This window comes from Cyprinus carpio, chromosome A12 (genome assembly GCF_018340385.1).
Source record: "Cyprinus carpio isolate SPL01 chromosome A12, ASM1834038v1, whole genome shotgun sequence".
Taxonomy (NCBI): domain Eukaryota; kingdom Metazoa; phylum Chordata; class Actinopteri; order Cypriniformes; family Cyprinidae; genus Cyprinus; species Cyprinus carpio.
In genome coordinates, this window is record NC_056583.1 from 19385124 (window position 1) to 19457212 (window position 72089).

The 72089-nt window shown below is 37.1% G+C and overlaps 2 protein-coding genes across 2 annotated transcripts in view; both read left to right on the forward strand.

Annotated features, from left to right (window-relative positions):
• Window positions 1-22288: 22288 nt before the first annotated feature.
• LOC109090371 (protoheme IX farnesyltransferase, mitochondrial-like) lies at window positions 22289-57045 on the forward strand. The gene is made up of 7 exons (XM_042768015.1): window positions 22289-22444; window positions 22895-23037; window positions 23144-23420; window positions 24133-24257; window positions 47288-47358; window positions 51572-51804; window positions 55837-57045. The coding sequence occupies exons 1-7, from the start codon at window positions 22387-22389 to the stop codon at window positions 56259-56261; spliced, it is 1332 nt and encodes a 443-aa protein (XP_042623949.1). The 5' UTR covers window positions 22289-22386; the 3' UTR covers window positions 56262-57045.
• A 3904-nt stretch (window positions 57046-60949) lies between these two features.
• Window positions 60950-72089, forward strand: part of LOC109090000 (heparan sulfate glucosamine 3-O-sulfotransferase 3B1-like) — a 20006-nt gene continuing 8866 nt past the window's right edge. The window contains exon 1 of the mRNA XM_042768016.1: window positions 60950-61960. Within this exon, the coding sequence (XP_042623950.1) occupies window positions 61383-61960 (578 nt within the window). The 5' untranslated portion in view covers window positions 60950-61382. The remainder of the gene's footprint in view (window positions 61961-72089) is intronic.

Sequence of the window (72089 nt, forward strand, 5' to 3'; positions counted from 1 at the left end):
CTGTCTTGTGTGGAGCGCTGTCTCCTGAGACAAGAGAGAAGCGGCCCTTGGAGAGTGATTTCCCATACACACCAGTGGTGTGTGTCCATGTGGACCACACAGACAGCTAAAAAGCTTGGTTGATTCAGGGGCCCCTTGCTAATACGGTAATATATTTATTTCAGTGTAGATCAATGACTTTGTAGCATAGGTGTACATTTGCGGGGGAATCAGGTTTACAGTAATATGTTCTTAACATTTTGTGTTATAAAAACAATCCAAAATCCATCCAAAAAATAGTTTAAAAATGTAGGGTTTGTATAATTTTTTTTTTAAGTCATTGAAAGAAAGCTTTAATGCTCCCCAAGGCTGCATTTATTTAATAATAATAAAAAAAAGGGTTCCTAACAAGAACACGGTAATGGTTAAATATTATTTCAGTTTACAGTTTGCTGTTTTATATAAATGTGTCACATTATCCTTCAGAAATCCTTTAATATACTGATTTGGTGCTCTACAAACATTTAATATTATTATTATACAGTAAATTTTGAAAACACTTGTGCTGTTTAATATTTTAGTGAAAACAGATACATTTTTCAGCATTTTTGTCATGAATAGAAAGTTCAGAAGAACAGCATTTATTTGAAATAGTTTTTTTTATAACATTACAAATGTCTTTACTGCCACTTTTGATCAATTTCATGTGTTTTTTTTTCTTTCTTTCTTTTTTTCATGCTACCACCACCACCGACAATGATTGCATTACATTATTAAGACAATTAAAATACAACACAGATAGGATATTTCAGCGCACAGATCTCCACAGGTGTCTACCAGACCCGGCTGCCAGCCGTTTGTAATTTAAGGGTCACAGCATGTTTCCATTTCTGTTTAAATCAAATTAACCCAACATCTATTTATAGCTGCCTTGCTCTATGAATATGCTGGTGGATCCAAGAACCTGGTAGATAGAGAAAAACTCAGAAGAATATGAAATCTCCTTAATATCTCAATTTTATCTCATAAACAGAAATGGCATTTCATTCTGAACAAACAGCAACCTTTTCTGAAGATTGTTTCTATGCTCAGATTTACAAAGCTCTAGTAGTCTGCTCTGCAGTCAAAACTTGAATATTTAAATATGAGCTCAAACATTTCTTCCAAGACTATATTACTGTTATAGTTTTATACTGTTACTCTGTCAACAATTCTCTCATTAAGTTGGCTTGAGAAAGCCAACTTACTGATCTACTATTTAAACTTATTATTATGTTGGCTTGGCACAAGCCAACATACTGTTATGCTATTTAAACTTCTTATTATTATGTTGGCTTGGCAACAAGCCAACATACTGTTATGCTATTTAAACTTCTTATTATTATAATTCTTCTGAGAATTAATTTATAAAACGCTACTCCTCCTAGGGCTTTAAAGCTACAAGCCCCAAACTTGGCAGAGACCTGGGCCCCGGGGTGTAGTTTTATGCTATATCTTTTTAGACTGATCAGACTTACAGTTTATTTATTATTAATTTTTATTAGTCAGAAATCTCCCATAGACTCCCATTATCTGAGAAAAATTGCGCCTCTACAGGAGCAATTCCCGGGACTGAGGGAGGAGTCTGCCTTAGTTTCACTTTTAAATCGGTTAAAAATACATATAAATACATGAATTTATTTCACTCTGACAAGCTAAACCAACATATTTGAATATTACAGGGGTCAGGGCTTATTAAAAATTTATATCTGGCCACAGAACAGAGAGAAAGACGAGAGAGAATTCACCACTCCTTTCAGCGAGTGGTCTTACAACGGGCTCACAACAAACGAATTTATTCTTGTTTAAGACCTTATAAAAATAAAATATTACAGCGATTGCACACAATCCGCCCATTAGAACAAACCAAGAGCTAAAAGAGGGAGTTTTTGAGCTGTTGAACTTTGAAAATGAACGATTTGCGTCAGCTCTTTTGACAGCGCGAGACGGCGCGGCTTCTACTGCACTCGCACTACGAGCTCACAAGAAACGAATTTATTCTTGTTTAAGACCTTATAAAAATAAAATATTACAGCGATTGCACACAATCCACCCATTAGAACAAACCAAGAGCTTAAAGTGGGTGTTTTTTCAGCTGTTGAATTTTGAAAATGAACGATTTGCGTCAGCTCTTTTGACAGCGCGGCTTCTCCTGCACTCGCACTACGAGCTCACAAGAAACGAATTTATTCTTGTTTAAGACCTTATAAAAATAAAATATTACAGCGATTGCTCACAATACACCCATTAGAAGAAACCAAGAGCTAAAAGTTTGTGTTTTTCAGCTGTTGAAGTTTGAAAATGAACGATTTGCATCAGCTCTTTTGACAGCGCGAGACGGCGCGGCTTATTAAAAATTTATATCTGGCCACAGAACAGAGAGAAAGACGAGAGAGAATTCACCGCTCCGTTCAGCGAGTGGTCTTACAACGGGCTCACAACAAACGAATTTATTCTTGTTTAAGACCTTTTAAAAATAAAATATTACAGAGATTGCACACAATCCGCCCATTAGAACAAACCAAGAGCTAAAAGAGGGAGTTTTTGAGCTGTTGAACTTTGAAAATGAACGATTTGCGTCAGCTCTTTTGACAGCGCGAGACGGCGCGGCTTCTCCTGCACTCGCTCTACGAGCTCACAAGAAACGAATTTATTCTTGTTTAAGACCTTATAAAAATAAAATATTACAGCGATTGCACACAATCCACCCATTAGAACAACCCAAGAAGCTAAAAGTGGGGTGTTTTTTGAGCTGTTGAAGTTTGAAATTGAACGATTTGCGTCAGCTCTTTTGACAGCGCGAGACCGCGCGGCTTCTCCTGCACTCGCATTACGAGCTCACAAGAAACGAATTTATTCTTGTTTAAGACCTTATAAAAATAAAATATTACAGCGATTGCTCACAATACACCCATTAGAAGAAACCAAGAGCTAAAAGTTTGTGTTTTTCAGCTGTTGACGTTTGAAAATGAACGATTTGCATCAGCTCTTTTGACAGCGCGAGACGGCGCGGCTTCTCGTGCAGTCGCATACGAGCTCACAACAAACGAATTTATTCTTGTTTAAGACCTTATAAAAATAAAATATTACAGCGATTGCACACAATCCACCCATTAGAACAAACCAAGAGCTAAAAGTGGGTGTTTTTCAGCTCTTGAAGTGTGGAAAATGAAGGATTTGCGTCAGCTATTTTGACAACGCGAGACCGCGGGGCTTCACAAAGACCTCACAACAAACGAGTTTATTCCTTTTTAAGACCTTTTAAAAATAAAATATTACAGCGATTGCACACAATCCACCCATTAGAACACACCAACGGCTAAATTCAGATTTTTGTGAGCCTATAAATTGTAAAAATTGAATGATTTGCAGCAGACTCTCTGACGGCTCGAGACTTCAACACTGGCATGGGGGAAAAGGTCTACATACTGAAACTATAGCCTTTTACATTAAAACACTCCAGCGAATCAGTAAAAAACAATTAAAAGAATATATTATAGAGATTAAAATGAGTGCTGGTGAGATATTTTTTTTTTTGTCTTAGGGCAGAAAAAGACATTGCATCGATCTCTCGAGTTACAGAGGACGCTGATTCTATCTTTTCGGTGCAAAAAACGGACAAATCACATAAAAGAGTATTTCAAAATACATAAAAGCTTGGCGAATATAAACGAAAACAGCCACATGAATATAAACTGTAGAAAAATAAATCGGAAATGGATCATGATACTGGATTTGAATATTAAAGTGACTGCATTTACCAGCTGCTTTCTGTTTTCAATTTTAATCTATAAAAAACAGAAAATCATTCGTCTTGGCTGCTTTTTTTTTGTATGTCTATATTTTGTATTGTCAATAGTAAATATTATGAAAAAAATAACTGTTGTAATTTTGTCATCATTATATAGTTTATGTATTATAATTGCAAAAAAATAATTTATCAACTCACATAGTTATCATTCATCACTGTTTGAAAATGTAAGTTGAAAAATAAACTCTTAAAGCATGAAATAAGATAAAGAATCAGTAAATTCGATTTTAATGTGGGTATATTATCAGTGAACTGATCATTAAACATTTGTAATCATTCAAAAAATATTGGCCCCTTTCATAATGATGTTGTTCAGAAATGAAGGCCACAATGCTAATGTTATCCACACGATGGCGCCACAGGATAGGAAATACTTCAATATATGTTCACAGATTTTAAAATGTTCCATTTATGTGCATAAATATAAAATGCATATACATGCATTCTATTTTCATAAACTTTAATAAAGCCCAATATAGTATTTATGCAAAACTGTTATCTCCTAAGTACCATTACTTTTTTCTTATTTTAATAATATTGACAACATATTTCTCAAGTTATCACACATAAAGTGAAGAAAGGAAACTATATTTGTTATTTATTTTCATATTGTCAATATAATAGTACTCACATAAGGACTCATAAGCTGTTGTCATAGCCTAGTCATTATAACAGAAAACAAAAAAGCAACACACAAAAAAAATACACTACTCTATTATTTATATATATATATATATATATATATTTTTTTATTTATTTATTTATTTTTTGCGGCAAGGCAGCTCAAGAACGGTTGGACACACAAGTAATGTGGCTCTTTTGCCCCAAGGCCAAGCCAACATCAAAGCTAGTTCACTAACTTTACATTCTAGTTCTTTTTATTCTTTTTCTGAGACTTAATTTTCCAAACGCTTCTCCTCCTAGGGCTTTAAAGCCACAAGCCCCAAACTTGGCAGACACCCGCGGCACGGGGGGTAGAAGTGTGCTATATCTTTTCAGAGTGATCAGACTTACAGTTTTTTTTTTTAAATTAATTATTAAAAGTAAAAATTTCCCATAGACTTCCATTGTCTGAGAAAAATTGCGCCTCTACAGGAGCAATTCCCGGGACTGAGGGAGGAGTCTGCCTTAGTTTCACTTTTAAATCGGTTAAAAATACATATAAATACATTAATTTATTTCACTCTGACAAGCTAAACCAACATATTTGATTATTATAGGGGTCAGGGCTTATAAAAAATTTATATCTAGCCACAGAACAGAGAGAAACACGAGAGAGAATTCACCGCTCCCGATCAGCGAGTGGTCTCACAGCGGGCTCACAACAAACAAATTTATTCTTGTTTAAGACCTTTTAAAAATAAAATATTACAGCGATTGCACACAATCCACCCATTAGAACAAACCAAGAGCTTAAAGTGGGTGTTTTTGAGCTGTTGACGTTTGAAAATGAACGATTTGCATCAGCTCTTTTGACAGCGCGGGACGCCGCGGCTTCTCGTGCAGTCGCACTACGAGCTCACAACAAACTTATTTATTCTTGTTTAAGACCTTATAAAAATAAAATATTACAGCGATTGCACACAATCCACCCATTAGAACAAACCAAGAGCTAAAATTGGGTGTTTTTCAGCTGTTGAAGTTTGAAAATGAACGATTTGTGTCAGCTCTTTTGACAGCGCGAGACGGCGCGGCTTCTCCTGCACTCGCACTACGAGCTCACAAGAAACGAATTTATTCTTGTTTAAGACCTTATAAAAATAAAATATTACAGCGATTGCACACAATCCACCCATTAGAACAAACCAAGAGCTAAAAGTGTGGGTTTTTCAGCTGTTGAAGTTTGAAAATGAACGATTTGCGTCAGCTCTTTTGACAGCGCGAGACGGCGCGGCTTCTCGTGCAATGACACAACGAGCTCGCAAGAAACGAATTTATTCTTGTTCAAGACCTTTTAAAAATAAAATATTACAGCGATTGCACACAATCCACCCATTAGAACAAACCAAGAGCTAAAAGTGGGTGTTTTTCAGCTCTTGAAGTGTGGAAAATGAAGGATTTGCGTCATCTATTTTGACAACGCGAGACGGCGCGGCTTCTCGTGCAGTCGCACTACGAGCTCACAACAAACGAATTTATTCTTGTTTAAGACCTTATAAAAATAAAATATTACAGCGATTGCACACAATCCACCCATTAGAACAAACCAAGAGCTAAAAGTGGGTGTTTTTCAGCTCTTGAAGTGTGGAAAATTAAGGATTTGCGTCATCTATTTTGACAACGCGAGACCGCGCGGCTTCACAACGATCTCAGAACAAACGAGTTTATTCCTGTTTAAGACCTTTTAAAAATAAAATATTACAGCGATTGCACACAATCCACCCATTAGAACACACCAACGGCAAAATTCAGATTTTTGTGAGCTGGTAAATTGTGAAATTGAATGATTTGCAGCAGAGTCTCTGACGGCTCGAGACTTCAACACTGGCATGGGGAAAAAGGTCTACATACTGAAACTACACCCTTTTACATTAAAACACTCCAGCGAATCAGTACAAAACAATTAGAAGAATATATTATAGAGATTAAAATGAGTGCTGGTGAGTTATTTTTTTTAAAAAAGACATTGCATCGATCTCTCGAGTTACAGAGGACGCTGATTCTGGCTTTTCGGTGCAAGACAAATCATTCGTCTTGGCAGCTTTTTTTATATGTCTATATTTTGTATTGTCAATAATAAATATTATGAAAAAAATAACTGTTGTAATTTTGTCATCATTATATAGTTTATGTATTATAATTGCAAAAAAAATAATTTATCATCTCACATAGTTATCATTCATCACTGCTTGAAAATTTAAGATGAAAAATAAACTCTTAAAGCATGAAATAAGATACAGAATCAGTAAATTCGATTTTAATGTGGGTATATTATCAGTAACCTAATCATTAAACATTTGTAATCATTCAAAAAATATTGGCCCCTTTAATAATCTTGTTCAGAAATGAAGGCCACAATGCTAATGATATCCACACGATGGCGCCACAAGATAGCAAATACTTCAATATCTGTTCAAAGATTTTAAAATGTTTCATTTATGTGCATAAATATAAAATGCATATACATGCATTCTATTTTCATAAACTTTAATACAGCCCAATATAGTATTTATGCAAAAACTGTAATCCCCTAAGTACCATTACGTTTTTTTTCTTATTTTAATAGTATTGACAACATATTTCTCAAGTTATCACACATAAAGTGAAGAAGGGAAACTATATAAGTTATCTATTTTCATATCTATTTTCATCTTGACTTAAACCACATTGTTTCTTTTACCTTCTGTGTTGTTGCCTACAACACTTCAGTTAGAGGACTGGGAAATAGCAAACAGGGGAAAAAGGCATGACTTATTTCGCATGCATCTAGCCGAACCTGTTGAAGCTGTTGTCATAGCCTACGCTTTTTATTGGAACAGAAAACAGCAAGGGTCCATAGAAAAATACAGTTGGAAGATTTTTTTTTCCACCAAGGCAGCTCAAGAAGGTTGGACACACAAGTACAGTGGCTCTTTTGGCCCAAGGCCAAGCCAACATCAAAGTTAGTTCACTAACTTTACATTCTAGTTATTATTATTCTTCTGAGACTAAAATTATCAACTCTATCTCCTCCTAGAGCTTTAACTCTACAGACTCCAAACTCAGCCCAGCTCTTCAGACTGATCTCGCCGGGTGTGCTATATCATTTTCTAACTGATCAGACTAATGGTTTTCATAAAAATGAAGATTAAAAAATCATAAAAATCCCATAGACTTTCATTGACGGAATGTTCAGATGAGCCAAGCTCCAACTGTCAAAAATTCAAATCTAAACAAACTGAAGCCCATTATACTCGATCAAGCTTCGCCTCTATGTACTATTTCTAATCCATTTGAAATCATTCAAACTCATCTATCTAATATTTCTAATCTATCCTATCTTTCTATTTATCTATCTATCATCTAACTATTTCTATCTATCTATCTATCTATCTATCTATCCATCTATCTATCTATCTATCTATCTATCTATCTATCTATCATCTGACTATTTATATCTATCAATCTATCTATCTATCTATCTATCTATCTATCTATCTATCTATCTATCTATCTATCTATCTATCTATCTATCTGACTGTTTCTATCTATCTATCTATCTATCTATCTATCTATCTATCTATCTATCTATCTATCTATCTATCTATCTATCTATCTATCTATCTATCCTAGAAACATGCTAGCGACATGCTAGTAACTTGCCTAATCATGCTAGTGACATGTTAGTCACTTGCTAATCATGCTAGAAACATGCTAGCGACATGCTAGTCACTCGCTAATCATGCTAAAAACATGCTAGTCACTTGCTAATCATGCTAGAAAAATGCTAGCGACATGCTAGTCACTCGCTAATCATGCTAAAAACATGCTAGTCACTTGCTAATCATGCTAGAAACATGCTAGCGACATGCTAGTAACTTGCTAATCATGCTAGTGACATGCTAGTTACTTGCTAATCACGCTAGAAACATGCTAGCGACATGCTAGTCACTTGCTAATCATGCTAGAAACATGCTAGCGACATCCTAGTCAATCGCTAATCATGCTAAAAACTTGCTAGTGACATGCTAGTCACTCGCTAATCATGCTAAAAACATGCTAGCGACATGCTAGTCACTCGCTAATCATGCTAAAAACATGCTAGTCACTTACTAATCATGCTAAAAACATGCTAGCGACATGCTAGTCACTTGCTAATCATGCTAGAAACATGCTAGCGACATGCTAGTCACTCGCTAATAATGCTAAAAAACATGCTAGTAACATGCTAGTCACTCGCTAATCATGCTAGAAACATGCTAGCGACATCCTAGCAACTTGCTAATCATGCTAGTGACATGCTAGTCACTTGCTAATCATGCTAGAAACATGCTAGTCACTTGCTAATCATGCTAACAACATGCTAGCGACATGCTAGTCACTCGCTAATCATGCAAAAACATGCTAGCGACATGCTAGTCAATCGCTAATCGTGCTAAAACATGCTAGTGACATGCTAGTCACTCGCTAATCGTGCTAAAACATGCTAGCGACATGCTAGTCACTCGCTAATCATGCTAAAATCATGCTAGCGACATGCTAGTCACTCGCTAATCATGCTAGAAACATGCTAGCGACATGCTAATAACTTGCTAATCATCCTAGTGACATGCTAGTCACTTGCTAATCATGCAAGAAACATGCTAGTGACATGCTAGTCACTCGCTAATCATGCTAAAAACATGCTAGCGACATGCTAATAACTTGCTAATCATGCTAGTGACATGCTAGTCTCTTGCTAATCATGCTAGAAACATGCTAGTGACATGCTAGTCACTCGCTAATCATGCTAGAAAACACGCTAGCGACATGCTAGTCACTCGCTAATCATGCTAAAAACATGCTAGCGACATGCTAGTCACTTGATTATCATGCTAGAAACATGCTAGCGACATGCTAGTCACTTGCTAATCATGCTAGAAACATGCTAGCGACATGCTAGTCAATCGCTAATCATGCTAAACACATGCTAGTCACTTGCTAATCATGCTAAAAACATGCTAGCGACATGCTAGTCACTTGCTAATCATGCTAGAAACATGCTAGCGACATGCTAGTCACTCGCTAATCATGCTAGAAACATGCTAGCGACATGCTAGTAGTTTTCAAACTTTCTAAACTTTTCAAACTTTTCAAACTTTCTAAACTTTTCAAACTTTCTGTTCAGGCTTTCTCAAGCCAACTTAAAGTTTGTCTTGACGAACTTTTTTATCTAGTTTATTTCTATTTCTATCTCTCCTTAGGAATTTTAAGAGAAGCATCTGAGATCGATACTTAAATGAAACATAACTGGGAACTCCATTACATCTCCTGAGCAATGAAAGAGCAGCCTTTGAGTAATAAAATGTTCCTCTGGGAAGGTCCAAGATGGAAAATGAGAAGTATGGTTGTAGATGGCATGCAGATTAAGACAGAAAAAGAATAAAAAATGCTAATGTTGACCTCAATCCTCAAGATTACTGCCGATGCCAGAATGTGCTATATCACTTCAAAGACTTGTGCAGAAGTGCTTTCTCCAACAATTATAACTCTCACTCAATGTCTATCTTTTGGTATCATCATTGTTATTCAATCGCAGTCTTGGAATGCTTGTGGATGAACGATTTTACTACTGATCAACGTCTGCCAGAAGCATCTGGGCCAGCATAGCAAAGCCGCCTCAATGGCAAACGGCTTTTGAGGATATGCAACAATATTTTGACTCTTCACATCATACTGTTTATTTATATCTCTGAAATACTTAGTTTGAGCATTTAAGAGCCTTAAAAATGTCCTCCTTAGTAGGAGATAATGATTATTCCAACCAAAATAAGGTAGGTTACAGCCAGGGGCTTTATAAGTGAGGGCACCTATTCAGTGAAATAGCTGAGCTCTTACACCTTCGATGTTCACCCATTTTTTTTTTCCAGGCTTGTTTAATATTCTAAAGCTGTAGATAAACACTTGGCATAAGGAAGCTTTTCACTTCACTTGAGAAAGTAGTGTCTAATTCCGAACAAACAGACAGTCATGTTCTCCCAGGCTGATTTTCAAATGCTGACCTTTGACCTCTCGCTCTCTCTATCTTACAAGTAGACCGAGCCATGTAAACGTGTAACCACATATGGGTAGTTTGACGCCTGTGAAAGGCTAGTTTTCTGACAGCTTGTGTTTATTATAACAAGTGCTGGAATTCAGTCTAATGAAGGTTTTTTTATTATCTATAAATAAGGTCAGCTAGAGCCAAAGCGCAATGAGTGAAGCGTTTAAGAGAAAGGACAACCAGCAGATGATTGATGATTGACTTCTGGCACTTCTTATTGTTTTTCTAACGTCTCAAAGTGACAGTAAGATGACTATGTTCTCTCACAGCTTACTTGTAGCTTATCACAGAGTGTGATTATGAATAGATTTTTGACAATTTACTTGAATCATCAACTGTTGCCCATATGTTTGCATGACACATTGTTTGGAAATTTATATCAGCATGAATAGTGCTTTAAACATTAGAAAATCATCCCTATCAAACAAATACAGAGGCATGTATACAGCAGGTGTGTGTGTGTGTGTGTGTGTGTGTGTGTGTGTGTGTATATATATATATATATATATATATATATATATATATATATGTTTAATTACATTTTATTAAAACTTGAGTGAAAAGTATAACTTAAAATATTTACACATGTATTTTACATCTTTACTTTGATGTATTTTCTTTGATATATATATATATATATATATATATATATATATATATATATATATATGACAAAATAGAGTCCAGAATTCTGAAAGTCGACTTTCAAAGTCTCATTCAAATGTGAAAATGAGCCGCGTTTTAGAAACATGACAATTTAACAACAAAGATAAAATCACTAAGAAGAGATAAAATCACTAAGAAATATATGAAATTGCATACAAATTGGGGATTCTGAATATTTCTGAATATAAATTTTTATATTAATTTTTTTTTTTTTTTAAAAGTCATATTTGGGCATACAAATCTCCAAACATCTTGTCCACCTTGTCATAGAAACATATGGGCAACACGCGTTCATCACATTAGAGCTTAATATAATGGGTAGCTGTTGCCAAGTCTTTATAGGCATTGACTCCAGAGTCTTTTCTAGATAGATGAAATCTGGTCCACAGCATTTTTCATTCTTCAAAGAGACTGTAGCAACACCAGCTTTGGTCCTCTAGTCATGAACACTAGGGAGTAACCATGCTGCCCCTCTGATATCCATTATAGTTGAGGAGAGAGATAGTTAGCACATGGGAGAAACGGAAAGGGAGAAAGCAACAGTAAGCCATAAAGTCTGATTTCAGCCACCTGTGCTTCTGTACTCAGCTAATTCTTTCTGTGTGACATGCTGTGCACAGATAATTTCACTTATGCAAATATTTTTTGTTAAAACAAAATGATTGGGCATGCTTCAAAGAAACGAGCTGAAGAACAAAACCAAGGAGAGAAGAATGTACAGAAGTTTGAATGAGAAAAAGTTGGATGAATTATTAAAGTCTTTTGCATATCCACCTTTTCCCCATTATGCCAAACCAGTGGCCTGGTAATTAAAGTCATGCACTGATGGGATTGGTTCATTCTGTGCCACCATGCTCCTTTATTGCACTCTGTCATTTTGCCACGTTTGAGACAGGATGGGGGTTGTAGAAGGAGACCGGAAAAATGAACATAGGTCTAACAAAATCGAGTAAATAGCATAGACCACCTACGCTGGTGGGTTTCTTGATAAATGGGAATTGTTCTAATCTTGGTTCAGGTTGGATTTTTGGAAAATATATATTACAGTAGAAAGAGATGTTTGGCTTGAGGTTTGATATTGGTATAAGCTTTATGTAGTGGCCTAACCATTCTAGATGAGATAAACCAGCATTAAAATCCTTTCCATGTAATTTTTTATTATTATTTTTTTTTTGTCCAAACTGGCCTCGACTGCAGTAACTACTGTAGGCTGCTTGGTTTCCATTTCTGCATCTTCATTATGTGTAGCCCCACCCCAACTAAAATCTCTTTTGTCCAAAATCTCCCTCTATTCTACATAAAATATCTTCTTATTGATTGTAAATGTTATTTTATTTTTTTATTTTTTTTTGACATCATGCAGAATTTTTACTTCCACTGTTAACGGCCAAATTACTTGCAAATTACTAGCTTGAATCTTGTCACATCATGCCTGATGTAATTAACCTCGTAGAATATGTTCCTAGATGAACTACCTTTGTTGGTCCTAGAACAACACTACCCATAGTCCTAAGAAAAAGAAAAAAAATCTGAAAAAGTGATCAATAGAAGTGTTTTTTTTTAAGTCCTCAACTCTAAAATCAGATTGATGGGTCAGTTATTCTAGTTTGAACATGTACGGCCTGCTTAAAAAATGTTATTTTAAGCTACTGTCATTATAAAAGGTTACAGTTAAACATGTAGGCCATAACAAGAGATGTTAGCCAGAAAGGTCTATTTAATATGCCTGTAAACCATCAGTGTAAGACACCATGTCTTTAATGTATCACAGCTGTTGGGAATCAGTCGTCACACACGACAGACAGTGACCTTGGTGTCTCATTAGTAGGTTTGTTTAGTGTGTGCGTTGATTAACAGTCCTGCTGGGGCCCTCCTGTCCATTGTGTTTAGCAGCCAAACTGCCTGAAGGATCCTAAAAACACCAGGGACAGTGAGATGAACCGTCCCAATGTGACACTAACACACCTGCAAAAGGCACTTGTTTTATTAAAATAGTTTACACAGAAATGACAATTCTGCCATTATTTACTAAACCTTCATGCCTTTCCAAACCTGTTTGACTTTATTTCTTCTTTGGAACACAAAAGGACAGATTTTGTATATAGTGCATTTAGGTCTGTTCATCATACAAAGCTATTATATGACTTCAGAAGACTTGGAATATAAAGTCATTTGAACTACTTTTATAATTTTACAGTGCTTTTTGTCATTTCGGGTGAACCATTTCATTATATTGAAAAGAGGATGTTATTCACACATCTGTCCTTTTGTGTCACACAGAATAAAGTCATATGAGTTTGGAACAACATAAGGGGGAGTAAAAGATGACAGAAATTTAATATATTGAATATATCTCTGTAGCAGAGTTGGCTGGTGATGATCTTTGTTTTGGCCAGCATGCCATATTACAAGATGTTACATATATTAATTTATTTTTGTGTTTTAACACTTTTGTTCTGTTTGTGCACTGAAATGTAAGTGAATTTTTATTTTACATGTGGTGTATATTTTTGGCCCTTCAAAAGTTTGGGCACCTCTGCACTTGCATTGCATATTCAGACCAAAGATGTCATGTTAATGACTTTGGAAAGATGATATTATTCACCACATGACTTGTACTGGTTTCAATATGGCACACAGACCTGAAACATCTGTTTGTTTTTGATACTGAACTTCTTAAGCGAAAAAGTTGAATTTCACATTCCAAATCAATATAAATTACCTCAGATGCTCGACTGTGAAAGATATACAGTTACAGAGATTAAAACAGATGTCTCCGTCAAACAGATTGAGATAAGAATTAGTTTTTTTGTCTGTTTTTATTGATAGGAAATTTGAAAATTGCCTTATGCTTTTAAAACAGCAATAAATGTCAGTGTGGTTTGGAGTTGTGTTTGAGTGCTTTTCAATGTGCGTATTTACCATCTCTGCAACTCCATTCATGACTTGCAGCGTTTTTTTTTTTCTTGCCTTCTGTATGTATTTGTATAACTTTTTTTTTTTCTGATTTCATTCACTTGTCTGTTATTCTATGTGTCCTAGGCTCAACAACAGGTCATTTCCAAGGACGAGGCACGGGAGGAAGTTACTTTGCTGTTACATAAACAAGATTATTTTAAATCACATTTCACAGCATTCTAAAGCAGAGCTGCAATGAAAGGCAGCTCTGCTTCAAAAGGGATGGAGAACAAGAGTGATATTAAAGGAGTAAGAGGGAGCAATGTATTTTATCTCCACACAGGAATATAGATGTGGCTCATTTTGCGAATTGACTTCGAAGACTGCAGTTCTGCAATATTTCTGCACCCACCCACGCCTCACTTTGAGAAATATACAGCTGAAGTCCGATTCAGCAAGGATGCTTCATGATTTACAACGTGGAGGGATGTGTTCCCATCTAGGACTTCAGCCACTGCCGGACAGGAGATTTACAGGTACAACGATACCAATGATTACTTTCGGACGCCGAGGAGAAATGGACACAGTTTGTTTTTCTCCCCTTTCAATCTTCAAGACCTGGACTGAGCATGATTGAGTCCCTGGGCTTACATTTGAGTCTCTGTCCCCGAGCAGCGGCACCGGGTTCGCTTATGGACACACACAGGCTAACTTGGCTAACAGGCTAAAGCTCAAGACGATAAATAACATACGCTAGGGTGACCATACGAGCCTTTTTCCCAGGATGTGTTCTTGCCAGGATTTCTATTTTACCTTAAATATCCAGGTTTTGTATGTTCACACTGTGCAGATCGATCATTGTATGACATTCATAAGAGCTATAGAGAGCACAGCATATGGCTCCTTATGCATTTGAATCACTCTCTTGGTACTTTGGTGTCATACAATGATCGGTGCGCAGCGATGCTTCAAGTTGAACGAATGAACAAACACACCTAACATGTACGTGTATTTGCATTGCTTTGATCGTTCTCTGTAGATCTCACCTTCTCACACGCTACGATTGGTCAATTATGTACAACACCTGCATGTTATTGCTCAAACTCCTTTGGATGTTTTAGGCAATATAAAAATCCTGGCAAGGACTCTTCCGGGAAAAATAGCTCGTATAGTCACCCTAACATACGCAGACTGATGGGAAACCCATACTGTATCTCCATCAACTAGAAATGCAGAGACATTGTCATGACCCCAGAAACCACACTTGCTCTCATTCTGAGGAGGCCAAACCGTGGACATGCAGAGTTCAGCCAAACCCAATACAGTCTGAAAACAAATACTAGGGTTCAGCTGACCTCACATTGGACTTAATGGCTTGATAGCTTTGTATATATGGCTTCCGACAAATGAAATCCCTTCTTTTTCATTTACCAACAACAAGGGCCCAAATCCATTAATCCATTAAATCAGGCAAAAACTATAAGTGGAAACAATAAATGTGGACTGGATTGAAGTTATTTTTCTTCACCTGGAAATTCTGAAGACATTTTCAATTTCATACACTGCACAGAAACCATAAAGACATTTGTGTAATATAAGCTGTGAGGAACTCTTTTGATGATTACGACAGTCTGCGTTCCACCCAGCCCTACGCAAACAATGCCTGCCTGTCTGTCTGTCTGCCATGCATCCGCAGAGGGACATGAAGTGTCTCATATACATTTTACACAAAGAACGGGTTATGTGAAATAAACCAGATGGGCTCTTCAGTAGGACCCGACATTGTGGTTTCTCAAAAACCGCAGACTTGCTTGATCGCTCCACCCAGGGCCTACTTGCTGGTAACTGGGAGGCGACTCACTTTCATTCGTCTTCTCACAAGTTTGGGTGAAAAGCTTCTGGGAAGCTTTGTAAGATTGATGATCCATGACCAATTACTGGCTTAGCCCCTGAGTCTCACAAAGAAAGCACATAAACACATAGGACAGAGATGTAGGGGCTGGGAATACCTGTGGCTCCACGATATTATTTACTCCAAAATAAGTGTTTTCCCTAAAAATTTGTCTGGAATGTTCATAATTCTCAAATAAAATCAAAATATTCTTCAAAGAGCATATACAAAAAAAGTTGGATCTTAAAGGTTTTGGGTTCCATTGACTAATAAAATGGATCAAAAATTATTTAAAAATTTTTGTGTTTTACAGACACACACACACACACACAAGGAAATCCATTCAAATTTAAATTGACATGAAGATGAGTAAATGGCAAACTTTATTTTCGGATTAACTATTCCTTTAACACTCTCTCTTTTTATCTATAGATGTGATTATAAGAGTATCTCTTAAAATAATCTCATTCCACAGCCTGATCCTGGTATTTCTGGATGGTGCCATCCTGAGTGAAGAAAGGAGGGGCCGGTGCATCTGACACCCTGTGGTTGATGAGAACCAGGACGCCAGGCGAAAGCTTGTTAGACAAACTCTGACAATAAGACACTGCCCTTGAAAATTATAAACACAGCATCTGCATCTGTTTCTGCTCGCAGTTTTGAGGAGCTGTCTGTCTTGGATTTCGGTTTTATCCTCCCTCTCTTTGGGCTGTTTAAACGATGGTTCAAACGGCCATCCCTGAAGGATTAGTGTGAGTTTTTAAACCCAAAGGGACAGAGTGTGTAAATCATGAATGGGTGAGAAAGAGTGATGACAGGTCATGGCACCCGCTGCTTATTGGGATGAGCAGTTTATGGGAGCAGTTGAGGTGTTTTTCATTGCATCTGCTTTGCCCGGCCTCCTGTTCCCAACAAGAAAACAATCATAAAAATGACTTTGACTGGTTAAAAAGGGGTGCAGACAAGTTTGCGCAGAGGAGTTATGGGTTAAGGTCCTCTAATGGCCCTTTAGGGCTCGGCTTACACAACCTGGGGCCCATGGTTACTCGCAATTGTTTTAGCATGCCACCATTCCGTTCCACCAACAAATACCAAGTCCTGTACCGACTAACAAAAAAGAGTGAGTTTAGTTCAAAACTACATAATTGAAAATTTTAATTAAACCAGGGAAGGCATACCTAATTTCTATCTATAGTAATTGTTCACAAATCTTTCAAACTCATATGACTATTTTTGAGTCGATGAAGGACAAAGGGAATCATTTTAAAAGACATATCAAGTTTGACATCAGTGACAGTTTTTTTCTTGTGCCTCATTATTGGTGTGACATTTCTTGACATGCTATACAGTATTTGTGTCAACGTGACTACTTTTCTGTGTATATAATGTATAGCCCATTTTATGATGGTTTGTGCAGGGCTGTTATTGTTAGCTAAAACTAAAACTATTAAAAGTCTATTTTGTTTATTTAAATACAGCTGAAATAAAATAAAATCTTAATACAAGATAAAATACACTTTAGTAAAACGTAAGTAACTGAACTAAAAATAAATCTAAATTAAAACTAAAATCAAAATAATAAAAAAGTAAAGGTTAATTTAACACATTCATAGCATATAATAATACAATAACACACACGCACACACACACACGTATACATTAAAAATAAATAAAACTAAAATAACATTAATTTTGTGAGTATGGAAAAAAAAAAAAAAACTTTTTTTTATTATTTTATAAATATTTGGAAGAGTTTGGAACACCATAATGTAAAAAGTTAATCATGTAAAATAATTATGTAGTGCATTTTACAAATCAAATAAAATAAGAAAATAAGGAAAAATAAGGGAAAATAAGGGAAAATAAGTAAAAATTTGTCAATCCAAAAAAAAAAAATTATATATAAAATTTGTGTGAGAGAATATATATATATATATATATATATATATATATATATATATATATATATATATATATATATATATATTTATTTATTTATTTATTTAAGAGTATTTTTGTACAGGGACAATACAAAAATTTTAGCTGAAAATCTACTAAAGATGTACGTTACATAAATACAATATATATATATATATATATATATATATATATATATATATATATATATATATATATATATATATATATATATATATATATATATATATATACAGCTCATGCTAATCTCTCTTTCTTGTATTTTATTTTTCTTCCTGTCTTTTTTTTATTATTATTTTGGTAATTGCTATTCCTATTGTAATTGATGTTATGCATTAGCTATTTAGTTGTAGGCATATATATTTGCTCCTGCATACACACAGGATACATGCATACATCACTTTATAAATAAAATTTTGAGCACTTTTTTGCATCATATTGTATCTGTTCCATCAATGCATGACCCCGACAAAAACCCTTCCGTACATTTCAGTCACAGCCCCTTTGTTCATCCGTCTTCTTTTCTTTCTTCTTGTCCTGAAAGAATGCTTACATTCTATCTCAAGATGTTACGTTCTGACATGATGAAAGACCACCACAGTGGATGAGACCTCTGTCTCTGTGTTCTGAAAAGCGCCGTGTGTTAAGCAGATCCATCCAATCAGGCTGCATTGTTCTGTAGCCCTTCAGGCCATCTGCCTCTCAGGTTGGTCAAAGCTGACCTTGTGCTGAGCCGGATGTGGAGGCATGTCTAGCTTTATGACATCTCTATATCTATAGTCTTTACCATATGGAGCATCTAATTCAATTATCACACACCTCTATATGACAATAGTCATTGTATCTATTCTGAAGACCGAGGGCAGTACTTAGGAAGAAGCAGAAGAAAAAAGGGTGTGAGCATTCTCGATTAGCATCCTTGGTTACAAATGACACTTGAGGACTTAGTGAGAACCATTACCACGTTTACCATATTGTCTCCATGAAGGCAATTCAGTCAACTCACGTTTAACATATAAAGCAAATAACATCATTTTTTACATAAATTCTGCAGTCTCTTCTTATAAACAAATATTTCTTGCTGATAATGTGGAAGTGTCCATTAGATTTGTCACTATGGACATTATAATAATAAACAAACAATTTCCTGATCTTATTTTCTCACCCTCATTTTTCTGTTCAATGCATTGTCCACAAGCACACAAATGATGTTATTCTTGGGGAATCAGATTACATGAATTGCTGCAAATTGTGGAGCAAAACAACAACGACCCCGGCTGAATTGAGGCTTTTCTGTACTTCATCATAAGGTCAAATAAGTTTAGCAAAGCAATATTTTTCTGGTATTTTTGAATACTGTAGTTTTATATTTATAATAGAAAGACATGAAAAGCTTTTTAATTATTATTTTTTCTTAAATTTAATAACGAGCTATCAGTGAATAATTTAGACTTATTTTAAGTAATGTTAAAGTTATTTCAGTAAATACACAAGGCTTGACTTTTGAACAATACCATCATTACTGCACAACAATAATAATAAAGCTTATTTATTTAAAGTTTTTGTTCTAAACAGCCATAAAATTCAGCAGGACATTCGTCTGTCATTTAGTTATAAATGCTAATAACTTTTTAGGACACACTGGTTTAAATATTAGGTCAATATATGTATTGTATTTACTACATGAACAAGATCTCAATCTCTCTCTCTCTCTCTCTCTCTCTCTCTCTCTCTCTCTCTCTCTCACACACACACATGTAAGTGACGTGACATATATATATATATATATATATATATATATATATATATATATATATATATATATGTATATATATATATATATATATATATATATATATATATATATATATATATATATATATATATATATATATATATATATGTATATATTGTGACACGTGTCCCGAGCACTCATCAGCATCGCCCTGGCAACTACTTCACCCCGCCACACTGGTGGAGAATGCGGGCAAACAAGTGAAGTGGACACCGACGACCCCACCCCTCACCGCGGCTACGAGTGGACTGGTTTGGATTTCTTCGTTGTGATTTTTTTTCCCCTCACGGTCTTTGCCTCACACGTCTTCTCTGGTTCCCCAGGTGGCGCTCCTCCCCCGACGATGGAAGAGCTGCTGAAACATCTCACCAAGGTGAGCATCCGCCAGCAACAGATTATGGAGTACATGGCCTCTCGGCAGGGGGAAACCGAGCGAGAGGTGGCCGCGCTGCGCCTAGCCACAGCCCCGCGAACTCCGCTACCTGACCCCCGTGTCCAAGCAACCCAGCTGCTGCCCAGGATGACTGCCCATGACGATGTAACGATGTACCTCCAGATGTTCGAGACCGTAGCTGTGAGGGAAGCGTGGCCCAAGGAAGATTGGGCACGCATCATTGCACCCTTGCTCACGGGAGAGGCTCAGCGTGCCTACTTTGCGCTTCCCCCGGAGCTAAGCACCTCCTAGGAGGACCTACGAAAGGAGATCCTGGGACGAATGGGGTTGTCATCGATCAGCGCGGCCCAGTTGTTTAACGAGTGGACCTTCGACCCGCGGCAGCCAGCCCGGGCCCAAGCCGCTAGCCTCTCCCGTCTGGCTCAACACTGGTTGCTGGCCGGGGGTCCCACTGCACACCAGGTAGCGGAGCGCGTTGTGGTCAACCGCCTCCTACGTGCCCTTCCCTGCCCACTACGGCAGGCCGCTGGGATGCGGAACCTGGCCAACGTAGACGAGCTGGTCGAGGCCATCGAGCTGGCGGAGGCCACCCAACACCGGGAGATAGGGGAGAGAGCGCCGCCATTTCCCCGAAGGGTGGTCCAGGAGCGGCGCACGCCGGAGGGCACCCAGCGTCCGGTAGGCAGGCCGGCGGTTCCCGGCCCACAGAAGCAGCCCGCTCCCGAGGACGACCTTGGCTGGCGGGCTGCGCCGTGCACACGGAGAACGCACCACGGGCAGACGTGAGGATAAACGGACGGCCATACCTCGCCCATCTGGACTCCGGCAGCATAGTCAGCCTAGTCAGGACCTCCATATTACCTCCGCGGGCTGACACCAAGACCAAGCTCCCCATAACTTGTGTGCACGGCGACACCAGGGAAGTGCCTGCGCGGCGAGTCACCATCACGGCGTCGGTAGGCGCCTGGCCGATCGACGTGGGGCTGGTCCGTGACCTCCCCGTACCAGTGCTCCTGGGAAGGGACTGGCCAGGGTTCGACCGCCTACTTGCCGCCGCCACCCAGCCCGGCCGGGAACCGCCCCCCAGGAAGGCCCCGCGACGTCCCGTGCTGCTCGCCTCCGACAGTCCCAGGGGTGGTGAGTCGCCCCGCCCTCATCTAAACCTCTACTATGATTTGTTCCAGCAGGTGACCGGAGCCGGGGGATTCTCTAGGGAGCAGCACGAGGACGATCGCCTTAAACACTGCTGGGCCCAGGTGAGGGTTGCCGAGGGGAAGGAGCTTCAGCAGGCACCCCACCCAACACCACATTTCATTGTGGAAAATGGCCTGCTCTACTGTGTCGCCCAGCGGCGGGGGGAGGAGAAGACCCTGCTGGTGGTCCCGCACACCAAGACGGAGGCGGTGATCGAGATCGCCCATCCAATGGCAGGCCACCTAGGAGCCCAAAACACGATACAGCGCCTCCGTGACCGTTTCCACTGGCCGGGCCTCGAGGCTGAGGTCCGCCAGTTTTGCCAAGCCTGTCCAACGTGCCAGTGGACGTCGCCTCGGACCCCTCCCCCCAGCCCGCTGATACCGCTACCCATCATAGAGGTGCCCTTCGAGCGGATTGGGATGGATCTGGTGGGGCCGCTGCCAAAGTCCGCCCAGGGGCACGAACACATCCTGGTCATCGTGGACACCTGGTCATTCCTTTAATAAAACCCACCCTTCGGGGAACTTACCATCATCCTCGTGTAGTGTCCTACTTCCCCCCGCCACAAAATATATATATATATATATATATATATATATATATATATATATATATATATATATATATAATATATATATATATATATATATATATAGTGCACTGCACACACAAAGAGTCTTAAGTCTAAACAATAAGTTAAGAATTAAAAAGATAATAGTATAAGAACCTATCAAATCAGACAAGGCCACAGCTGCTGGCAAATAACATAATAATTCTCACACTTTTTTTGTTCACGTCTAAAACATTTTTTTTTAATGCGTTCGTTTATATATTTCACTTCATTGGGTTTATTCTTTATTATTAATAACAGGTCAGATAGTTTCCTAGGATTGTCAAATGTCTATAACTTGAGACTCACACTGTACGTGCTCACGTGTTACAGCAGCCAGCAGGAACCACGTCACAGGAAACACTTCGCTTCCGTGAGCGAGGTCAAGATGGCGCGCTGCAGCATGTGAAGGGGATTCAGCGGTAGCCGGTCATTCGCTTGAAGAACATGTACAAAACACCATGTAGTAGATTGACGGGAGTCTGGAAATGCCTTCTGCGCGATGGTATTATGTTCATGAAGCGTATATGAGCTTTCGCTCTTTCCGGGGTGGCATTTTAAGCGAATGCTAGCCGGTTAGCATAGCCACTGAAGCGCTACTGCAGCAGTATGACCTTAACATATCAACACAGTTTACATGACATGAACCTATTTTTCAAAGCGGTCCCAGTAACTACGAGCACTGACATAGATATAGAAGTATTTTTCTGCTGTGTTGTGCATATTTTGCTTTCAGCAAATCATCATTTGACTTGCTTTGCTCTTTATTTGAAATATATAAAATCTTTGTGTGTGTGTGCAGAAAGAGAGAGAGTATATTATGCGTAATTGAAATATATTTATATAATGTGTGTGTGTCTGTCTATCTATCTATAATTAAAAAAAACTGCTGTATTGTGTCTGTATTGTACGTGCCATTAACTAAAAAAAATAAGTATTGTCTACTCTTGTTGAGGTTTGCTTGGTGTCAGTGTGCAGCAGAGGCTCATTGCAAATGCATCTAGGAGTCACATGAGCGTCAGGAGTCTGATTCAGCTCTGCAGGAAAAATCAAACAGAATGGATCACGTTCCAGCATTTCTGCTTCCTGAAGAGACAGGTATAGGCTGTGAAGTGCTGCCTTTATGGATGCATAACCAGTTAATACACTGATCAGGCAAATAAATATTCAGCGTTTTAACCGTATTTCTTCCATCTTTCCACAGTATGTGAAGAGCAGCAGTGGTCTCTGCCAGAGAGCAGGACCCAAGCAGGAGCCTGTTGCCTCTGTGCTGGATGATCCAGATGATTCGGTGGTCAGTCAGGTTCAGCAGATCCCAGCCTTAAAGCCTGAACCAGGTACTGCGGTGCCGTCATGTGACCAGGCTGAACCAGAAGCGGCCAGGGCAGCCCGCTTGGAGGCCCGGCAGTGGAAGGAGCTGAAAGTTGAATACAGTGATTTACCAGGGATTTACGCTCGGCTCTCCAAAATTAAATTAACAGGTATGATATGTTTTATGTATTTTGTATAAATGAAAGTCATATTGCGATTATAAGATACTGTTAGTCGAACTTGTCGTTACTTATGCAGTAATCAAAGTAAATAAACTGCTGATCATGAAACTCATGGAAAGTCAAATGTAATACTTAATCAAAAAAAAAAAAAGAACTGACTTGTCTAGTGATTGATTATTAAATTTAATTGCTTTCTTATGGTTAATCATGTAATCAGTTTTAAAAATAGGCTTAACCAATTAAGTACTATGGCAGTTTTCATCCTTTTAAATTTTCTTTAGCTTTTTCTGAAAGGATAATATTTTATGTGGTGAGCATTCTGCTTACATGTCCTGCATAATTAACTTGCATAATATGCTGGAAGTTAGACTTCTGACAAATTTTCGAGATATGATAGTAGAACATTTATCAATGTCTAATAGCCTAATGAGAACACTCTTGAATACCAGACACTCTTCTTTTGGTTTTGTTGTTGAATTGATGCAATTTATTTATTTATTTATTTATTTATTTATTTATTTTTACAAGATGCGAAAACTCCATTGTATTGAAATGCTGCCAAACGTTTTTTTTTTGTTTTTTTTGGAAATTTATGATTTTTAATTTACTTTTGTCATTACATTTTTCTAGAAACTGAAGTTGCCTTTTAAACTAAATCTATAAACTACTTTGTAACCTCGCTCTTTCTTTCTCTCCGTAGCTCTTGTGGTTACTACAGCAGCTGCTGGCTTTGCCATGGCTCCAGTGCCCTTTGACCCTGTCACTTTTTTGATGGCTTCGGTCGGAACGTGTCTCTCCTCTTGTACAGCCAATTCCATCAATCAGGTCAGTCACCCCATGCACGTTCATAAAATAACTTCACACTCAGCAGAACGTGACTGGACCAAACACATCACGAAGCCGAGTGATCTGACATCCAGCTGGAGCAAGCTAGCAAGTGTTAGACCACTTCGTCGTGCGCATGTGCTTGTGTGTGTGTGTATTAAAAGCTGTGCATATCTGATGTTGTGTACTTTTAGATACTTTTTGAGATTCAGTTTTCATGTGATTAACCCAGTTGCAAGCCTAATGTGAATGAATCCGTAATTTCTGAAATTAACCTACTGAATTTTATGGAATTGGAACGAGTACTGTGAAGAATTGTTTTTCTGTACACTAGATATTTCACTTGCTTTCACACTAACTGGACTTACATTATAGCTTTTACCATGGCTTATTATCCATGATTGCAAAAGTAGGCATCTGACATCTAAAAAATGTGATGACCAGAGTTTGGCTAGATGTGTTGATGCAGGCCCACGGCAGACCACACAAATCCAGTTGTAGATGGTTAGAAATGTATTACCCGATAGTTTTGGTACTTAACCTCGACTCTGCACAAGCATTCCAGCCAGAGGAATTGCCTACTTGGCGGTCTGTTGATTTTTCTATTGTTTTGCTTGTGTACAACTAGATGGATGAAGTCTCATTGCAGCTTTGGCTTGACTTCAGTGAGTCCTGCAATGGCCAGCAGAGTTTCATTGTGTGTTACACAAACAGGGGACACAAGCACTCGATATGGGCTCTCACAGTGCACTTTGCCGTTAGTTTAGAGAGAAAGAAAAGAAATCAGTGCTTAAGTGAGCCAATTGTAGAGTCTTTTGCATTCCACTCCTGCTGTGTATCTAAAAAAATACATTAGGCCAGATTAGCTGTGCCACTCTGATGTTTTTCAGATGAAAGCACTTGCTGAGCTAGAATGAGAAGAAACAGAGAGCGAGAGGCACGCATATGCTCTGATTTGCTCCATCCGTAATCAGCTTTCTGCTCCAAGCGAAGCACGTTCTGTGCAGTAAGGCTCTTCGTGACTCAAGAGTATTAGTCAAATTGAAGACTGTTGCATCAACCCATTGTAATGCCTGTAGCTCCTTGACCAAAACACAGGTGTGGCCTGTAATTTGTAGAGGGTCATGTTGACAGCACTGGGTCGAGCCCCAATGGCTGGGTTTACCTGCCAAGCAATTTTTAACAGAATGATCCTAGACTAGGAGCTTTTTACTCTTTATTGGTATCTATGCATTGCATTTACTCATTAGTACATTGTTTTATTTGCCCAAGATCGTTGTGTCACATGCTAGTGGCATTTCTTACCTGAGGCTAAGATGATGCAGAAATGAACAAGCAAATATTTACTTTTCAGGTTGGGCATAAATGCCATCAACCATTCAGATTACTTCATAGGACATCTCATGACTGATTGCTAACCTTTTTGTGATGGGCCTAAATCGGATAGGTATGTGTTTGTTTCACATGTTTCTGACTAGATTTTATCCACTTCTACCTGGTTTATTTGATCATAAGTACGATAAAGTATTGGAATATTATTATTATTTAAAATAACTGTTATCTGTTTTAATGTATGTTAAAATGTAATTTATATCTGTGATGAAAAAGCTGAATTTTTAGCAGCCATTCCAGTTTTCAGTGTCACGTTATCCTTTAGAAATCATTTTAATATACTGATTTTGTACTTAAGAAACAGTCAATGTTGAAAACATTTGTGCTGCTTAATATTTTTGTGGAAACATGTTTTTTTCAGGATTTTTTGTTGAATAAAAAAAGTTCAAATGAGTAGCATTTATTTAAAATCTAAAACAGACTGCAAATTTGAATTGATACTAAATGAGTAACGCATAGATGAGTTAAACCTGTGGGGAAGACTTGGATAGGCATGAATGGTTTAAAGAAATCTGACAGCCAAAGAAGCCAACTAATTCTCCAAGTCATCTTTGAAGTTCTTGAGATGGAGAAAAGGTTGATTAGCTATAATTGACATCTTTGCAGAAATTAAAATCAAGGCTCACCTGGTTTTTAGGTGTGTTTAACAATGAAATGTCGACAAGGTATAAGAAGCCAAGGTAACGACTGAACATGGCATGTGTGAAGGCGGACAGATGGGTGCTCAGTAAATTTGTTGCGTTTGATGTGCCGTCTTTGAAGTTCTAATGTAGCAGGAACAATGAGGAAGGATGGAGTACTTAGAACAAGTCCAACAATCTCGTGTGATTTTATATGCCAAAAAGCATGTTGAAGCACAGGTATCAGATGTTAGTTTTATTATTTAAGTGGAACTTGGATATTTCTAATGCATTCTATGGTTTACTTCGCTCTGTTCTGTCTAGATGGCCTTGTGACTTCTGCAAGTGTTTCTGAAGGTTCAGTCTGAGACTAATAGTCTGTGGCTTCAGAGAACTTTCAATCTATAGACTGTGGAGCTGGCTTTCTTGTGGCAAATGGTTTGCATTTGCATGGACTCTTCACTCCACACGTATGTATGGAAACATACAGTATATGGATGTGCATATATCATGGTATGAGTAATATGACTATATATATATATAAGTATTTTTGCAGGATTTTCAAAGAATTGTACATAATTAAATGTAGTCATACATGGTAATGTCGAGTTTTGGATTATCGGGTAAATTAAATAATTTAATTACATTTATTTTCAAATTTTTTTGGGGAAATTGGACACTAAGTTAAGTTGTTTTATTGTGTCTCTTGCATTTAAAGACATTTAAAGTCGTCCAGCCTACTTATTATGGGACCAATATGTTGATGGTTTAGCAACAATTCTACCAACTGATGCATTTATACAGCCATATGTATAATTATACAGCCATATGCAAAAATACAAAGTCATGGGTTTTATTCTGCCTCTAGAAATAGAATGTAATGCAGAGTGTGTTATTGTATTTGTAAGTGTTGCACCTGATGGTATATTTGTTTACGCTATGCAAATACAGTGCAACAGAATAACATACATATTGTATACATTCTGTCTCTTTGTTCCTGAAGCCTCAAGCACTTTTTGAGGTCTTAGAGCTCTGTATGCATGCAGAAACTGTGACGTGATTGCCATCGTATCTGCCAGCAGCTTGCACAAAGACAAATTCCTGGTGCTTGTATACCCTGATGACACAGTTTTGCATTACACATGGCTAATGAAAGCCATTCTGATTGCATTGCATTTTATTTGTGGTGCCATATATTTGATTTGAAGACCAGCTTTGTTTTTGTTGTTTTCATAGTGAAACCCAGCAGCTGGTTGAACGCCGCCACAAATCACACGCCATGTGGTCATTGTAGTAGCAACTCTCTGATCTCATTCTTTCTGACTCATCTTGTGTAATGTGACGGGTCTTGGGCACACCCATACCTGACAGTAACTGATCCCCGCTGTTAACTCATTCCTTTGGGTTTTTATAACTCCAGAGAGGAAAAGAAAAGAAGAATGACATCCTCAGATGTGGTGCCAGTTTTTTTTCCCTATTATAAAGCATCCCTGCCTCCCCCGTGTGGTTTTCCTTGATCAAAGATGATCCTTTTCAAACTTGTAGAGTCCACTAAACATATGACAAACAAATCAAAGTTAAGGTGGATCCCTTTAAGCTTTGCTGTCTGCAGATTGAACATCAAACACCAAGCAGGTGTCTCAGGAGCCAGTCGAGTTCTTCTCCGTTTGTGTTTACTTGTGACCGTGATGAGATTTACTTTGAGACAAGAACGACAGGCCAGAGAATCAGTGGATATAGCTTTTAGCCTTTGGTTCCTTTGAGTATTTCCTGAAGTCACATTGCAATTTTGTGGTTTCTTATTTCAGTGTAACCTTGTTTGGAAACTGTCAGGAATGCTGTAAAAACCTAGAATCCTTTAGCAGTGTTCAGCCAAACTGCATTCTGCCAAGGGACACAATGTTCTGTTGTATCTCTGTATGTGGCATACAGTTATATCTTTTGTGATTTTACATTTGGACTAGGAATGTCAACGATTAATTGATGATCGATTAATTGTCGATAAGGGATGTCGATTAAAGCTATCGATGGTCGAATAAGCAATTAAATTTTTGGGTGCGTGCGGCTCATGCGCAAAACACGTGCAAGCGGCTGTGAGTGTGGTGACGGAGCAGGTTCTTTTGCGAAAAAATTCATTAATTTAAAAATTACGCTTTTAATGTGATCCAAACTCTAAAAATACATTAAAATATAAAACAATGCAAAGTCCTTCAACATATGGAAAACAATAGAAATTTAGTAACTAAATGAATTTTAATTATAATCTCACCAGATTGTTTCATAACGGACACTGCGCTTTGACAGGGCTGCGAGACATGAGCCGGACATTCCTGCTTGTTAAATCGTTTCTACGACTTATTCGTTTGAGGCCACGGTCCATGTTTCATTAATTTGTTCTCTAATTTTAACCCATCATTTAACTAAAATGAGGAAACAAAATAAGTCGTAGGAACAAATTTTTTATTCATGGCCACAAAATCTTTCATTTCCCACTCGGGTTTTGTGAAAAGCGTTTGCTGTGGAATTTGCGATACTTCTCCTAGGTTTTCATCTGATTGGCACCAAACGTGGTAAACATGATCTAAAGACACTGGGGATGCTAAATTGCGAAGGACTTTTGATATCTCGGACGGTATGGCCATGGTGAGGTGATTAATTCAATGGTGAGAAATGAGAAACAGGAATTGTCTAATAACTTTTGCGTACATTGTCTGATTTTGATCAAACTTCATCAGTTTGTTCGTTGTATGATGCCGATCACATAGATGTGATTGTAATGAGTCTTGGTCATAGTGCCACCAACTGGCAGCAGGACGTATGTCGTTTTCAAAATGCTTTTAAATCATCCTCTTATTTTTACCTGATTAACTTCAAACTTCATCAGAATAATGTCAAAACATGGCATATGTAAATCTGTGAAGGGATTCTTGATATCTTAAATACTGTTGCCATGCCAAGATGTCAAACTTAAATATTCTTTAAAATATTCTTTCATGCTTAAAATTTCATGAAACTTAACAAACACATCAGAATTTATGATAGTTTGACACTGGAAAAGCTCAGATAGCACCACCTTTTGACAAAAGTTGGGGGTGGAGGTATTTTTTCCTACAGTCACCAAACTCTGCACATATATTGTTCTCATCAAGTCAGAAAAAAAAATAAAAAATCTGCTGTCCCAATTCAGTACCTGCGGTCAAAAGAGATGTTCAGGCTTAATATCATTATTCTATCATTATTATATTGAAATAAAATCGGTACTTGTTTGTTTTAACAATTTTTGTGAAAGAATTTTGCTTTGTTTTGAGAACCTGTCACCTTGAAGTTCTTGATGATCAGGTAAATGGTTCTTTCAGGTGCGATATTCTTTGTAGCAATTTCCTTGCTCGTGAGGACATTTTTATGCAAAGTGATGATGGCTACATGTGTTTCTTTGGAGCTAACCATTGCTAACAAGAACACAATGATTGGAAGCGCTTCTTCCCTCCTTTTATAGCAATCAGTCTGCTTTTTTAATCTAATTAGTATGATAGTGATTTTACCTGACTAGTACTCATTCAAGCTTTCACATGTGCTGCTGATATGATTAGTCAATTAATGTTAGCTGGTCATTTTGTGTCAGTATCAAAAAATCTTACTTTTTTTGTTTATTTTTTTTGTGAAAAATGAATTTTTTGGCCAATGAAGCTTGATCTCCTTAAAAAAAGTGGATTGTGGCTTGATGACCATGGGAAAATGTTGGTCGCATGGCCAAACCAGTTGAGAACAACTGCTCTATAATGTCTTAATCTGCTGTTGTAATTATGTAGCTTTGAGGTCACCTTAAGTAGAGTTTCATGAGCGTTCTATTGATTGCTATAAAAACTTTACCCTGAATTCCGCTTAATTTGATAATTGGGTCCAAAGAGGCCTTTTTCCCCAAACTAAAGGTTAGAAATCAGCTGTCGGGTGAAGGGGCCACAGCAAAGAAAATACTTCTTGTGCAGCATCTAGCCAACAAGGACATTTTTCCCACTGCCTTTTTTGTGAGGTGTCAACTCAGTGTTGTTTTTGTAAATCCTGATGGTATTTCAGGGGTGGTTTTGTGTCATATCCCCTGTAGGGATAGACTTGTGTGAGTCTGCGGTGGGTTGTCAGAGGATGGCATGCGTCTGACAAGCCGAAGCAAAACACACCTAGTTCCTTGACCCCTTCTCTATGCCTCGCCTCACTTTCTTTGCCTGTGTTTTTAAGGGATGTGTTTTTGTAGGTGGGTTGTATGAACGACTAGTCAACTAGACAGTCTTAAGAAATCTTGTATAATTGTGTAGATTTAGTGTCTGGTCCACACTTTTCCTAAAGACTATTCATATAGGGTCCATTTATTAATAATAATAATTGTCATTCATTGTTGTTTTTATTATCATTGTTAATACAATTATAAATGATACAATATGCATTGTATACATATACATACATACTATATATATATATATATATATATATATATATATATATATATATATGCGCTTTACTGTAGAAGTTAATTATAAATTATGAAATTAATTTTTAATACTAATAAAGGTATAATTGTTTTGTTTTTTAAGTTAAATATATTTGAATGACTTTTTAGGGTGTATGTTTATGTAGTATGAACAAAAGCAGAAAGAGTTTTAATGATCTCGTCTCTTGAACAAGTTTAAGATCGGAGCAGAATGAAACCTGAGTTTAATTATACTTCATTATTTAATATCCTTAATAACCCTATCCCATCTCAGTAGCTTAAATGTAGTTTTGGACCTTATTGTAATGACGTTAATCGTCTCAAAAACATTTAAACGTGTTCATAGTTAATTCTGAGCTATCCATGTTGAAAAGATCTTGGATATTCACTGCTGATATAAAATGATCTAAACCTCCAGGAGGTTCAGCACCTTCTACTTCATATGAGGAGCTCTCTTGAGAGATATTCAGATGCAAATTTAAAAGCATGACTTCGAGAAGCGGCAAATCAAATAACCCCTTTGAAGTAATTTATGGCTCTGTAAAACATTCATTCCTGTTGTGTTCTGCGTTTGATCAGGGTTGTACAAATGCTCGACATCTCTGTTTCTTCTTCATTTAATGATGTTAATTGTAATAGTTCTCACACGATTGCTGATTTCATTAAAAAGAGGATTTACATTCACTATCCATTCTCTTTTCTCAAAAAATGCCTACTAATAAACTGTAATCCAAAAACTACAAATAAAAAATTCTAATTCCTAATACAAAAAAAAAAAACCCATCAACAAGAACAACACTAACAAGAACAGCACCCATCACAAGGCAACCAAGTAATCACATCTCCATATCTGACAGTACAGAATGTTTTTCCGCATAGGTTTTCCTGTAGATACGAGAACTAAAGGCCTTCACTATCCCACGAGGCTTCTTGTTCTGACTGCAGGCATCTCACCCTTAATCTTGTGTGACATAGACAGAAGAGTGATTGTCGCCTGCTTGTAGTTTCCATGCATTTTTAAAATCCATATTTGCATGCGTAGGGTGGCTGCTTCAGAAGCAATGTACTGTAACCAAGTGAGAGCAAGAGAGAAAATTGGAGGGAAATATTGGAACATAAAACTTGATCTCTGGGAGGAATGAATAGCTTTGTTTGTGTTTTGATGACTATCATTAAAATCTAACATTGATGTAGTCTCAAAATTGTTTTACATATTGAATTTACCCTTTCAGAAATGCATCTCATATATCTGAATGGATTTTGGTTGCCAGTGAAAACTTGCTTAGTAATTCCTTTCATAGCTGAAGGGTGTAACTCCACATTTAAAATATTTAAAGCAGTGAATATATATACATTGAACAAAATTATAAATGCAACACTTTTATTTTTGCCCCCATTTTTCATGAGCTGAACTCAAAGTTCTAAAACTTTTTCTATGTACACAAAAGGCCTATCACCCACAAACATCATCCAAAAATCCATCAAAATAATTGTTAGTGAGCACTTCTCCTTTGCCGAGATAATCCGTCCACCTCACAGGTGTGGCATATCAAGATGCTGATTAGACAGCATGATTATTGCACAGGTGTGCCTTAGGCTGGCCACAATAAAAGGCCACTCTAAAATGTACAGTTTTACTGTATGGGGGGGGGGGGTGTCAAATGGTCTAAATTAAATTATTTACACACACAAATATACAAAAATATATAAATAACCATAAATTCATCCATACAAAAATGGTTTTAAGTAAATGGTTTTACATATATATATATATATATATATATATATATATATATATATATATATATATATATATATATATATATATATATATAAAATATTATTACTACTAACATTTCTTATAATCAATGTTGAAAACACTTGCTTAATATTTACTGCTTTCAATATAGCAATCTTTTGTAGTAATATATAAATGTCTTCAAGGTTACTTTTGATCAGTTTTAAAGCATCCTTGCTGAATAAAAGTATTAATTTCTTTCAAGAAAAAAAAAATAAAAGACTGACCCTGAACAGTTATTTGTAATATATAAATGTGTGTAATTATATAACCTTTATCCACTACAATTTTTGATATCTCATGTTAGCTGGCAGCATCTTTTGAATCTTAATTTGGGCCAAATGTCTAAAATTTGTCAATGACAGCTCTGTTAAGATTGCCCAAAAAGTGCCCATGGTGTTCGTTTAGGGATTCATGCTATACTGGATCAATTATTTATGAATCTTTTATTCCCGTCGGTAATCGCATTGGTTCCACTGTACAATGTGACCGGCTCCTTGAAAGTGCATTCTTGCCATCACGGTGAATGAGTGCTCGAAGCGAGACCACCATTTTCCGAGGTGAAAACGTGTCTAAGGATGGAATTAACACCAAGGTGATCCCTCCATTTAATAGATGCTTAAATTGAGAGCCTGTTTAACACTTCTTCCTTAACAATAGGGATGAGTCACCTCTGCTTTCATTTCTGCCGTAAGCTTTGAATCCATTGGGGAGGGTGGCATAAAAAGACAGACTCTTAATCAGTGGGCGATCTCTGATCAGATGGCACAGTGGCACACAGGCTGTTCAATGGCCTATTTCACGGTGTTCAGGATAAGAATGAATATTTTAACAGAGGCAGGTGTTTAATAGTTAATTGTCCCTGGTCTCGGCGATCTGTATGTTGTTAGTCCATGTCAAACTGTACAATAGGGATATTACGCTTCAGGCTCCATATGGACACAAGTTCTGAAGCTGTGGCATTGTTCTAGTAAATTTCAGCCACAAACATGGTATTGTCACAAAAAAATTGTATACTGTAATTTGTTCACAAGTTGGGTTGGGTTTCATTTTCTTTTGCATATTAAAAATAGAGAAGCATTTTAGGAATATTTTCGTCATTTTTGGGCGTTAGCAGCAACCAGTCTGTTTGCGGCAAAGTCTACTGCAATTTGATGAAGACTGTGAAGGTTGCACATAATTATTGACCTTGCACTTCTTTCATCCTGGGAAGAAACACTCATTACTAAGGATACACCGATATTACAGTTCTCCCCAAAAAGTTGCCACTCATTTTCATGAAGCTGCCAAAACTGGAATTTAAGTAATTTTAAATTGTTGATGTTAATATATAGCTTATTAATATTCATGTAACTTTTACAATTTATAATATTTATTATTTTCAAATTTGTATTTTTTTTATTTATATAAATATTATATAAATGTATAGCTTGAAATATATAAAAGATTAATTTAAAGTTAAACCACTTAAGTATGTTTTAAATGCTAAATGAATTACAACATTTTTATTTTCACTGATATAATGGTGCTTATGTGTCGTGCATAACTAGATATTATCTGTTAGGCCCTAAATAACCCATGATATTCATCCCAACCCTTTTTGCTTTTCAAGAATTACTTTTTTCTCCCCAAGAAGCACATGAATAATGTGCACTGCAGCCTGTTTATTGTGGCTTGATGAAAGTGCTTTTCAGGGTAGGGGTTGCTCAAAGGTCTTGCAGATGCCAAATGAATGTCATGTCACAGCGATACGATTTCGCTGAGGTCTTCAGTTTTTCTTTTGGAGGGGCTAATCTGCTCTACCAGTGTCAGTTTTGATATCCCTTGACCTTATTTAAAGTCAAAAGTCATGGTGAAACCAAAAAATGATCCTCTACATTTTTCTTTGGCTTGTATTGTGCAATAACTATTGCCTTTCACCTTCAGGCATGTTACATTTATACAGGGTTAGTCCTGCATTCTGATGAAGTGCTAGTCATAGTGGGTTTTGTTGTCTTGAGCAATGGACAATTTGTGGTGCTTTTGGTCAGCCTTGGGCTACCTTATATTTATTCAGACTTTCAAGCATGTGTGGGTTCGCTGGTGCTCTTGTGGTTTATGTCTTTTCTCGTGGTCCTTGTGTTTGTGGTTTAGGCATTCACCCATGTGAGACTTGTTTGCATGTCTGTGAGGCTTCATTGGCTTCACATGTCACCAGCCACACAGGTAGAGTCAAAACCAGATGGGATCTTGACAAAGGAAAGACAACAAACCTTCCCCAGGGGATTCACTCCTTCAGGTAGAGCCGTACATCGTCGGCACGTTTGATCAAAGGGGATTCACAAAGCGCCGGCACCCTCGCACGCAAGATGTCTTACCCAGCTCCCATCACTTTATCATCCTTTTATTTATTACAGTCCTCTCCGAAGAGTACACATCAACACAACAGAAGAGCTTGGCAGGCAGTTTATGTTCATGTTAGCAGAGGTTACAGGTCTAGACATGGCGCTGCTATTGCACAGTCTTTGTTGACCAATTAATCAGCATTCAGTGGATTTCAGTAAATCAGGGGAAACTCCCACATAAGCCAGTCTCAGCTGACTAGGAATACCACAAATGCGGAGGCAGATCTGGTTCCTTGGGCAATTCTGTCCATTAGGAGCTTGTACTTCTTCATACTAAGGGAGAGGTTTGATTATCCTTGATCAACCAGAATATTGCGTTATTCACTTTTGAGGTTAAAGTTCATGAATGCTGTATGTCGTAATTACATTTTAAGACTGGAATAAACTACACAACTTCTAAACAGATTTTTAAAAATGTAGGCATCATACACTTGCTGACTTTGTATATGGCTGTAGAAGAAAAACTCTGTATCATACATTAAACGACTGAGGATCACACACTATTATACTTTGAAGCTGTTCTGAATACAACAAACTCAAACATGTTTGATATGCTCTTGGTGGAATTATATTCTGATACTTTAAAAAAATATATATATATGTCAGACTCGAGATATGTCGACTCAGTCTGCCCAAAATCTGCAGACTGACTCTTACTATAGGCAACAGTTGTTACTTTTCTAGACTGTAAATCGGGGCAAAAATCTGGGCAAAAGTGTATTGAAGTCTTTAGTTTAAAGATTGCATCAAGTAAGGAAATCATACAGCCATCAAACCCCAATAACTCTAATCACACAACCCAATTATCTCCAGACCACATCTTACTTACGCCAAAAATCCATTAAAAATCAAGAAAGAACATCATTTATTATATCCACAAATTACCAACTTCCTTTTTTGTGATTTCCATTTGGTGCCAATGTTCTTGCTTAGAACAAAAAATAATACAAAAACAATTTTATCCATTAATATCCTCCAAGCACCTAAAAAAAACCAAAAAACAAACTAATATAATGCAATAAAAAATAGCAAAAAAATAAAATTAAATTTAAAGTGAGGGTAGTGACGTCTGTCATTTGAGGAATAATTTGTTATCTTGGCAGCCATTTTCTTGTTTACCTCACAGGAGCATTTATATGATTTGGGTACACTAGAGTTCTTGGTGTGAGAGGTTTGTCAATTAAGAAATCTCTGCCCATTTCAAAAGTGTTATCCAGTGTTAGCAGGTTGAAACTAGATGTTTACTAAGTCTACTTTTCTTTGCTACAAAGTGAAGGTAGCAGCTAACAGCAATAGGAACACTTTGAGTATTGAAATGCATTACTAATTAACAAAAGCAGCCCTGTTAGCACCATACTCACAAGCTTGTGTTGAATGCTAATTTTAACTTGCAAGAGTTGTGTGCAGAACACTGCAAATGCCAGAGTGTAGATTGCACCTCACTTTGTTAGCAAAACCTGGGATTTATGTCAACAGAACAACTTGATTTTTTGTCTTGGTTTATAGTAACTTGTCCACGTGTCACCGTGGCATTAGTGTGCATTGCAGAATTGGGTTTGCTTGGTCTGGAAACCAGATTAGAAACAAATACCTTTAAGAGTGTATTGTATTTGTTCATTGTTAATGACTGCCTTTTATTGCACTTATTGTGTAGCCAAGCGTTCTGTATCAGCACTTTGAAGAGCTGTTTTGTGATGAGCTATATAAAATTAGTCTGTTCTTGAAGTCCAAGTTGACAGACAACATACAATTAGTCATAATTGCACAGTTTGTTGTCAGTTACAGTTGCTGGGTTGTTGTTTGGCACACTCTTTTACAAAAGCAAGCTTTTTAACTAACAGTAGCTCTCAACATAAAGGAGTAGCCAAACCACTGAATTATCCTGCTTTGAACAGCACTTTTAAAGGTTGTGTGTCCATTTAATCCATTTTAAGAGTTTGCAAATGCACATTCTTAGGGTTTGAATTGATCAAAAGTCACCTGTATATGATTCAGTCTCCCTCATCAGGTTGATATCTGCTCTAAAAGCTCACTTTGCTTCTTTGTCCAGTGTTTTAACATGAAACTATGTCACTTTTGACTGACTTGAGTGGTATAATTGTTAATTACTGTCCGTGTAAGTGGCTTAAAAGGTGTGGTAGTGATTTTTCAGCGGAAGAATCCATTGGTAGACTGTGTTTTTAGTGCATGACTCACCTGTGGGCCTGTATTTGTGATGATACTCTGTGACTCCAGAAAAGCTCTGAGTCAATGTCTGTTTTTCACATGCCATTCTAAACTATTGTTAGCTAAGGGAAATATGCCCTATTCAATATACGCATACAAAGCTAAGTATTTACTACTCAACATTCTCAGCTTGAACATCTTAAAAGATGCAGTATGTACTCATCAGCAATGTTCCCTCTATTTTTTTTTTCTTTTCTTTTTGCTGAGCAAAACTTTTCCCTATTGGGCGGACATTTCGGCTACCTGAGCAAAAACATTCTTTAGTTTAAAACAGACCTGTAGATCGCACACACTAAAAAGTGTGTAACTTTTAACTTTAATGTGCTATTTATATTTGATCTGATCCTTGATTTGACTAAATGATTAACATTTTTTTCGATGCAGCTTAGAAGTAGCATTGCCCATCAGTTTTTTCCATTTGTAAACATTTCTTTCTCAAATATATATATATATATATATATATATATATATATATATATATATATATATATATATATATATATATATATATATATATTTCAAACAGGTTCTATATTCTATGTGGACTGTGTTTGTAACTTGACTGTTTTCTTATCTAGAAATTTGAAAGGAAATCCCCTCTAGAAGATTCTCTCATCTCCTGCTTTCTTTTTTCAGCTCTTAGCTAACTTCTGCATGTGCTAATTCCTTCCTGTGATCTTTGCAGATGTGACTTCACGAAGCTCTTTTAGGATTAAAGCATGACAGTGAGCAGGATCGACTTCATCTCACTGTGTTTGGTAGGGTTTTTTTTCCAGCTACATGTCAAATGCAGATGTATTTGCCCTCTTTAGTGTGATGAATTGGCTGTTGCATTTTCAGTTTCCTGTATTTTTCATTTGAAGTTAAGGCAGTGTTCTTGCATTTATCATCTTTCTGCCTCTTTTTCACAGATGGCACTTAAGAACTTAACATCTTTTACCATATTTTCCTTTTCATACTAAATATCTAAGAATTAATTTGGCATTTTTTTATTATTATTATTTAATTCTTTGAAATCCTTCCACAGCTTTCTTCCTTCCAGAGAGGAGAGGCTTTAGAGTGTTGAGCCATTTGTTTTATTTGCTCGTTTTGAAGGGTTTTCTGTCTTTTATCTGTTGTTTCACTTAATCCAGGGAACACAAAAGCACTAAACAGCCAGCTGTCGTTTGTTTCAGGACACTGCTCTCATTACAGGCAGGTGATGAAAGCGAATTCTGTTTCTCCATCCATCTAAGGGATCAGCCATCCTGTGCTTTTTCTTCACATCTCCTGAATCTTCCCCCTGGCGTTTCTTCAACATGTTCCTTATTTATTTCATGACACTGGTACACTGAGGAAAAAAAAAAAAAGTATTTTTGATGAATATTAGATCATTACATCAGATTACAGGAAATGCAAGGGCTACGAGGCTGGAATCAAAGTCCAGGTTTCTAGTTCATTGACTGGCTAACCATCGGAAGAGGAAGCAACTATATATGAAGTCTCTTTTGGGCCCTGTTCTGCAACACACCAAACTGATTCTTTGAGATTATGATGCCTGATCTGCTTATGATTTGCTGGTCATATCCTGTGTGTGGTTGAGCTTTAGAGGTTTATGGAGCGTGAATTCCTGTCCCTCAACCACCAGACCTATTAATTGTGTCCTAAAATAAGCATCAAAGGTGGTTAACCACAGGACGTGTGGGAGAGTTGAGCATTTCCGATTTGAATCCATTGTCACTTTATACGATGTCACAAAGCATCTGGCAGCTGTTTTTCTATCATATGCCTAATTGACCATTGCTATTTTCTCTTGGCTTTTTATTCTTACTGTCCACTGTCCTACAGCTGGGTTTGTTTCCTTTCATCGTTCCATAGCGAAGCGTCTTTCTGTCGTCCCTGCTAATCTGCTTTTGCTCTGACAGGAGCCGTTTTGCTTCTTTTAATGGCGACAGATGGTTGACGACTTACTCAGAGGACCTGACAGCAGAGATAACAGCCTGACATTGCTTTTGACAAGCCTGACTATAGGACGAGAAGAGGAGCAGAAAGGGTCTCGAGCGCCGAAGGCATGAAGGGAGAGCGGACAGAGGTTGACAGGAACTCTTTGCACGTAGTCAAGCTCTACAAAACCATCCTGCTTCCATCTGTTAGCTTGGATGGCACTGTTCTTCAGGCATGAATAATTCAAACGCTTCTCCAGTGGTTCCTTGATGGTTCCAGAATTGGTCAGAAGAGATGAGCGCCTTTTTTCTTTTCTTTTCTTTTCTTTCTTTTTTTTTTTTTTTAATACATGGGTTAATCTGAGGCCCCCATTAAAACAAGACTTGCATCTTTAACTCAATCCATACCCCATCTGTCAGAAGCCTTCGGGCAAATAACAGGGTTGGTTTCCCTGGACGCTGCTGCTCAGCACCCTGTCATATGGTTTTGAAAAACCACAATTAGTGTCTGCTTTGTAATTACCAACTTTAATGCTGAAGAGGATGGTGATCAAATCCAAGTATGTTGAGCTAGAGCCCTTCAGACAATCTTCCATGTCTAGAGCTCCAGTTTCTTGAATATTTACTTGGTGCAGACAAGTTTTGACAGAATACATATGTTCTTCTCTCATTATTTGGTCTTCAACGTGTTCTTGTCTTCTTGCAGTGTCTACATGCATTAAATCAGCTGTCAAACTATCCCAGCAAATTATAGTGCAACCAGTAAATTCAGTGTGCTGGATATCTTGGATAGTTTTTATAACTTTATAAAAGTTTACATAAATATTGGCTTGTTGGTATCCCTATTGATTGACTGGGCCTTAATTTACTTTAATATTTGAAATCATTGCTTTTAGTTTTTTAGCTTAGTTTTTAATTTTTAGTTGGTTTTTAGACTAATTTCAATGTCAGCCACGTATTGGTTTTGACTGTAATTTTAATATCTGTGCATTCTCATTGGATACCTTCACTAATGATTCTTTTAGAAGTATAAAACTCTAGTTCAGCTCTAATCAATAGATGTACTTGCTTGTTAACTGCATCTACCCTTCCTGGTGTCCTATCCAAGGCTTGCGGGCAGTGTAGGGATGTGAAAAGGAGTCCTAATTATGGAATGCAAACATTGTTTGGGGTCTTGGTGTTAACGGCAGCCTGCAGTTTCACAGAAAGATGCAGTTGCAGTAGAAAAAACAGATCTCGTGACCCGTGTCCAGACATGTCTATGCGCTTACCGCAAACTGCTGATAAAGACAAAAAAGAATAAAAAAGGCAGATTAGACATTGAAAAGGGTTTCTATAGGTAAAATAGCACTAGGAATGTGTGTAAGCTTTGCGTGTTATGCCTGAATATTTGTCTCACACAAAAACATTTCTTCTTGAAATCTGACATGCTTGCTTCATGGGTCATCTAGATGGAGAGGGTGCTGACATGAACGTTTTGATAAGAAAACCACTTCTTTAAGATGTCCATTTGTGAGGTGGCTTAATGATGAATGTTTAGCCTTATGTCTTATTTTAAGGCGGAATGTTGAAAGTTCAAGCAAACTGTGTCCATCTGAAGTGAGCCAGCCTCTCGGGAAGTAAACTTAGACATCCATTGGCAAAACGTTTGGAGGAAAAGTGCATTTTCACCACAAGATGTTGATGGTGACAAATTCAGCACGATGGAATGTAAATACTTTGTATACAAGCATTTTAGGGTTGTGCATTTCCAAGGCCACATTTCTCCTGAGGCTTGTGCTGTCACACAGCTGGAGGCACCAGTTATAATCTAAACACTTATACATTCTTGCATAAACACATGCTTACTTGACGTCCTTGCAAATGTTGATATTAAACAACTCCGTTGCACAAACAGTTCATGGGCTTAATGGTAATCTAGAAATGTCAACGTTTAATCTTAACCAATGTATCACAGGTAAAGAAGACATATGGCTATCAAAGTGAAACAAGGCCTTTTGATGCTTTGAGTACATTTGCATCCTCAGCAGAAATAATTGTTTGACTCAATGTGTCTTTGTTTCGTTTGCCAGAGACTTAAACTGAACTTTGATTATCAGGTTCATGATTAATGAGGGTTCTCAGTAGAAATCTCTGTTCATAAACATGCCTACGCATGGCTGTTACTTTAGAGAAGTTTCTTCATTTAACATTGTGAACGAAGTGCATGGTGTAGCTCTCTAATCTTGCACAAATCACTCAAATATTTTGATCAGTTATTTTGATTATTCCATACGTGCCAGATCTTTTGAAGAAAGGCTTGTTTTGGCTTGCTTGTGAATGACTTGATTAACTTATAATTGCTTCATTTTTTTTTCAGGGAGGTCTTGTTGTTTTTGTTGTAACACAAAATACATGACCAATAATGAAACTGTTTAATTTTCAATCCATCACAGTTGTTTTATTTCACCGCAACCAGTACTGTCAGCTGTTTGAACTCTTTCTGTGTAACTTGAAGCCCTGTCGCAATAGTAGGCCCTGTGGTGTGGGATCATGACAGCAAACAACAGGCTCACCTTAGTGATGATCTAGGTCATGTGAACTGACATCGGGCCAAAGATGATGAACTAGCTCGTCTTTCCCACAGCTTCTCGAACCACCGGCTTAGCCTCCGTCTCCAACTCCCAACCGACCTAGACAGCGCTCATCCATCTTATGTCATTGCCATCAAATACCTTTTAATGTTATCGTAATGACTGGAACAAACCTTACGAAAACATGTGCAAATGGAACCAAACCAAGATGCCTTGGGAAAAGAAGGGCTACAGTGGGGATCATGGCATGTTTGTCTTTTCCTGCGGTGTTGTGTGGCTAACACGACCAAAATGCAAGTCTTTATAGTTGGGTTAAACTGATGATGCACAGATTTCCGTATGCTCTCTTCTTCAGGACAGCATCCCTAAGCATTCCCAGCCACCCTATCTTCTCTGGTGCCTGCTGGCAAAGAACTAAATACATTGATTTGCACTGAAGCAGCGTTAGTGTAGAGCAGAACATTCGTAATTGGCTGATTAGCATGTGGACAGTTTAGCACTCAACTCTGCTTTACACGGGCCATTAATCAAGCCTGTCGCTGTGCCAGCTGACTTACTGCCAGGATCCTTGCATTGCTTCAAGCTGGAGAGGCCAAATGATCACAGCTCGGATACCCGGCTGGGATAGAAGGACCGACATCCTGGCTCTTTTTGGTTCAAAGCTAAATTTGAAGTCATTTTAAAATTGAAATAGGTTATATTTACTTCATTAATACATTTCTTATTCTGAAGATTAATCTGTGCACACTATTCCAAAAAAGGGAGATGCACAATATATAAGCACCATATCTGGCGATGTTGGTATCAGTGAGTTTTGGATATTAAATTTACATGTTCGTTTTCCCTATTTTTACATTTGTATTAACTTTTAATGTCACCTAACACTCTTTAATAATTTACACACTGGTGAATGTAATTTTTTTTGCAGATATCAAACTGAAAATCTGTCCTTAGAATTTAAATTATAATTCTAATGTCTTGTGTACTGAAGCCATTGTTCACAGTTTTGCAGTGAAGGCATTCTTCTCCATTCTTCAGATAAATTCAAAAATGTTAAATAGCTGCTTGACAATTAAAAACATTGACACCAAAGTCTGTAGAGATTTCTAAGACACCAAAGCATCATGAACATCCCTGTCTATAGGATTCATTAGTTTACATCATTTCTTCAGATGTGTCAGGAAGGTAAGATGCAACTAAGTCCGTGCAGCTCTCTTGTCAAATAACTGTAATCACAAATCACAGTAAAGAAGAATTCAGAGGTGCTTTCTTATGGAGGTTGTTTATTTGCCCACCAACTTTTGTTCTCTTTCACTGATTTTCACAAAACGAAATATGCTTTATAATTGAAATTCAGTAGAGCGTGATCCAGTCGTGCACTTTTAAAGCATAATCGTAGTGCAGGCTTTTTCGTGTAATTGCTACATGGTGAGCACAGTGGTCTGGCAAACTCAGCACAGCGCAGGGTCCCGGCAAACTCATGTAGCTCAGATTGAACTTGAACCGCAGTGATTCAGCGGCTGCTGTCACTAAAGAGGAATTTCTCTTTCATAAGTGCTTGAGATGATTCACAGCTGATGGTTTCTGCTGCTGTTCTTTCGAAATTTGGCAGGTAATTTTGTTAAATCGATGGAGTATTACCTCTTCAACTCCTGAACTCTGGTTCTGCACCTGGACTTTGACAGCATAAGGAATTATCACTGAATGCATGTACTTACAATCTGCACAGTGCTTGATTTGAGAATTTGGATTGTACTTTTTGTTTGCAGAGGTGAAAGAAAAAAGTTACTGAGTAGGTGTTTGAGCAGGTGGTGTTTGCTTTTACCCATTTCTGCTGATCAACACCGATGTCTTTCTCATATACAGCAGCTGTGTTGTAAATGTCTGTTTACACAGACTCGTGCACGTGCGCTTCTCTCTGTGAGAATATTTGGGGCTGAATTTTCTGTGTTTGTTTGCATGTTTATGTAAGTGTGTTTGTCTTCAGTAAACACTGTCAATGTTACAGTACATTTCTCATCAGCATTAGTTAGTATGTTCTCGTTTGTTTGCTGTGCCTGTCACTTTGTCCCGTCACACTGCTGCAGTCACAGTGCTTTTCCCTGTGAGTGAACCAATAAGAGCCCTGTCACTGCAAGTACAGTGAACTCTGCAGTATCACCGTTGTGCTGATGTAGCTATTTTATAAATTCAGAGACTCTGTGGTGTTGATAAGAAGGAATGAAGATTAAAGTTAGTGGTTCCTTGATACACACCCGTAATGCACTGGAACTTTGCTGTATCACATTGCATTGCAGCAAAGCCTCACTATTTTGACTATATATCCCTAGTGAAAAGTTTGGACATGCCTTTATGTAGTCAGCAAAAAGTCTTATATGTTGAATCTGTGCAAGATATGAGACAACTAAAAGGGTTTGTGTGATACTGTCAGTACTGTAAATGATACTCTAACAATTGTTTACGTGAATGTCCAGTCTCTTAAAGGCTTGTTTTCTTGAAAAATTGTATGACTGGTCCAAGATTTTGAGCAGCAGAATTTGGCAGCTTCTGCCATGTTCAGGCTTCTGATCACATAGTCAGAAATAATGTCCTGGACTTCATTTGACGTGAGTTTTCTGCCCTCTGTCTTTCTCTCTCTGATGCCCATTTCTTTGACCTCTCTTATGGACCTCTTGTCCAAAGAGTAATTGATTGGTTGCTCTCCAGGCATACTATCTGCTCTATGCTGACACTGCAAATGCTAACTCACACATATTTTACTTTTTAATAATTTATTCTTTATTTCAGATAGTTTTTTTTTTTTTTAGATATTACCAAAATATATACCACTCTTCATTGGGATTTTTTTTTTAATATATATATTTAATAACTTAAAGGATGCATAAAAAAAGGTCAAATTGATCAAAATATAAAAAAAAAAGTCATTTTACATTTTTTATTCACTTGAAAAAAATAGTATGCAGCACAGCAGTTTTCGACATTGATAATAATAAGAAATGTTTCTTGTGGACCAAGTCAACATATTATTAGGATGATTTCTGAAGGATCACGTGACACTGAATACCAAATTAATCACTGCTGAAAATTCAGGTTTCCCATCACAGGAACAAATTATATTTTAAAGCATGTTTAACTGGAAAACAGTTCTTTAAATTGTAAATGTATTTCATTATATTACTGTTTTTACTTTTTTATTTTTAATTTTGTTTAAATAAGTGCAGCCTCGTTAAGCATAAGAGATTTGATTTTAAAGCATCACAAATTCTTACCAACCCCAAACCTTTGAACGGTTGTGTGTGTGTGTGTGTGTGTGTGTGTGTGTGTGTGTGTGTGTATGTGTGTGTGTGTGTGTGTATAGTGTGTGCTTTGAAACTGAAAAGTATATCTAGCCATGCAGTCTTTTTTTCCGTCTTCAATATGATAACAATATGGAGCCTTTTCATTTTTGACTTAACACATTCTGATAAGCGCAGATTCACAGAAGAAACAAAGAATCTGATTATACTGCATCTTAGATATGGAGATTTGACAGCCTGTAATCTCATGCACTCGCTTGTTAATTTACACTTTCACATTGTTACACTTTCACCAGCAATAAATGCAAAAGAAGAAGTGGGAGGGGTGTTGATATGAAGCAGATGATGTACCAGGGGAAAAAAGTGTATAAAGATAGACTGTGAAATAAGATAATGCCCAACTAACTGGTTCTGACAGGCACCAAAAACATCTTGAGAACACTCAAAAACACATTTACATTTTTTTAGTGTGGTGCAGAATACAGTTTTGTCAGTCTGCTTACTCATGTTCTTGCTCCAAACCTAGTTTTCAGCCCCAGACCACATTTATATTTACTATTGGGAGTCTTTTAATGTAAACATTGTCCTTTTGCAGGTTAACAAGGCTTTTGAAATCTCATAGGTCTAAAATGTGCAGTCGTAGCCAAGATACACTCTACAACGGGTGTGTTAGCATCCAGCTAATACGTCAGAGACTATTCAAGCACCAGGAATTTGCTCCGGTTCTCTCTGCGGCGACCCTCTGATGCGCTTCCTGACCCAGGAAATAGAATTAACACCTCGGCCCTAAAACTGCAGGGGCCTCAGCTACAGTCACATCTGTGCCCTGCCCCGTCCGGGATCTCGAGTGCAATAACACTGCCGGCCGAGAGAATAAATTTGAGACTCAACAGACCCTCCACTCAACTTTATACAACACACTTTGGGCTTCAACTTCCTCTGCACTGTATCAGGCTACTTTATCACTTTGGATGACATTGGTCCGAGTTTGAAAATGCTGCCAAAAATAGCTGAAGCAAAATGAAAACGCATCAATCTCTCATGACAGCTTTTAGACACATTTGTCACCGTGTTTGTTTTTTACCTCCTTGAGGTGTTTTATTGACCTGTCCGTTTGTTGTACATTAGTCTAAATATGAGGTTGTTTTGTTTTCTGTCCTTATGTAAAAATGCATGCTGGGAAGTATCATGTAATTGATGGATGTTATCATTTGTTGCAAATAGCCCTAGCAGGGTTATTCTTTAAACTCGAGGGGACTCTTAGAAAGGCCAAACAGACACGCACCGTCACAGATAATATGTATTTCCCCCCGTTGTCCTTTGCAGTGGTACGGTCCCGTTCTCTGAGGTATCTAACAAAATATAAATGTAGTCTGTGTGAAATGTATTACCTACCACAAGTGCATTTTTAAGGCATGTACTCTTTTCCGATGTCAAATGGACAGTAAATTAAGAGAGGAAAAGAGAAATGGATTATCTGTTTATTAGTTATTTTATGGAGGTCATATTTTAGGAGAAATGGATCCTGAAATTCTTCAGCTGAAAAGTGCATGTGCTGTCTTTCACAGACTGAATAACCGGTTCCTGGCTTTAAACGCCCCATGTGTTTGTGTTTTAGTCTCACATTGTAGATTCCCCAAGGTGAGGTTTGTGCAGACTCCCCAGCAGAAGGCCATAAAACACCAAGACATTTTTTTTTTTTTTTACCTTAATCGTCCCCGTTGCACCTAAGCAACCTCTGTCGTTCTGTCTTTAACACATGCATACATATTGATCCATTTAATGGTTTGAATTTCATGCATTTGTTGGGTATCTTGAGCAGATGTTTCTGAGAAAATCGCTGAGGAACTAGTCTTTGATGTTTTTTGCATGCTACAAAGAAAAAAAGTGAAAATAATTATTAGCTGCGCTGATACTTGAAGTAGCACAATTGTTATTTTTGCAATACATCAGTAAGTTCATAAAACCAAATCTGTATCAAAAGCTGTTTTTTTTTATTATTATTATTTTTTTTTTTAGAAATTTTGTCTTCTATATTAGATTGAGATGTGTTGCATAATTTATAGTTTGAAGTCATTGTGTTCAAATAGAAATAATCAAGTGTGTGTTGCCGTAATGCCACAATACCTTTCACTATATCACAAAAATATTCAAGTGAAAAATGACTAAAATTATTGTTTCTGTCTGTTAGAATTAAAGAATATTTGCTTTCAGACAGGAAAGGTTCTGAAATAGAAAAGAGAGGCATATGCACATTTTTAATTTTGACCTTTTTTTTTTTTTTTGCTGTTAATGTACCTTGTGTATTAATTTCCATTATTTATTTCTCCCCACAGTACTTTGAGGTGCCCTTTGACTCAAACATGAATCGTACCAAAAACAGACCTCTGGTCCGAGGACAGATCAGGTAAGTGCATTCAAAACCTGTTTCTCTCTCTTGGGCTGTGTTTTAACCCAGTGAGCATCCAACCTAGACTGCCTTTTTGGATATCTTCTTTAGATTCAGACATACTTTTATATCTTGCATGCTTGTCCAAAAATGTTGTCTTGGTAGGCAGCTCACTTGGTTTTCAAACACATCCTAGATATCTGTGTAAAGAGCCATTGGAATAAAATGGTTTCCTCAGTCTCATTATGTACGTCATTTACTCTCTTCATTGTTCTCAAGTAGCCCGGTGTTTGTGTATAGCTGAGCCTGCCGGTATCAGAAACTATATATCATTGTCTAATATCTGTAGTGCTGGCCAGCTGCTCGCGCACCTGTCCTGCGTAACCTGATCCACGTGTGTGTAGGTGTGCCTCTCTCTGTTCTTCCCGTCTCACTCCACTGCTGACAAAGGATGGGTCAGGATGCTCATCCGCCAGCAGACTAGTTGATTAAACAAGTTGACTAATTTGTGTTTTTGCTTTGGGAGCTTTAAAGTAAAGCCATTTATAGTTGCAACTTATAAAAGAGGGTGTTATCATGCCAATACTATTAGACTAGCATGCTAAATTCTTTCATATAAAAGAGCAGGAATACCACAATAATTTTTCTAGGCCTATGAAAAAAGGATTTTTCCATCGGCTTTTGCATTATTATAGACTGTAAACTCTTTAACCAACAAAAGTTTATTATTCTTACTCTATTTGTTCATCGTAATGATAATCTTCTGAGTGCAACTTTTGAAGCCTGAACACAGTCGTTAGAAGTAGGCTATAAATATATAGGCTAAACTACACCATGGTCAAATGACTTTCGATGTTATGACCATCAAGCACAAAAATACATCAGCACTCTATGGGTAATGATGCAGACTGGACTCAAACTTGCATCACCCACGTAAGCACCATATCCCACATAGTGCAACATCTGGAACAAATACACTATAGCTCTGACTAAAATAGTTGATTTAAAAAGCATTCTAAATCCATCTCCGGCATTTTTACATACGTTTTGGAGTGCGATACCACGCCTAACACTACCACACATTTGACAGCCATTACTTCTTGCTAATTGGGTGTGTTAGTGGAATTTAACAGAACAGGACCCCTGCCCTCTCTCACTCCCTCGAGGGTCACTTTCCAACAACAAAAGGGGCAGATCTGTTGACGTGAGGGTATAAGAAATAACTCAAGCAGTCACAGTAATCCAAACAGCCCAAAACCAAACACCCGGGCTTATCCCGCTGTTGTGTGTGTATCTCAAACACACACTCACAAACCAAGACATCATGAGCGACGATGATCCAGAGTACATAAGAGCATATGTTTCGTAATGTCTACCCATTCCGGCTCATTCCACACCCTAGTGTCCTTTTATTTTGAATTGCCAAGGCCAACTGTTCAGTTTCAAATTTGTATATGCATAGTAAATGTTGAAAGTAAATGTTAAATTTTATATCCCATATATCTACAAAAATGTAGAATTGGACTTGATTGGATCATAAACAGCCTTGTTGTTTCTGAGGCAGATTACATTTTGATAAGTAATAAAATATATTTGTATAAATGTATTACATTTTTTATCATGTTAAATAATAAATTACTATATATTTATATATTTGATACTTTTTCAAATATTTAATAAATTGATTAACATGTAACAATAAACCACGGTGAGCACAAAAAGAAATTATTAAAAATCACATTCAAACATTTTCATATTTATTTTAAATAAAAAATCCTCACCACACCCTACAGTTATTATTTATGATAGTGACAGTCTGAGTGGTGAAAGGAAAGATAAGAAGTCGAATGGAAATGCTTGCACACATTTTTTAAAGCTATTCTTGTGTGATCTATGTTTGCTTGCCGTTTGGAAAAATGTGTAGCTGTGCAATTAACTCCCATTCAGACACACAACATTCTTTACAGCCTAAATCCTGTCTCGTTTTCTAAAACCGTTTTGGAGCAGAAGATAAAGAGGTGAGCAGATAAATGGTGCTCCGTTTCAAACTTCTGGAAGCATCCCCCAGAGCTGCTTAATTACTGCGTGATTTAACCTCGCAGTAGCACTGCACTAATTCAGCTGCGCTGTAGGAGGTCTGTGCAGGTGGATTAAAGAGCAGCGTTTATATGAAAGCAGACTAATGTTTTCAGCAGCTATGATATCCACTCCTTTTCTGTCACTCCAACAACTAAATTGCTTTCCTGAATGTTTACCATGCGTCACCGATCCAGACAGACTGTCAATGACAGGAGGAATTCATCAGCATCGTAACTACATATATTCACCTGACACCATTGCAGACACGTACACAAATGCACAGCATGCTAACAGTAGAGTCACCTACCAAAACATGTCATTACACACATTAGATGTGTCCTAGCACAACCTGTTTATGCCTGCACATGCACTCGTGTGTCTGTCAGTATGTTATTACGCTGACTTGAGATGACACGGTCCTCTTTGATCTTTGCATGTGTGCGACTGTCACATTCTTGTGATGTAAGGCTGAAGCTAGAGATGAGCACAAGAGACAGAAAAGCGGAATCTCACAGCTGTGAAACCTTTCATTTTGTACATTATTTTTTTCTTTTCTTCATGTTTATTAATTCAATGGCTTTCTAGTTTATTTTTTTCTGTGTAGTTTGGTGTTAGTGATTTTTTTTTAAGAAGAAATCTTTCTGTAAAACATTACTGTAATATTGTAAAATATTACAATTTAAAATATATGAATATCTTTTAAAATATATTTTAATGTATTGCTGCTATATATTTTAAATATTTTGTGGAAACCCTGAAACATTTTCTTTTTTTTTTCAGGATTATTTGATATATAAAGTAAAAAAAAAACAGCATTTATTTGAAATGAGTACAAAGACACAGGAGTAATTCACTCAAAATGGACAGTGATTCTTACTTTGAAGCAACAAACCAAAAACTAATATTGCAGCTGATGTGCTGCTTCATTCAATAATGACTCAGTCATACATTTGTGGTGCTTTTTATACAAATTACTGCCTATTTTTACTGAAATCCTTTGTTTCTGTTATACAAAATAAAGGAAATGACATTTGGAAATATCTTGAGTGTTAGTAAATGACACTTTAAGTAAACTATTGCGTAACCGATTTATTTCCCACTGAGAGTCATCGTTGACATGATTTGGGCTTCATATGGGATTCCATTCGGATTCCTGGGAAAATCCGCCACATGAGACCATAACGTCAGATATATTTGAATGAGCAACTCAGAGTGCTTGTTTTAAGTGACCCATCAGATGAACAAAACCTTTGTAATGCTAGATAAATTCAATAATGAATGAACTTGAAATATCTAGGTTTTTTTGTGGTGCATTAGAATAGCCCATTTATTCATGTAGTGTAGGAAATGCCAGTGGCTTTGCTCCTAACGTTAGTCAAACAACTCATCTCACCCGTTAAGTTATGGAACTCATATAGACTCTAAACCCCTCTACCACATAAAACAGCCATAACAATGATAATAACATTAAAATGGAATCTCCTGCTGTTGGGCGGAAAATTTGCCCTCTTTCCCTCTCCGCTTTGGTCTCTGTCTCAATACCTCTCTAATTTATGGAGCAGTTAGCTGTGAATTTGAACCAGACGCCTCTGCAGGATTGCAACTGACTGCTTTTAATAAACCTTAGAGGAAGTGGTTGTCCAATGGAGCACAGAGAATAGCGTCTGTGGCCAGGAGAGGTTTAATCTGTAGCAGAGACCCACAAGCCTTTGTTTTGATGTGACTTACAGAACTGCACTAAAGCGTATCTCAGAAACTGATGTTATATATGTGCTTCATTCGTGCTTCTCCCTCGCTCTCTGTCTTTTTATGCATCACGATGTGTTGCACAGAATTTCTTAGTTTGATTTATAAACACTTCGCATTTACTGTTGGTTTCAGATTTGTAAACCAATGTTATGAATGTGTTCTGGGCCAGTGCTTGCTGGTTTGTTTTAAAGGGGTCGTCAAGCATGAAGAATCAAACCATTTCTTGGTCTTTTGAAATAAGAGTTAAGTGTACCCTGAAAAACAAAATTATATTAAAACTTGCTGACATCCACACTTAAGTTCGACATGATTTGCTGTCCACAAGCCATTTTACTTTGTAATCTGCCATATTTTCAAGTTGTTGTTGTTCTGAATTTGTCCTCCATCTCTGTGTTTCTCTCAGCCCTCTGCATGCCGTGTCATTTGCCCTGGCGTGTGGGATCCCAGGTGTGACCCTGTTGACCCTGGGTGTAAATCCCCTGACTGGCTTCCTGGGCGCCCTGAACATCTTCCTGTACACATGCTGCTACACTCCCCTGAAACGCCTCAGCATCGCCAACACCTGGGTGGGTGCCGTGGTGGGCGCCATCCCACCTGTAATGGGCTGGACAGCAGCCACTGGCTCTCTTGATCCAGGTACAAAGTCCTCTTACATGCACACACTAATGACTACAGTTCCCGCTGGAATGACTTTGATAAAGCATTTATACTCCTGTTCAAATAATTCACAAAACTGAAATAATTTACTCACCCTCATGTTGTTCTAAACCTATATAGTTTTCATTCTCCTGTTGAACATAAAATGAGACGTTTTCAAGAAATATAGTTAGTTTAAAATAACTATTTTTCATTTGAATATATTTAAAAATGTAATTTATTCCTATGATGCAAAGCTGAATTTTCAGCAGCCATCCTGCAGAAATCATTCTAAAATGTTGATTTGGTGCTCAACAAATATTTCTCACTTGAACTGCGTAATATTTTTGGTGCATCTGTGATACCATTTTTTCAGTATTCTTTGATGAGCAGAAAGTTCAAAAGAACGGCATTTTTATTTTAAATATAAATCTTTTGTGACATTCTAAATGTCTTTACAGTCACTTTTAATCAATTTAATGTGTCCTTGTTGAATGAAAGTATTATTTTTTTTCTAAAATAAAAATCATAATGACCCCAAACATTTGAACAGCAGCATATGTTTGCATATATTAAAATATTCTTCTTGCCTGTTTTGTAACAGATTGTTAAAAATTTGGAACTGCATTTTTGTCCATCCTTTGATTTTCACTATAAGGTTAAGAATAGCATTAACTTTCCTCATAAGAACAACTCATAAACATTTGGAAAGATATTTAAAGATGACAGATTTTCATTTCTGGGAGAATGATTCCTTTAAGGTCCACATTCATCAGTTCATCAATTCTCTAGAGCTGTGAACTTCTCCTTATAGCACCATATATGGCTATGTGTGCATGGCTGACAATGCCAGTGTTATTATAAGATAATCATGTGATATTTTCTTTGTTGCCAAAGAGCTAAATGTGAGTGTTTCAACAGGAATTTCCTATCAGGCTCACACTGATATGTGTCCTTGGTCTTGAAAGCCCTCCCTTGTGATTATTTCAGGGCTATCACAACATATCACACAACACATAAAAGAAAAAAAACTTGATGTGCATGTTCCATATGGCACTTCTGACTTTTACAGACTCTTCTCCCAGACCCGATGTCCCTGTCCACTTATGAGCGTTGTAGTTACATAAACACCCAGCATCCTGTGTTTTTTCTGAGGACGTCTTTCGTCTAAGATCAAGTGTTTGTGGAAAACAGCAGGGGGTCTTTGGCCTGTTTTGCAAACTATTAAAAGTGCGCTGTTGTGACAACCATGAGATCTGTTTTCACAAGAGCAAAAGCTTGAATTGTTTGTGTACATATTTACATGTTTTTCCCCAGAGCATTGAGAACTCCATCTGTCTTTTATAGGAGTAGTTTCGGTGCCCTTTTCAAGCATGTGTGCAAACTTAAATATTATGACGACCCCATCTAGGGTGAGGTCACGACATGAAGTGGATCGAAACAGCTAGGACTTCATTCAGTATTTATTTATTTATTATTTCCATTTATTAAGTAGAGCTTTCTGTCTGAGAAACTTCATCTTTAATATATATTGCGGAAGTGCTAAAGAGGGGCCAATTTTCAAGTTAAAAAGTTAAGAAAAGTCTTGATGCCTACACGGCTTTGGTTGCCGGAATTTTACCGTAAAAAAATACAGTAGAAACATCTTAGGTTTTACAGTTTTAACTGAAATTTACAGTTAAATACCATAATTTCATTAACTGATATAATGTTAATATACCAACCTGTTGAAGTACTGAAATCTGTTTTGTACTTTTGTAATACACTGATAACCACCAAATGCAGGTGGTGATGAGAAAGTCACATGAGGAACCGAAGCCCATCACAAGTAGCTTTAAAAAAATAACATGTATAGAAGGTGCACAGTGTCATTCACACAGACGCTAAACACCATCATGGTAATACACAGGAAACTGAAATAATGCAATAAACAGTCCCTCCAGGATTTTGCGATCGCTGAATTTATCGCAAAATCAAAAAAAAGCGCCACAATTTTTGCAAAAGATCACAAATTTTCGTTATTTTCGCAAATTTTCCACAGAATTTGGGCTTTGACGCGTCCCGTGACGTCATCACAATAAGAAATCCCGCAAATATCACCGCAAATTTTGAAAAAAATCAGCAGCAAAATCAGTCATTTTAGGCCGCAAAAATCAGAAAAAAAGTTCCGAAAAATCCTGGAGGGACTGAATAAACATTCATTAAACAACATTAGGTGTAACACACAACCCTAATATATAAAAGTGTTAAGAAAAAACTAAGAAGGAACGTGGTTATTTCAACCAAAAAACATCAAATTTGAAATGTAACGCAGGGAATTATGGGAATTTCAATTTATGGTTATTCACTGTGAATTATAGTCTTTTTCACTTCCAAAAAATTTATACTTCCGTAAAATTACATGTTATGTCTAATACAGTTTTTCACCATATATAGTAGGGGAATTTACCATAAACCATTTAAGAGATTTTTACTGTAGCATTTTTACAGTCTTTTACCGTTAAATTCACAGTCATTTTTTTTTTTTTTACAGTGTAGTTGGCCTTATTAATCAACTGGAGAACTTGCCAACAATCCTGAATGTATCAGGACACTATGAAATCAGTTTCATTATTGCCAAATTTAATTCAGTTTTTTTTCCCCCACAAATTCTATTTTAATTTATTTTCTCTGGATTCTGTTTAATAGGTTCCTTAAATTCTAATTGAAAATTATGTCTAATAAATTGAATTCACAAAACTTTAACAATTCAGTAATTTATTATAGTTTCATTTTTTGTTTTATTTATGTGTGTATTTATTATTATTATTTTTTTGTAGAAATTGTGTTGTCGGATTTAATTTTTCTAAATTCTGTGAAACATACTGTATCCAATAGTGGGAATTAAATGAATGCATAAAACTTTAACAATTAAAATACAATTTAAATGTAATCAAATGAATCAAATTCCTTTAATTATTGGCAAACAAAGTGCTGCACAACAGTTTAATTACAGTTTAAAAAGTTAAAACTTTGTGATACTGTGATATTTCTCAAAAACTTGTAATTAACTGTATTATTGTTAATATTACTTTAGGATTGCATACAAAATCGTTTCTTATATTTTATATAACACACAAAATAATTTATTCAACCAAACTTTTATTTTGTCATGTTGTAGTGAAGACCTTTGAGTCTGTGTGTATCTGACCATGGTTTTAGCAAATTTTATTAATGTAATCAGATGAATATCAAATTAATATTAACTGTACAGCCCTACGTTTGATTTATCCAAATTTACCAAATTCTGTGACATTCTGTGTTATACAGTAAATGTAATTTTTATCAACAATTTTTCTGTATTTCACTGTGTATATAGCATGTTAATCATTTCCTTTTTTTAAAACTAAAAGTTGTAGCCTGAATAGCATGATTTTTCATTTAATGTTTTTCCCCCAATTAATTGATTAAATTATTTGCTTATTTATTTATTATAATTACTTCACTTAGTGACACCAAACTGAATAAAACGTATTTTAACACTGACGTAATTACATTAAGTGCATATTACCACTCAACCACACACTGATCTTATATTAGTAGACCCTGCTGTCAGCTGGACTGTTTTCTCAAAGCAAGTTCAAGAACACACAAAGCATGAAAAGATGACCTGAGTGTTTGAGGTCTCTGTCATTCTGCCCTTTGCTGTGTTTCCCAGAGGATACAAGTTAACTACAAGTGTGTTTTCTAAGATCACACACACAAAGGCAGCACTGCACATCATGCTTCGCTACCCCTGCACGGGCCGCTGTTTGTGCGGTGTCACCTTTCCACTCTTCCAGCTTCTGAATGCAGGAGAATGGTGTTTGTTTCCTCTACAGCAGGATGTGAAGGAACTTCAGTGATTGAGCAAAGTGTTTCAAGTGTTTTGTCGTAGTTATTTTCCACACTCTCATTTCCTGCTTGCACACATCCATTTCCGATGGTGTTTAAATGATCTGGGAGATCTTGTTTGTGTATTCACTTCTTCTCTTCCTCTCTCCGTCTCTCCAGGAGCACTCTTACTGGGAGCTTTCCTGTTCTCCTGGCAGTTTCCTCACTTTAACGCACTGAGCTGGAATCTAAGAGAGGACTATTCGCGCGGCGGGTACCGAATGATGTCCGTCACCCATCCCAGCCTTTGTAAACGCGTGGCCCTCCGCCACAGTGTAGGCCTGATTGGCCTCTCAGCCTTGGGACCCGTCCTGGATGTCACCACCTGGACGTTCCCCTTAGTCTCCCTGCCGATTAATCTTTACATCAGCTACCTGGCCTTCAGGTTCTATCACAATGGCGACAGGCAGAACGCCCGCAAGCTGTTTTTCTGTAGTCTTTGGCACCTGCCCATGCTGCTGCTGCTGGCCCTCACCTGCAAGAAGAGACACGTGCCACAGGACGAGGCAGCTGTAGCTCCCAGCACGCCTTCTCTGGCTCTGTAGAGCAAACTCAATCCCCTGCCATATTCATACTGGCTAGACAATTGCTGTCAGCCCTAAAATTATTTGTCTTGGAGCTAAAAAGACACCAAAAGTTGTGTACCTTGGAGAGGGAAGCCATAACCTCTTACCATTGTTGTAAAAGTTTCCATCAGGAGGAAAAAATAAATAAAAAATGTAAAATCCCTGAATTTACTCAGGTAACTTGTACACAAATCAATGTTCTGTGTATATAAATACATGATATATTTATTTGATGCATCCCCCCTGTTTGTAAAGTCATAGACTGATTTGTATCTATGTGGAACATTGAAATTAAGACAAGAAAATGTTTTCCCTAGAATTCGCAATTAACGTCGCCATTACTGTGGATATTTTGGTTAGATGCAATATAGTCTGGATAATGGAGTACGGTTTGTTTTAATGCACCTTGCAAGTAATTTCCAAGTTTGGTCTCATCTAATTATTTGCTAAATAACATTTTCAAAGTTTTCACTCCGTCCTTCTGAGTCTGAGTTGAGATGTTGAAAGTCTGGAGAACTTTCGGGTATTAGCTCCATGAAAAGTCCTTATTAGTTAAATAAACTCATTTGAACTCCCCAGAACTGAATTACTGTTTATTCATTGAATATAACAGTGCTGAATATCATTGATTGCAGCCATGCTTTGTTCGTTACTGTTACTGATTCGGCGCCTTCACATTTTACCCATCTGGCCTCACTGTACCAATGACTTGTGTAAGACACATAAAGAATGAATGTTCTTATTAAAATGTGTTGTGATCAAACTTGTGTTTGAGTTTTGATTTGAAATCTTTGAAATGCACTGTCACTGTGAAAGAAGTCTTTTGCTTTTTTTATTTTTATAAAAAATACAGGAAAAACTAATATTGTGAAATACTATAATTTAAAATATTTTATCTATCTTTATTTAATGTCATTTATTTTTGTGATGTCATTTACAGTGAGTCTTCAGTGTCAAATGATGCTTCATAAATTCTGATATGCTAATTTGTTGCTTAAGAAACATTTCTTATCAATGTGGAATTTGATACCATAAACTGCTATTTATTTATTTATTGTTTTTAGGTATTTTTTGATGAATAGGAAGTTTTAAATAATATATACAGTGTGTATGTGTGTATATATATATATATATATATATATATATATATATATATATATATATATATATATATATATATATATACATACTCATATATTATCCATCTATCCATCTATCTATCTATCATAATGTATTTGTGTGTCTGTCTGTCGTATTTTCCATATCAGTAATATTTTAATATTTGTATTGTGAATTTGTGTGGTAGGTAGTTTACCATGCAATGGTCATGAGTTGCATCAAACAAGTATCCCACTGCATCTCCAGACAGGACTGGAAACAATGTCTGGCTACTCTGGACACATTTGGCTAAGATATCAGCTCATATAATCTCCTAAGTATCGACCTCTGCACCTGTCCGGCTACAACACTCGATACCACTCCGCTGTTTCCTTCCCAGTTGTCCTCTATGGTTCCACTTCTCTCAGCACCTCCATTAGATGCCCACATATGTATGCTGAGATTTAGTAAGGGCAGCAGGGCGAGGCATTCCTCCCCTCGTAAAGATCTGCTCTGGATGCAGCCAGTGCCTTTAACATCAGAGAGGCAGTGAAGGGATGGAGGGGGAGAAATGAGAGCGAAACAGCTGTTCCCAGCATGTCAATAGATTAAATAGCAGTTCCAGCCCTCCTGGGGTCCGTGGACTCTCCCACCATGATTTTACAGTTTCCACTCTATAGGGTTTTTGTGGTGGACAGCCTGTGTGGGACGAAGTGCACAGACCTTCCAGTACACAAGCATCAGAAGGGACATCCTTCACACTTTTATAGGGTATTGCTGTAGTCATATCCATCTTATAAGTACTACATGTATAAATTGTTTAATTTTCCTGTTTAAGTGCTTTTTTTCACTCTTTTATCAGGTCAGGCTTGACGAATGCATCATAAATGGAGTAATCCTCTTCTCAGGAAAAAATGCTGTTTTACTCCAAGTGTCATGGAGCGAGTTTCTCACAGTGCGTTCATTCATTATGAGCTGTGAACCCTGAGGAGGTGAGCACATTTCACATAATGATCTTTGGCGCTCTGTGGTTTTTCTCATCCAGCTTGGATTCTCATTACAGTTTTAACAGCCTCCCAGACCTTCATTTGTTACAACAACAACAGGTGGATTTCTCCTCTCTTTTCATTTACAGGCAACAAAATGCTTTGAAATCTTACACTGAAATGCAGGATGATTTCATTTTTGGTTGTTAAAACAAATGTTTAGTTTATAAAGGAAACGGATTACAATTAAGAGTAAATCTTTCTGAACTCTTAACACTGAGTGACCGCTATAAACAGTATTTTTCTAAAATGCTACTGCTGTTTAAGCATGTTAGGCAGAATGACAAACATTTTTTGGCAGACGTCGGGCAGCAGTGTATCAAGTATTCCTGGCACGAACTGTGCAAGGAAAACAGTGTAGTCAAAAGCTTTTGAAACTGATTTATACCTACTTGCCTCTTGCTTGAAATGGACTAATGTTTCCTGGGCAAAGTATTCCCTAAACTTCTTTAAACTCACTCAGATATATTTGCCTTGTCCTTGCAGGCCCTAAATTATTAATTAGACTTTGCTTGATTCAAAAAGATGTTTCAAACTCAAACTTTTTTTTTTGGCTTTATATTGGCAAATAAGTGTGTATTTGTTAAAGTTACTAATAGTTTTTAAAAACTTTAATGAAAAACGCTAAAATTATTATACTATTTATAATTCTTAAAATATAATTAAGCATCTGTGTTTTTTCTTCTCTTTATTTAGTTTGTCATGAAAGTGAAGTGTAAAGCGCAAGCTTCCCAAAGTAAAATCAGAAAATATCAGGACATTTTTAACTGATTTCGGGGCACGAGGAAGTCTACGGTATTTTTTATAGGCTAAATGTAAATGTTTCTATCGATGATCGAAATAATTAATCAGCTAGAAATGTTATACAATGTCTTTTTCCAGTAATCATGAGCAACTGGGGAAAAGTAATGGAAATTCATTGGTCAGAGGGTGTGTGACCAGGGAAAGTGCTGCGTTCTACACTCCTCTTCACTTTTAAGGAAGTATAAATAATAATCTGCCTGTTTATAAACCTAGTTTATAGCGAGCTGAAGCGCCGCTTGTTTTGTTCATAAATGATCAAATGCGTCAGCAGCGTGACTGTAAAAACATCTACTACAGCGGATTTAAACTTTATTTTATTGAACCTCCTTAAATTGATAAAGATTTACAAAAATAGAAAGGCAATGTAAATACCCAATAGATTAGTAAAATAATAATATAATATAATTTGGTAGTTTAATGAAGTTATATTCCGTTTATTATATCTGATTTAAAATTATTTCATCACAAAAACTTGATGGATCGCGAGACTGAACAAGTTTGAAAAACTATATATTAGGGCTGTCAAATGATTAATCACGATTAATCACATCCAAAATAAAAGTTTTGTTTACATAATATATGTATGTGTACAGGGTATATTTATTTTGTATATATAAATACACACACATAAATTATATATTTAGAAAATATTTACATGTATATACATTTATATATTTATATTCTTATATTTTATATTATATATAAATATATTTAATATATAAAACATAACATATTCTTCTTAAATATATACATGCATGTGTGTGTATTTATATATACATAATAAGTATACACAGTATGCACACATATATTATATAAACAAAACTTTTATTTTATACGTTTTAGTAGTTCAACTGTTCATTTTGTGGTTTTTGAGTCACGGATATATATATATATATATATATATATATATATATATATATATATATATATATATATATGTATGTATATATATATATATATGTGTATATATATGTGTGTATATATATATATATATATATATATATATATATATATATATATATATATATATATATATATATATGTGTGTATATGTATGTATGTATATGTGTGTATGTGTGTGTGATTTTTTTTTTTTCTTTTTTTTTTTAATTGAAAGCATTCTTCAGAGTTAAGAAATTTGGGAAAATATCGTTTTGACCTTTTTAATTTGCATTAGTTGACGGCTGTGCAGATGAAGATTTATCGTAACTAATAAACTTCTGACTCAGATTAATGCGATTAAATATAGGCTGTCAGATTTTCTTATTGCATTACAGGTTTGTGCAAGACGTCTGAATATTCATACCCCGATTCTTTGCCTATTTCAGACTTTTGAATAGCTAAATGTAAGTATATGTTTGAATATATATATATATATATATTACATTTGCTTTAGACTTTTTTAATTATTTAGTTTATTAAAATTTGAGTAAATAAGAATTAAATGTAAGAAGTAGGCTATAAATATATTTGTATGAAATTTGTATGCTAGATTTAATAAATAAATATACTAGGCTAATAGTTTGTCTGAGAACTTTGCTGGACTTCCCAAAAATCCTGAATCCTTTCTAAACAGTTCAGCTGCGTAAAATTTGTAACACTTTGGAAACTCCCAAAAAACTGGAATAAAAGGATTCCAGTCTAATGTTTCTCTATCCAGTAAGAGCGTTTAATCGGCTCTGCGACCAAGTGTCTTGTCTAAAACCCCCTCCTGTATTGCTCTCTGATTGGCAGGCGTTTTTAAACAACTCCGCCTTCATTCAAACGCGTGCTCAGCGGTAGGCTGGCCCTGTTGTCAATCACACACATCAGCGCTCTATAAGGTGTACTCTCGCGAAAGCGCTCAGACGCTCGAGGATGCGGCCGGGAGCAGCTGCTGCGGCGGGGAATCGAGTGCACTGGTCGTTCTCATCAGTTTTCTCGCCTCCTCACGCAGATATGACCGAGAACAGCTGACTAAAATCGCATTCCTAGCTTTTCCGTTCACTTTGGGTTAGTTTATTTCTCGTCTGAGGATTATATTGTGGACTCCAATGGCTTTTAAAGACTCCTGAGTGGGGGGATTCCTGAAGCTCGTCCTGGACCTGGACAGAACTGTACCTGCCTGTCAATATGTCCAGCTGGAGAGTGATGGTCTGCACGCACAGGGCTTATGGAATATAGCCTGTTCTGTCACCATTTGTACGCACTCTCCGTCAGTCCCGTGAAGAAGAAACTCGGGCTCCTCTTCATCATGCTGCTCCTCTGGGTCTACATGCTGTACTCCTGCGTGGGCTACTGTGCCAGTATGCCACCAAGTTTAGTTGTGGACAATAATAATAACAACCGAGCGAAGGAGACGGATTTCCTCGGGAAATATGCGGAGGCAGAAAGTGGCCGGCCGGACCTGATGATGTCCAAGCTCCTGTCCAGACCGCAGAGCTCGTGGACGGACGTAGAGTCAGATTATGATGAGCCCACGGTCCGGAGAGCTCCCAGAGACTTCAGTAAAGATGAAGTGGACATGGACCGAACTGAGGAGTGGGACGACGGGCGGAGAGTTTCCCCGCTGTCAAGTTTCTCCAACGGCTCGGGGAGTAAGAAGCTGCCTCAGGCGATCATCATCGGCGTGAAAAAGGGCGGGACGCGCGCGCTGCTGGAGTTTCTGCGCGTGCATCCAGATATCCGCGCGGTCGGAGCCGAGCCGCACTTCTTCGACCGTGACTATGACAACGGACTGGACTGGTACAGGTAAGAACGTTAATAATAAATACGCTCCCTTATACGACATGCTTCCATTCACTTATATTGTCCTTCAGTGAAGTAAATACACTTTGATCATAAACCTACCCTTTCCAAAATAGTTTTTTTTTTATTTAATTATATATTTTTTTACTATTATTATTTAATGAATTTTATTTCATTATTATTATTTATTTGTTATATTTACTTTTTTTATCAAATATTATATATTTGTTTGACCTTCAGATTTTTTTTTTTTTTTTTTTTTAACAATGTGTTGGCATTTTCAGCTCAAGACTCGTACAAGCAGAAAGAGACTTGAGCTGTTAATTGAATCCTAACTAAAATTTAACCTGAGTTTGATTGCTACCTTTAGGTAATATGATTGACTAACCTATTAATAACTTAGTTGTCCTTTTACGACCACTTTGAGTTTAATTACTAATGAGGGAAATTTAGAGTTCAATCTCTGAAAACTTGTAAAATTGTAAATTAGGCTATTGTTTCGTTATAAGGATAGAATCCTACAACTCTTTTTTTTTAACCTTCCTATAAAATAAGAAATCATCCGATAGATTCAAAGTGAGTAAAACGGAGACTTTAGGCTATATGCACGGCTTTTGAATTCATAGCCTTTTTTTCCCCATTCAATTGTCATGATGTATCGCAGCTTTAATAGTTTTGCTGCTGCGTGTAGCTTATTAAATAAAAAACGTGAACCAAATAAACACTATTATTATTTATTTATTTATTTTTTTCAAGAGCGAACCTTGTCCTCCCTCATTCATTGGCCCTTTTTGTTGTATCTGTCATTCATTATGTAATTTTACCCTTTGACTCGATCTCAAACCATCCTAGGCAATCAAATGTAATTATTATTATGTAAATGGTATGTTCTGTATGGTTTGAAATCAGCCATCTATAAACGCATAGTTGCAGTAGTTTTCAGGTTCCAGTTTAAACATTTATTTTGGTTCCGCTGTTTCTGCTACTGTGGAGCTGTTAGACTCGCAGATTAATGTTGAACACGGTCCTTTAAATACACATTCATTCAAACGGATATTATTCAAATAAGCACAATAGGTCGGCAATGATGCATTTTTTTATTGTTATTTTGTGATTGTAATATCTTGAGAGATGCCTCGTATCCGACCGCAGATGACACAGTGGTCTCTATTGGACACAGTGATCACTGCAGGTCAACGGACATCTGCTTTTGCGGTCACTTTTATAACTTTTAAAACATATATTGTGATTTTTATTTATTTATTTTTGCCCAAGACCTCGGTCTTACTCTAAGATTATCTTAAATAAGGATTAAAACAAATATAGCTAATGTACTTTAAACTTTTTTTTTTTTTTTTTGTAAAGTGCATTTCAGTCGGTTGATGCCTTAACTAAATCAAAGTACTTTGCATTGCCCTTTGACCATTTTTTTTTTTTATTTTAAATAAATAAATAAACCCTTAAACTAGGTATAAATGACAGAAAATTTTTAACTGTCGATTTGAAACGTTGGATAACGATGAGAAAATTTTAATAGTGTGACTGAACTTAATTTTCGGCGAGCAAGTGTTTGTATCTGAATCGAGAGAAATTAATGGAAAATAAAAAGCACACATCAAAGTAATATGACATAATAGAATCAATGAAATTAGTAGCTTGTGAATGATAGTAGACTTGTTTATAATGTATTTTAGGTAGGTTTAGCTCAGTGCAGCTGTTTTTCTTTTTGTGCTGTCTAAACGGAAAAATTTCATGTTAAATTTGTCGGCTTGCAATTGAAATAGCATTTCTATTTATAGTTGCACATAGCTGTTTCTTTTGAGCCTGCTTTGGACATTTTTAATTGGCCCATTTCGTTTTATCTACTAAAGTGCACAGAACACCATATGAGAGCTCATAAATTCATTACACTCGCTGTTAGAACTCGGGACATTTGTTTCAAATCAACTTTCAGAGTAGGTTTTTGATTTTTTTTTTTTTTTTTTTTTTTTAGTTACTTTTAGGCCTGTGTTGCAGTTATTTAAATGTGATGACATTTTGATTAACTATTTGTTAACATTATTATTGTTCTACTCTAAAGTGTAATGAAATAATTGTATAGCTTATATAAAATAAAACTGAAGAAAGAAAGGGGGGTTTATTGCCCCAGAGTCTGTCCCTGCTTACCCCAGACACAGAGCGGAAAGAAACACTCAGTAAGTTGATAAAACAGTTCTGGACTGCACGCCTGTCTCTCTAAATTGATTTGCAAAGGTTTGAGGGGCGATAGCCCTGTGCTTTTAAATATATGCAACGTTTCAGGGCCCCTTTAACAAAAAACAGGACGGGTGAAAGAATGGGTGTTGTAGTGAATGCTCGGTAGTCCAGCTTAATGAAAAGGGAATTGTATTCATGCATGTTGAGGGGAAAAAAATATTTATTTGATTAATTATTTAAATGCCGGGGCCTGCACTTCAGTCTAATGCAAATTCAGGCTGATCCAGCAAAATCAGTCAAGATTGTCCCAAAATTGTTCAGATTCTTTAAACATGTTGGTCAATTGGCGTTTTTTTTTTTTTTTTTTTGCCAAAAAGAGATGCAGGGCAGCTGTCAATTTCCCTTTTTTTTTTTTTTTTTTTTTTTTTTTTAATTTTTTTTTTTTTTTTTGAAAAAGTGAGCTTGTCTGGTGTGTGGATGTGGGATGTGAAACCAGGATTTTCTTCAAAAATGCTTTTTTTAAATCAAACCTTTTCCTTCTAAATAATAATAATAATAATAATAATAATAATAATAATAAATGCTCCAAATTTAAAGCAGAGTCTTTACCGAGTTACAAAGTTGGTTAAAAGTCACTTCACAAAAGCCTCTGTACATGAAAACACTGGGTGTTGAAGGGTAAAATGCTTGTTTTCCACTCTTACGAGAAAGTTTTCTGTCTCAAATGTTACAGGATTCACATGCCATTGCAGTTGGTTTGAGTTGGACATTCGATGCCACTGCAAAATTCTATATCTGGCCACTGCTGTTTCGGCTGAAGATTCGGGGGAACAAACAAATGCAGACTTATGCTTTTTCAGTGTTTTTGTTTTTTCTTTTTTTTTTCTATCTCTGACATCTCCGTGTGACCTGGTCTAAAACGGTGTGGGAGAGTGTGTGCAGACAGACAGAGCGCTTGAGGTGAACCCTCTGTGCTGACAGGAACTTTGGGTCGCTTCTTGTCTTTTTAAAGAAGTGATATGGCCAAAGTGTTTCTTTTTTTTAAATTGTCTCTCTCACAAGACAAAACAGGACTCTGATTCTGAGTTTTAGAGTGTCTCATACTTAGCAAAGTGATTTGCTGTGTAATGGAAAAGAGAGTTCATAGTGCAGAAATGCATTTTAAAATAATGCAGCACACAGAAAGTTTGCAAGTAATTTTTAATAAGGTGTTTTTACTGCAGATTGACTCTGTTTATCAGAAAGTTGTGATTGACCTTTTCAGACCTTTCTTTGCTACAGAGAGCTAGAGAAAGAGACATGGCAGATGAGCTTTTGTTCCTCGGTACTGGTTAGACCTGTTCAGGCTGTTTTAGAGACTGTAAGTCCTGTGTATGATTCATAGAAATTCAAGCATTATCTGCAAGCAATACACATTTTGTTATGATCTTCTCCCAAAAATGTCTGGTCAATGTAGAGTTTGTAACAACTGCCAGTTTATTTGTAAGAGATACGGTATGAATAGCTAAAGTTGTAGTGGATTGAATTGTTGATTAATAACTTTGGCAATTCTCCTTTCACAGATTTCAGTTTCAACAACTTTTCTGATTTGTGAGACCTTGCAAAATCTCTCCTGGTTTTGCTGCTTTTTTGTGGAGACTCTGATGATTTAATAAGCAGTCGAGTTGGCTTCTCAAAAATCCCACACACCCAGACAGACAGGGTCCCAGCTGGAACAGCAAATGTTGTGGAGGCCCTGGTGCAAAGTTTGACTTACTAGTACATAATTTTCAAATCTACCAGAGCAGTTTTTGTAGTTGAAGACTCCTTGTTTGTAGTTAACCATACAGTAAACAAACACTCTTCATACAACTGGTAACGTTTAGTCTGTGTATCTTTTTCCAGTGAGTGTTTGAAAGTCAGGTATGTAGTAGCACAATGCAGTTCTTTTGTGTGCAATCCCCGAGTCCATCCTGAGATTAAGGGTGTGTATTTTGAATAGAAGCTATTAAACAACTTGGTCTGTAACTGCCGACCAACAAAAGGACAAGTGGAGCACTGTTCCGTGAAAGGCAAACGCTCTGCAGAAAATCCCGTTTCGCTGTCGGACCAGGGAACGCTCTCGGAAGCATGTCACTTGAAAGTTCTGAAGTGCTTGGAGGGCTGCGACCCCCTGCCACCTTGTCCAGATGAGCACTTCCATCCGTGGAATGGCTAGTTCTGGATGGATGCCTCTGCTTTTGTACCAACAATCAATGGGGTGTTTACACCACCTTGTAGGTGATCCATACGGACGCTGTGGCCAGTGACCCCCTCCTTCCTGATTGTACAATGCAGGGGCCACCATGTCTAAGTGGTAATGCCCATGAGAAAAAACTCTATAGAAAATCTGTTTTCTTGCCACACTGACATAAATTAAAAGATCATTCTAATAATTTAGACTGTTCAAATGAAGATTGTGTTTATTGGAAAATCTATTTTTACCCTACTATGTCAACTTTGTTGTTGCAGTAAGTGTGAAGTATGGTGGTTGGTGATTTCTGTAAAAGAAATGTACACCCCCACACTCACACAGATAAGCACAAAGTGATGACTCAAGCCATCTTAGACCCTATGGGACTTCATGTATTGATTAGTTTACGCTGTGGCGGGCACTGTATGGTGTTGGGTTAAAGATCTTTGTGGCTCCGGTTATCTATGAATCAGTTGAGAAACATTGCCTCTGTAAAGACCATCTGCACTGCAGGTGAGACCCGATCAAGCTCTCATCCTGTCTGAACACACACACTTAGTTATTAGACTCCAAAACTGATGGGAATTAAATGTAAATATGTTGTGTGTGTGTATTTTTAAATTGAATGATTTATTATTAATATTGGTTACTTAATTTTTTTATTATTTTTTTATAAACGTTCTTTGCCTGCAGTCACTTTGGTAATTGCTGTAATCTGAAACTATAAACTGATCCCACGTCAGGATTAAGGAGCAGCATCCATGAATGCAGTTCGGTCTCATAGAAGAATAGACTTCCTCCTCTCAGCTGGATCTGAACCTTGACCGGTCATCCATTCAGCAGTCAGCAGGATGACATCCTCTATTGAGAGCCTGAGCAGAGCTGACTGAGGACATTCAAAGGACTGCCTCCAAATGATGCTTTAGTGTTGGCAAAACTGCTCAGCATCCTTTAGACCAAAGGATTATTCTGCTTTTGTGTTCGGCCTCAGCTCCGTTTCTGCTTTCTCTTCTCGTTGGTACTCATCTCTCACACTTCTGAGAAATGAACCACTTTGATATTTCTGTCAAAATTACCTTCTCTTTCATCTCCTCTTTGTATTTCCACTAAACTGTACATTTTGTGTCAAATATGATGGTGTGTGATTGTTGAAGAACACACATAAGGTCCATCATGTACATGTCTTCTCTCCTTGTACCCCATATTAGAGTTGGGCCCCACATCAAGCTGTATTTTTTCCCGTCAGGTTGTTGTAGGCCTCAGTGCCCACATAAGGCCACCTCCAACTGGGCACATTGGTCAGAGAGAGAGAGAGAGAGAGAGTGGGCCCCTGCTTGAGCGGGCATGGCTTTACCAGTGGGGTAGACCAAACAGGGAGGGTTTTAGTCTGGAGAAAGGGGCTTTCATTCGCCAAATTGCCACCGGCTAATTGTGAAAGGGATGGCCTGGGGAGAGGTGGACAGTAGAGGCCCACTGTGGTGGTCTGCTATTGAGAAACTAAAGTGTCCTCCAGAGAAAATCAAAATAACATGGCCATCCTAAGCAGGAACCTCCTGCTAGAGGATAAAATAAAGGCAGACAGGAACTCGATGTCAAACGCTCGTGTTTCGAACCCTCCTACTGAAGTATTGTCTCTCATACATACATTCAAACACCCAATATATGCAAACCAATGACAAATAGAGGATAAGGGCTTAATTATAACTGTTCAACTTTTTTCTTCCTATTGGACATAATTTGTATATACTTTCTCTGGTTGATTGGACAGCTGAAAACAGGAGAAATATGGTAGCTAAAACCCTTCCCCTTCCACCTTTTATTTGATTTGAGTGGCCTGTTGTTTACAGACCCTCCCTCTGAGCTTGCCGTGAATTGGACCCTTTTTAAAAGAGGTGATAATTTGGATGTCGGATGTCAGAATAATGCTACCCCTTTTTCTTCAACAAGCTCATTCATTGTAGCTAAATAAACAGAGTTTACAGGAGCCTGGGGGATACAGCACGCGGCTGCCAGTATGGTCCGGTAATTGTTGGCCCATGTCTCCTGCCAGGTCTGTCTCCTCCCAAGTGTGTGATCATCAGAGCTCATTTTCTGAAAGTTTGACGCCCTGAGGAGGATTATTAGCACAAGTAGTGAGAAAGAAGTGACTATGGAAAGAAACTTGAAGTGATGCTATATAACCGCTGACCGTAGATGATTTTTTTAAAGGCACTGTTTGTGTGTATATGTCTTTTTCTGTCTGAAGAAAGTTAAAAGCAGAGGATCAGGGAGAAGTAGAGACCCCCTGAGGTTCCCATTAACCTCAGCGAGAAAAGAGCAGACAATTGAAGCAACACACACATACACACACTGCTGATGTACCCAGAGGAGCAACAAAGCAAGTGTCTCCCTGTAGCCCAGGAACTGTCACCACTTTTGTCCTCCCACTTTCTCTTTTTAGCTTTTTGCATTGTTTTCTTTCTCTCTCTCACTCTTCTAGGAAAAGAACCAGCTAGAAAATAAGTAAAAACGTGACAAGTCTGTATGTCATCATTTTTATAGTGAGAATTACTTTTCTACATTGTTATTAATGAACTCTCTTGTCACTCTCTTCTTCAAAGAGTATATTATATTATATTATATTATATTATATTATATTATATTATATTATATTATATTATATTATATTATATTATATTATATTATATTATATTATATTATATTATATATATTTTTTCTTTTCGTTTTAGAATGCAATTGCCCCTTTTTAACATAAGTAAAATTATACATATCAGTCAGAAATTTAATATCAGTGCATCCTTAATTGCATCACCATTCCATAGTACTGTATGAATATTCATCAGCGACCAATAGAAATAGTTGAAGTCATATGTTTTTTTTTTTAAAACAAACCAAGCTAGCGAGTTATTCGTTCGCTGCTTTTTCTTGGTTTCATAGCCCATTTCTCAAATGTCTCTTTATGTGGATCTGCATTATGTGGCTGAATGGCTTGTCCTCTTGGCACCAAGACTTTAGATCTTGTTTCTTGTGAGACCGTAAGGCCTTCTGGAACCCAGACAGTGGAGAGAAAGGAAAGCAAAAACATTTGTCATCGTATTCACAATAGATCAACATGCCTGCTAAAATAGCAACCCCTGAAATCTAATTACACCTGTGACATCCGCACTCAGCTGATTACTTTCAGCAGAAGCGTTTGACAGTGATTTCTTTTTTGTTTCTGGCCAGTTATATTGTCTTCAACTGGCGCTAAGATACCAAAGCAGACTGTAACTATGCTATCGTCGAAAAAACCATAGGAGAGGAAACCATAGTTGCCATAGGAGAGAGCTGTATGCTCTTTTTAGTCTTCTTGTCTTATACGTGCAGTTTCATTCTGCTTTTACCACATAATTTAGCTAATTGTGGGTTAGCGATGAAGAATGCTAGTTTGGAGGAATTTGTAAACCATTAACCTTCAGCGTCAAAGTAACGCAGCTGTGCCGTAAGCCTCTGATGTAACCGGTTGACAGACATGGAGGAAATTCCCAGCTCTTTAAAGCTCACCTGTCTTCAAAAGCTCCTCAGCTGGAGCAGATCGTGTGGCAAACAAAACAGGATGTAATAGGTGTGTGCATGTGTGTTCTTGTGTTTGAGTGTGATTGCTTTAAAAAGTGAAAAAAGGACTGAAATCTTGGAAGTCTCTATGCCAATTTTACAACAATTTAGTGAGATATCCTACTGTCTTATGAGATGATCTTTTTAAAATGCCAGCAAATCTGCACACTCTTTGGCTTTGTAGCTTTGCTAATAGCCTTTATAGCTTAGTAAACAAGCTAAAACCTCATCAATGCTAGTTACAATAAATACCACTAACAGTCTAGAGACTCGTTGTGTCACTCAGTGGGAATGTAAATGAAGTAGGGGACTGAGTCCATTAACACCCTCTACAAACACCCAAAGTAAACAAGCTTATGCGGATTAGCAAGAGCAAGATAAACACTGGGGTACTGGCTTGATCACAGCTAATAACCAAAGTAGATTCTATTGGAAGGCTATTGTTTGTGGAGTTACTGCAAGAGTACGGGGTAAGTCAATACTGAATATAGGATATGTAATTATATGCATTATGCAATCTGGATAGTAATGAAGTCTGTTTTTAAGTGGAGTTGTTTGGGTTTGCCAAAATTATTTAATTTTGGGGATTTGCATTTGCCAAATAAAAGTTTGGAACTACCCTAGACACAGTAGGGTTTCGGTTAATATCAGCATAATCATTTCTTGTTGTAAATAAATTAAAGTAACTTGCAATTATCATTCAGGACCAGCAATAATTATTTTCTTTTTAATTACATATTAATAGTAATGTATTGGGTATAGAAAAGAATCACCCCATTTAAAATATTACTTGAGTTGGATGAAGGATATATTGGTTATATCTTACATGTTGGATGTTATAAGTTGCACTGAGCAAACACAGCTGGGTAAAACAAAAACTGTGTCCGTCTTAATTTCAGACTGCAAAGCAACAAAATGTGATAATTTTAAAGGGGGGTGATTCTTTTCTATACCCACTCTATACACATCACAGGCAGACAAACCCCTTTAGCAGCTTAAATGCTTACTGGATTAAATTTGACCCAGATTTCTTTTTTTGAACATTTTTGTGTTAACACACCTTTATAGCAAACATTAAAAACAGCTTAAAGATGGTTTAAGGTTAGTTCTAGTATTTTTATTGTTATTGTATGTTCTGAATTTATTTTACTTAAAATGTTTTCTTCATCTGTTTTGTCTTTTATCAATGCATATTCATTTACAAAATAATGATTTGTGCTAATTTTGTCCTAAATTTCACTATATTGCAGTATGCTAAGTGACTAGGCTTGTGATTTTTGCCTAAAAGACATTGAAAAAGGCAAAACAGACTTGCATTAAAGGAGCATCCTGAGCCGTATCTAGAGAGCAGAATATCATAAAGATTTGTGTTTAGACTCTTTTGACTTGGGCCAAGTAAGAAGAGACAAATTCATCCTACTCACTTTTTTAGGTATGACTCTAATATCGCAGAAACACCTCTCCAATAAAGTCAAAGTTGCCAGTCCTACAAATGGCTCTTCAGCACATGCTACAGCTCTGTAAGATGCATGCCTAAGTGAGAGAAAAGTGCACTTTATTACCCCGTCTCATCCCTCCATCTTTTATTCAGATCTGACGGCAGCCTCTGCTTGCACAGCCTTGTCACCAACACACGTAATTCCACTCAGCTGGCATGACCTAGGGCCGTAACTCATTGTGTGGCCTGGACAGCAGAAAACACACCCCACTCTTGTTTTAAAGAGATTTTGGTAGGTGTTGAATGGCAGCAAATAAGGCTGAAACAGAGTCGGGGCAGATTGCAACATACAGAGCTTGAGGTCTCAGTGATTTATGCATGTTCTGCCCTTCTCAGAGGCTGTTGTGCCTTCGAATGAGTTTGAGAGCAAGAGAGAGAAAGAAAAGAAGAAAGAAAAAAGGCCTGAAATTGTGGCTGGCACAAGTCAAGGCTAGACCTCAGTATGACTGCTGAGTAGATAGTGTAGCCTACCCTCTCTCCCCATACTCACTTTATGTCCAGTGTCTTTATATAATCAACACTACAGGGATACCTAAATATATTTTTCTGCCCCTGACACCCTAAAGCAAACCAGTCTTCATTCCAAAACCCAAGCCCCCTGCTTTGAGAGAGAAAATATACAGATTAAACAA

Bases quoted from the DNA above. Each gene is read 5' to 3' on its own strand.
- LOC109090371 (XM_042768015.1), top strand. From the start codon at position 22,387: ATGTACAAAACACCATGTAGTAGATTGACGGGAGTCTGGAAATGCCTT. The intron at 23,038-23,143 runs GTATAGGCTGTG...ATCTTTCCACAG, and splicing joins TCTGCTTCCTGAAGAGACAG to TATGTGAAGAGCAGCAGTGG. The intron at 51,805-55,836 runs GTACAAAGTCCT...CCGTCTCTCCAG, and splicing joins CACTGGCTCTCTTGATCCAG to GAGCACTCTTACTGGGAGCT.